The sequence below is a fragment of the Lagopus leucura genome, unplaced genomic scaffold (genome assembly GCF_019238085.1).
Source record: "Lagopus leucura isolate 7727_CA_CO unplaced genomic scaffold, USGS_WTPT01 Super-Scaffold_100159, whole genome shotgun sequence".
Taxonomy (NCBI): domain Eukaryota; kingdom Metazoa; phylum Chordata; class Aves; order Galliformes; family Phasianidae; genus Lagopus; species Lagopus leucura.
In genome coordinates this window covers 21,510,065-21,571,012 of record NW_024962335.1, presented here as the reverse complement: position 1 = coordinate 21,571,012, position 60,948 = coordinate 21,510,065, and the positions used below count along the sequence as shown (strand labels likewise).

The 60,948-nt window shown below is 41.7% G+C and overlaps 2 protein-coding genes across 5 annotated transcripts in view; both read right to left on the bottom strand.

Annotated features, from left to right (window-relative positions):
* Nucleotides 1-408: 408 nt before the first annotated feature.
* On the bottom strand, nucleotides 409-31,984 carry CAPRIN2 (caprin family member 2). Of its 3 annotated transcripts, XM_042890250.1 has the most exons (21): nucleotides 31,945-31,984; nucleotides 30,791-31,053; nucleotides 28,958-29,020; nucleotides 25,931-26,017; nucleotides 23,426-23,664; nucleotides 22,083-22,165; nucleotides 20,885-21,046; nucleotides 20,381-20,424; nucleotides 18,177-19,019; nucleotides 17,257-17,298; nucleotides 14,103-14,234; nucleotides 13,822-13,909; nucleotides 13,108-13,163; nucleotides 12,417-12,527; nucleotides 10,787-10,897; nucleotides 9,999-10,151; nucleotides 7,583-7,766; nucleotides 6,023-6,208; nucleotides 4,906-5,006; nucleotides 2,761-2,827; nucleotides 409-1,333 (listed from the first exon to the last, which is right to left on the bottom strand). In XM_042890250.1, exons 2-21 carry the CDS (start codon nucleotides 31,037-31,039, stop codon nucleotides 765-767), a joined length of 3,570 nt encoding a protein of 1,189 aa, XP_042746184.1. In that variant the 5' UTR covers nucleotides 31,040-31,053; nucleotides 31,945-31,984; the 3' UTR covers nucleotides 409-764. The 3 variants fall into 3 exon arrangements, with proteins under 3 accessions (XP_042746184.1, XP_042746185.1, XP_042746186.1); XM_042890251.1 differs by lacking the exon at nucleotides 17,257-17,298; XM_042890252.1 differs by lacking the exons at nucleotides 17,257-17,298; nucleotides 18,177-19,019.
* An 18,828-nt stretch (nucleotides 31,985-50,812) lies between these two features.
* Nucleotides 50,813-60,948, bottom strand: part of SINHCAF (SIN3-HDAC complex associated factor) — a 15,131-nt gene continuing 4,995 nt past the window's right edge. Inside the window, exons 2-6 of one of the 2 annotated variants that reach the window (XM_042890484.1) lie at nucleotides 58,936-59,083; nucleotides 56,942-57,041; nucleotides 55,579-55,705; nucleotides 53,997-54,147; nucleotides 50,813-53,121 (exon numbers count right to left, since the gene is read on the bottom strand). In XM_042890484.1, coding sequence (XP_042746418.1) covers nucleotides 52,959-53,121; nucleotides 53,997-54,147; nucleotides 55,579-55,705; nucleotides 56,942-57,041; nucleotides 58,936-59,063 — 669 coding nt within the window. In that variant the 5' untranslated portion in view covers nucleotides 59,064-59,083 and the 3' untranslated portion in view covers nucleotides 50,813-52,958. Of the gene's footprint in view, nucleotides 53,122-53,996; nucleotides 54,148-55,578; nucleotides 55,706-56,941; nucleotides 57,042-58,935; nucleotides 59,087-60,948 lie in introns of both variants that reach the window. The other variant, XM_042890485.1, reaches the window with a different exon arrangement.

The following is a 60,948-nucleotide window of genomic DNA, read 5'->3' as shown; positions in this document are numbered from 1 at the left end:
AATGAACATAGCATAAGTGTGAGCAAGTCCTTCAGCAACTGTTTTGAGGTTTAAGAATTTCAGCTAGCTGCTACTTTAGCAGCAAAGCAGTTGTGTAACAAAACTGCATGCTGACAGAACATGCATTTTAAGTAGTCCAAGTAAACCATGTAGAGTTTCATTTCAATTTTAACAGAAAGGTCAAGAAATCAGAAGTAGCTATGCAACTAAACCTTGAATTCACATCAATCGAGGAAGCAACGAAGAACCAAATAACCAAGTAATCCCATTTAAACTAATTTACCCCCTGAATTACTGAAACCCAAAGACAAGTTCTATATGGAGTATGAACATGTATGTACAACTCACAAGGAATAACTATCCTGATAAAGGATAAAGACTTTTTAAAGATAAAGACCACTAGCAAGATTAATACTAAAATGCATATTAACTTGTTTTATTGAGGCACAACAAGGCATTGTGAATAGCCCATACTTGAGGCAATCAATAGTGTAGTAAGCTGGACATTAATACAGTTTAGGGTAAGTGCAAACAATATACATTCACAGCTTTACTAGCAAGGCTACATCACAACTGATAAAGTGCCAAATTAGTGCTGATTCAGTACCCCAACTCCATGATTTCACCTTGCACAACAGGACCATCATTTCCCCCAGTAATGGAACCACATCTTCTATAAAGTCAGTAGTAAGTGCAAAGCTAGTCCCATCCCCCCCTCCACCAAGGTGTTTGGAGCAGCTTTTTTGTAAACATTGCACTGTATTTTAGTCCTGATAAAGGAGGTATCCCGAAAAAGTAGAGTATTTCCAGCTACTTCCATAAATGGCTCCCCGATGCAGACGCAACCAGATCTGATCTCCCTGGAACAGCTGCAGGACTGCATGGTTACTGGCTGTTTCATGATCAGGAGCCCCATCATTTGCATATGCTGACACTAGGACCTCTTCATTCTTCATGAGGTTCACATACAGGGGAACATTTACAGCCAGCTTCAGCATGTGGAAGATAAAGACATAAGTACCATTCACTGGGCAATTGAATCTACCAAGCTGGATGTCAAATGTTTCTCCAAGGTTGTTCAGCAATAGATCAAACACAATTGGCTGGTCTAGAGTTCCAGGGGCCAGGTTTGATGTTCTAGCTGCAGAGAAGGCAACTCTCATCTGCTGTGGGAGGGGGTAGACGTGCACTGGTAGTATAGTGGCAGCTTGGCTTGTCACTGGCATATCAACAGGTGTGATGCTGCGAGAGTCTCCCTGCCCAGAGTCTCCACTGTTAAAGGTTTCATTGTCTCGTTCTGGACTGCTCACCTGAGAAGAATCACTCCACCCTGCTGTTAAAGATCATTAGCAATGATAAATAAGTATTATAACAGAAGGGTACCTTAAACCTGCAAGCATGTTCTTAAGCAGAAAATCTGTTTTGTAACACATTTGCCTCAGCTATGAGAATTTGTCGAAGGGCCCCAGTGAGAACAGAACTTTGAAGTTGTTTCACATTCCTCACACTTGCATTCAGCAAGAAGGACCATAATTCAGCTATGAACAATGACTTCTCACACTTTTAAGTAGGAGAGGCAGTGGCTTGCAGTAACTTTTTAGCTGTAGCTCATCATAAAACAGTATGTGCTGACTGAGTGGAAATACAAAGCAAGTTCTGGAAGAACTCTGCAGAATCACTAAAAGACATGTAATTATTCAGACACCTTGAAGGCCTGAAGCTGCACGTAATGTTACCTCAGTACTGTTATTCTGGAGAGGTATTCTTGACATGTCAAGCCATATCTACTTGTCATGTTAATATATTACAAGTCTGAAAAACTAGGATTGCTTTTCAGCTTTCTGCATCCTACTGCCCAAAATAATGCTTATCTGTTCAAACATCTGAGTTAACAGTACCTAGTTTCAGTCTGGAAAGAAAGAATTGATAGAACAAATTTAGAACAGCTGCTATCAAGTTAAGCCATTGTTGCTTCTGGAGGAAATGACTACCTTCACATATCTGGTAACAGTAAGGTAAGCAACTTCACTTAATACTAACAGGTAAATCTGTCAACTTCACTCATCACCATCACATTTTGATTTTTTCCCTGAATCAGAATTTTGAGTCCCCCCTCAGGCTGAGACACAATACTTTATCCTGAAACAGTTGCTACTGTATGAAAGATTTCCCCTTTTTCTTCTAAGCAGTAATTTACAGTGAAGATTCTACTCACTTTTTACCTATAACAATAAATCCAGAAGGAAAGTTCTATATACGAGATTAAATCATCTCACAGCTCTTCAAAATGCGTTCTATACAACACAAGCTTTGTATATCCAAGCATGAATTTCTTCACCAGTTCCATGCTGGAGTACGAAGTCGAAATCTGCACTTACAAAACAACTCTTCTCTGTAGAAAAGCACTCTTACAAAGTTTCTGGGATCTGACAGCTCAAAGAAGAGAGACCACACAACTAAGTGAAGATGCCAGATGTAATAGCGGTACCATTCTGCATGTATTTTAGTCAATTTTATGAATGAAGTTCAAAAAGGTATCACTATATCAGAACTCTGACATAGGAAAATTGAGAATGGTAGAACTAAGCCTGTTGCTATGCAATGTCGACTGCTTAGGAGTAGCACTTACACTTGCACTTAACTTGGCTAATTTATACCAAGCTGTATCTGTCTGCTAGCAGTGACAGTACACTCACTGTTTACACTAACATTCCACTTCAGCAAGCAGATACATCCCTGGGAATCTGATATTGGCCTTACCTCTTGAATTTGCTCGTGGACCACTAGTTATCCCACCTCGTTTATAGCACTGCTGGTAATTAACATCCTAAAGAAAACAGAAGATAATGATGACCAAATCTGAAAACAAATGGAGCTATGAAATAACTGCACAACATACAAGTAATTCAGGCTCTGAACTGTACATTTTGATTCTGAACTCCATCACTGTCAATTAACAACCTTATTTATGGAAAATTTACTTACGTATTTACTTAAGTTAAAAAGCTTTGTTGTACTTCACCTTAAATCTCAAGCCTATTCTAGGTCAGTATAGAAGAAATTTCATTCCAAAGCTGAATACACAACGTTCCCCACCTCTAAACAGGATTTTTTTTTTTTTTTTTAAAGAAAAAACACTGCAGACACAACCTGTAAGTTCACAGCTTAACCTGAAGTGTTTAATTCAGTTGCCTTCATCATAATTTGAACCACCAAGGATTAAGCTTACTTTAACACTCCACAGGAAACTGGCTCAGTAAGAGCACACATTTGCATAGACTTGGACATGTTTATTAGAGAAGTGAGTTTCATGCAGACAGTGAATGTCGTATATGATGTAAAGCTCCTCCTAAGATTATCTTCAGACTTCACTTTAAGCCCCCTCCCAACAGGCAACAATTAATTTCCACCTAGGGATCAGCACAATCTGGTCAGATACGTTTCACATTTTACTGAGATAGTATATATAACAAAAGATGTCTCTCCAAGTTCAAGTACTTCTGAAGAAAGATAAGAGCACTCAAAGGCTGATAGAAACAGGCATGGCAAAACTTGTTTAAATGAGACACCTGAGACATAAAGACCTTATGCAGAGATGCATTCATTCAATGAACTTCCCCTTCAAAACTAATCAGGTGTCTTCAAAAGACAGCCTACTGACTTCTAGAAGGCAGTTGTTCCTTTAGCCACCCCTACAGTAGTAACCTAGATGTCTTATAACACCAAGAAAAGACTTCTGCTGTATGATGCTGAGTGTCAAATTAAGACCTTAAGCACCTCTTCCCACTTCTGAAAGTCAGTAGTACAACAAACCAATAGTTTAGATATTAATAGATTTGCATCCTTCTACTTCTCCCCCCTTATTTTTACAGTTCGGCAGCTTCAGTTCCAAAGTAATGAACAGGAAGCATGGCACAGCAGGAAACTGAGAACTGCAGAACTCTCTACAAAACACTCACAGCAGTGACAACATACCACACCTCCTCAAATCAGGGCATTTTCCTCCTTGCCTCCCACCCTTAGAGAAAGCTTAAGGATCACTTGTCTCTAAAGCATGCTAGCATACCTGAAACATGCTTCATTGGAAACATGTTTCAAGAGCAGAAATTTACCCCTTAAGACCATCTACTCACCTTGAACAAGTCAAAAACTACTGATAAAGAAATACTTAAACCTACTGGAGATACTTGACGAGTTTCATCCTTTACACTTTTCTGAATAGTGAAGCTTCCTTTTTTTCCTGCATCACCTGGAGTTTAACAACAGAATATCCTCAAACTAACCGATCTCCCCTAATCTACCTGTGTTCTACCACCACTACAGAACATGAAGTCGGTCATGCTTGGTTATGATTTACTGCATGCCTTCAAGTGCATCAACCCTTGAGATACCTGCCCTCACTCAAAAATCAAAGTATCCAAGTGTCAAGATCACAATGGCTGGTTCCTACCAGGATTTCCTGCTACCCCACAAATATATTCAAGAACAAGGACATCTAGTCCCCAGTCACAATCCAAATGTGTTTTTAATGAATTGCTCTAGCCACGAGCAAATGTGAAGTTTGCTTAGCCTCACTTTATGTCAAGCTATTCAAGAAATCATACACATTACAGAGGTACTGAGTACTAATTTGAAAATCATAGCAAGATGGGCTTTCTGACATTTCTTACTCACCATCTGATTGCATTTCAGAGACCCAATTCTGACTACAATCCACCAGCCCCAAATATGAGCTTTCTTCCTATTTCAACTGCTTTCTATTGTCCCAAAAGAGCTTGTCTAGAAAACAAAACTGACCTCTACCTTGTAAGGAATTGTTTACCTATTAGGACACTTTCAGTTACAATATTAGAAGACTGCTTTGTAGTTCTCCAGAATGCTAATGAAAACAAACTCAATACTTACTCTCTGAGAATACGGCATTCCAGCATAATCTCTAGCAGGGAACTGCAGCTGGCCATAGGTGCCATTAGTTATTGAAGGTGACCCTCTGTAAGCATCAAAACCTGCTCAAAGAGTGATTACTCATTATTAGCCATTTAGTTTTCTGGACTTGCATTGTAAACAACTAGAACTCCCTTTAAGCAATTAGCACATGTATCAAATCATGCAGTTACACCTCCATTCCTCGTTTCAGAAATCAGAGCATCACAACTCTAAACATGAGCACACTCATTTTGCTGTTAGAAATGCATAGCTACGACATTTTACTACAATTATATTTAGCCTCTTTAGCTATCAGACTAAACAACAAAGAGGACCTTAAACAATAAAGGGGACCTGCAAGCAACTTAGCACTACGCACTTCCAAATAAACCTTCACTGCTGGCAAGTTCAGACTACTATTTTTACTTTTTTTTTAAACAAGCTCCTACAAGTTGGGAAGAAGTCTAAGTCCATTAACTGAAACAACCTGTATTTCAGACTAAGCATGCTTCCACTTCAAAGTTAAGAGGCTGCTGCTACCAGAAACTTTGATAAGTAAGCAGAAACTAATCATGACACTCCAGCTAGCAGCAGCGCTGTATAGACCAAACAATCCTTCTCCTAAAATCCTTTGTTTTTTTATTAATCCAGAGGCGTTCTCCATTACTGGAACCGCTTCCCTTATCCCAGTTTCTGCTTGAAAGATAAAAAGCCAGCAGTGTTGAACAAGTAGTACCAGTATCATCTGAAAAGAAAATACCCGCCCAAGATGTTAGCAAGTGACAGAGGCCAGGAGAAAAAAAAGCAAGGGAGGGAAGAAGTTTAGAAGAGTAGATGATAATTTACTAATTGTTGAACACTTTCATAATTCAACTATAATACTGCTCTCTACCAGTTCACATGACAGCCAAAGTACAGGGACTACAAAAAGCCCCAGAATTTAAGCAAATTCATTCTACAGAAAGACCTTACTTTCTGCGTGTGATTCTTAAAATACTGCAATGTTTCACATAGAACCTAATTAAATACTATGCATTAAAACAACGTTCTAGTATGTAACAGAAGATCTTTAAGGAAGTAGTAAACAAAGACATACCTTTGTATCCACCAGGGGAACGATATGAATTGGTCAGAGACCTTCCACCTCTAGCAGATCCTCTGACAGACCCACGACTGTTAAGGTAAGGCTGAGGGGGTCTGGGAATAACATTTGTCTGTGCTGGATAAAAGGCAAGGCTACCATTGCTAACAGAAACAGCTCCATCAGGTTGATAATTCACTCCTTAAAACAAAAGACATGGGTGGAAAAACTTAGCTGCAATAGCTTAACACATGTAGAAGCAAATGCAGCATTAGGAAGTTCACCAGATTAAGCTGCTCAGTGTATCCTGCTCTTGTCCTTTCCTTACTCTAAATAAGGAAGTTCCTTCCATTTGTTGTGTAGAGTATAATCCCTGTTATGAAGTGTGTTGTAGACATGGCCCAGGCAGTCAGTGTAAGCCTCAAGTATTCAAGAACATCAGTTCTGCCCTGTTGAAGTTTGCTAGCAGCATCAGGAAAATAACCACATTAGAATAAAAACTACACTCAACTGCAAATTTTCCACTTAGAGCCAACACTGCTCTACTGGCAGAAAGTCCTCAGTGTTCTATGATTAACCAGATCACACCGCAGTGTTGACATCCTTTAGTATGATGAAACAAATTCATCTCATCTAGATAGCAATAAGTCAACTGTAGAGAGCTGCAACTGCAGCTGGGTTCTGTCTCTTGAGACACTCTTACACGTGGTATTAAGCAGTTTCATCTCAAGCAACAGGTATTGTATTGAAGAATACTCTTCACTCACAAGATGGTTAAGCGGTTAGCCTTAAATACAGATCATGCAACCATGAATGGGTTCCATAAGTCTACGCTCTAAATCAATCCAAAAACAGATTAAAATGGGTCCAAGTAGAGGATGTCTAATCTTTCTGAGGCTCCTGCAGAGCCATTGCACATAATAATCAAATATGGTGTTTCACCAGAAAGCTGTGCAGACAGCAACAGATCACCACCTGTAGTCTGTGATGACAAGGAGCATTCAAGCTAAATAATGTTTTTCCTAGCTGCTGTACTTACTGTTCTTCGGAGTTCTTAACCTTAGAATGTCTCACTGACTTCACACACTATCAGCCTCAAACAATTCCTACAACAGTCCTCTGGCAGACAATACTCAGTGACCTTGAGTCACTGATTAAATAACTTTAAATTCAGATTCCTACTTGTCATCTCTCACCCTGGAAACTGATCCAGGCAAATTTAGTGCCTCAATTCATTGCAAATCCTTAGCATCAGCTCCATATATTCACCTGGTATCAGCATCTGAATGTCAAGCAAATCAGTTTTGTTTAATAAAGACAGCTCAGGACTCTACTTACCAGAAGTACTATCAACTGAATTACTGCTCATATAACCCTGATGTTAACAGTTGCTACATTAGAACTTCAGTGGTTAAGAATTCCACTGACTTAAACTGAATATACTCGCATTAGTAGTATTTTATAGAAAAAATTAGTATTTTATTAAAAAAAAACTGAAGTAGTTTTACCCAAGGAGCTTTTATAACCTGAGGAATTTTAACGACTACTTGAAACACAGACAAGTACAGTTCTCACCTGAAGAAAGAGATTCCTGTGAAAGAGAGGTTTGTTCTGCAACATGAGAAGATTGCAACTGGCTCTGAGGAGGAGTCTGTGTACTTGCTGTAGAGAAACTCTGGTTATATCCCGTTGAATATGAAGAATCCTCTTTAACTTCCTGGTCTTTACGTGGAGGCAGAGGAGCATTCACTTTAAATACCTGTAACAGTTCAAGTGCACGCTTAACACCACCAGCTGAAGTGCCTGCCTAATGCCACCATCCTGCTATGCTAGCTGTAGCTTAAATCACAGTGCCTTAATCAGTTCCTAGAACGCCAATCATTTCATAGAAAGAACTGAGATCACGGTGTTGCTGATCATCCTTTGAATTCACAGTAAGCTTGCTGAATGCAGTCTTGCATGCTTGGCAATTAGCCAAAAGTAGCAGCTTGACTGAACTCAACTACCTTATTTCAACAGCAGCTACCATAGAATAAGCTAGTTTGCTTCCAGTTGAAATGTTACAATAATGGAATCTTCAGATGCGGCGTGGAACTCTGGCAGCACAAAGACAAAAGCAGCATAGACCATTTCAGTGATTTGTTTTCCTTTCCAGTTGAACTCCAAGTTATTTTCCAGCCATGCTAAAAGGCTAAACAACAAACTATCAAATCCAGTCAAGAATTCCAGTTGCCCTAAACATATCCACTAGAGTGGTTCTGCTACTGCTGTAGTAATTTTCTTTCTAAAAGAAAACTGAGGATGTCATACAGCCAAGCTGTCAACACTCACATCCTAGACCACTTGTAGCAAGCAGCCTCTTATCAGTGAGGGTCTCAAGTGGAATTCTAATGGAGTTGCACCACAGCATATGCCTTTAAGCCCCCATGAGCCCAATGGCAGCAACACGGTGTTCAGATGTTTAAGGGTATGTAATCAACTGAGTCTTTTTCACTGTCTCATTACTGCATCACTTTGCTAAGGAAGTATCTGAATCCTGGCTATCTACTGAAATCCAATAGGTATTTCCTTGTTAATGACAGTGGAAGCAACGATAGGAAGAATGCACTGTCAAGTTCAAGAGTACCACCACTGCAAGAGGCATTGAGGTCCCAGCAATGTTGTGAACCAAAAGCGCTAAGAAGTCTTCCATACTTAATATCTCAAAACACCACAGCATTAATTTAAGTGAACATGCAATGGTAACATTTTGCACTAAAAAGCATTCTGAACACAGATCTTAGGCTCAGATATAATTAGAACAGCAAAGACCAAGACTCCATATTTGTTTTGTAACAGACACTTATCTTACAGGACCAGTCCCCCAAGACTTTGGTTCTCCAATCATAGCATGCCATTGGTTTGGTTTGGTTTTTTTAAACTGCCATGAATAATATAATTACATAGTAGCTCATTGTTAATAGATTGAGTTTAGAACAACCTTCCCACCACTACTTCTGGTATAATTACATTAACATTCTGTACATCTAGGCAAGGTTCTACTGGAATCATTTCTACTAATACAGCAAGCCAAGAAAGAAACATCATGGTAGTGATTTACTAAAGAACAAGCCACGATGTAAGGTGTTTTAGCTGCACCTAAAGTTCTTGTGTTTTGAAATGCTATTAGCTACTTCTATCCCCCCCCCACCATAACTGTCCAACAAGTTATAGAACTGCATGGGTGCACAGCTACATTTGTGGAAATGGAAAATGCCTTTGGAAAGTCTCAGGTAATCGCTTCCTAAACTTGCTTTTGAGCAAGAATGTTAACAAAGTTTTTACCATCTTCTGAAAAAGGGATCAGAGGAATAGACAAGTCTAAGTACAGAGAAGGAAGCATTAATTCCTAAGTAGAGACCCTTCCTCTGTGTCCCTCAAAGGACTTACATCCCAAATTGCTGGACAGTAGCAGTATTAGCACTGTTTGTGATATCAGTAATGAGGGATGCTGTTTTTATACATTTGCAACAAGCACTGCTCAATCTGTAGACTACTCCAGGTATCTCATTAGGGATGGATAGGGGGGGACAGTTTGATCTTTATGAAGGACATGTTCTCCATGATTCCAGTGGACTGAGTTCTATCCTGCTAATGCAAACAGCTTAAAAAGCAGCATGGCAGACTTAAGCTTCAGAAAGCTTCATGGTACCAATAAGGATTCCATCTCTCTCCTCCACAGTCATTGACATCCACACATAAGAACAGTGCAAATACAATCAACTCTACCTCAGCAAGTAGGTAGAAATTGGTCAATTTAATATCTGACCTCTTAGTTCCTTAAGGATACTAAGATACTCCAGCCATTCAGGAAAGAGTTCTCATCTAGATTTTTAACATGAAAGCATCAAAATAATCTATCAAGTTCCTTATTATATCAAGGAGAAGCCAGCTTCCCCTGTGTTAGGATTAAGATAGAGCATGCTTCTCAATCATGAGTACGCATACTTACAGTCTGCATAGCTTGAAAGGGAGCTGCTGTTATTGTGACAGAACTGCTACTTGCTGGAGGAGACTGAAAGCTTTGCCCTTGTGGTACTGGTGTTATGGAGGTGCTTGAAGTTGGCAATGGTGACTGAGGCTCACTTGGGAGAGGAACAGTTGCCTGAGGGAAAGAATATAAATGTAACGAGAGGTCACTTGATAGTTATCAGGCAGTAACAGAAGCAGTTAAATTGTTCTAAAGCCTAGACTGACAGAAGTCAGCAGTTTCTACAGGATGACATTTGGACATAGTAAAGCTACAAAATAGCTTTTGCTTACAATTTCAAATCTTGCTGTGCATCCTCAGCAATCAGTATTTCTATTGCACTCTCTGCTGATGAAGTGAAATGTGCCCATGAGCTACTATACATACCACTCATTGTATGAATTTCACAATAAAGAGGCTTAGGTACTTTTATCCACCACTAAGGAAACATGGGATGCTATCCATTCAGTTTGCTGGAAGATATTTTCTGGTTGGAATTAAAAATAACTTATCCTTTCCAAAGGAACTCAGGTTTGTGTCTCTCTCCCTCCAACTTAATTATAGTTCAGGTTAGAAACAGTGCTGAGTTTTCTAAAGTACTAATCAATACTAAAACTCATCTGTGCAGAGTGGCAAAATGAAACATTAATTTATTAGAATACTGATGTACTCCACAAATCAGAAATCAAAAGAAATAAATCATAATCTATACATATTTGACTCATACTACCCTTTTCAATAACATTTCTCAACTGCCTGCAATAGCTCACCTGGGCTATTTCAATCTTCTTAGGTATCAGTGGCTCAGAAATATGAGGACTTGTCTGATACAGTGGCTGGGAAGCATACTTCTCAGTCTCTTGAGACAGCGATGCTGATGCCTGGAAGAAGCCATACATTGACATGCCATTACAAGTACTACAGAAAGCAAAAAGTTCTGCTAGAGCCGTGCAATACCAGTGCATAAGTTGAAACAGGTGGATTTCGAAAGACAAGAACAAACAGCAAGTCTGAAGTGCACTGAATAGTTACCTTAATCAAAAGTTGTCAGTAATTAGCTTCAAGGACTCAGACAACTAGCCCTGCAAAGTCAGGTAATTCCAAAAACTTTGCTTTGAGCAACTGAAGTGACATCAGTGTCAAACAGAGAAGTGTCTGCTATTAAGCACCCAATAGATTTTTGTCTAACAAGGCTTCAGAGAAACAAACAAGGCTGGCAGGTAGCCTTAACTAGACAATGCACAGATTGTAAACTCACACCTGCAATACTAAGTTTAAGAATTGCTTATACTTAGATTCACAGCCTAAGGATGAAGACTACCAACTCTCATTCTTACCACATCACAGATGCAAACAGAACTGTATTTCCTAACTGAAGAGCATACTCCTACTATGGAGTATATTCCCAGTCATGCTGAGACCAAATGAATCTTACTACTGCTTTATAGTCCTCTTGCTTCTCACGGACCATCTTGTGGATGAAGCAAGCCGTAACACTTCAAAGTTAAGTGATTAGGGATGGGCTAAGCACAAGAACCCCTAATCATAAACACTACATTGGCAAAAACAGAACATTCTCCTAAAAATCAGATGTCTGCCATAGTACAAGCTTCTTTGATTCACATTAAACAAAGATACTCAAATATAGGAAATGTTATTGCATTGTAAAAAGATAGTGTCAAGAACCAGGCTAAAGCCACTGATCCAAGAGGTAGAAGACAAAGAATAAGTCTTGATGGGGATATTATAGTTATACAGTATATTGAAGAACACAGTAAATGCTACATACATTGTACACTGATAGCATGTACATTAGCAGAAAAACATTGGAACTGCATTTCCAGTCACAGAAATACAGATCTAAGACAATCATCAGCATAAACTGAAGCTATTTCTTCAGCTTTTAATATTTAAGGAATGCTAGCTTAAGATTTAATTGCATATAAATACAGATAAGACAGCAAATTTTGAAGTCTTAACTTGAAACCAGACAGATGCCAAGGATTTCTTCCATTGCTGCACAAGAGAACACCTGCTTTCAGCTTACAGCCTGCTATTGCATGACAACATCCACCCTAATTTATGGATATTCCACAGTCAGAGAAGGTTCTGCATTGAACAAAGCAGAACTCTACAAGAAAATGCACTACACTTCCTAGCCAGCAATTTTCCTTTACACCCTTCCCATTTCAAGGGGCAGACTGTTCACTTTGCAATTGTGTGGTATTAGGAAGACTTTTCCAATGACCTTTACATTATCCATGATACATTACTTGTGTCACCTGCACTCTCACACTGTACTGTTAAATATAGTTTATCGAGGAGAGGTCCCACCACAGCTTTCTGCTAAGGCTGGCTATCACAGATCCTCAAATGTCAGCGAACACCAGAAAACATTACCTGTGCTGTCTGTGATGTTACCAGTTCCTCAGTTTCAGAGCCAGAAAGTGTCGGATCAGCAGATGCTAGGGAAGTATTAGAACCGTGCAGTGTCATGGATGATTCAGTAGCCTTGCAAGAACAAAAAACACAGGATTTTGAATTACCTTGAATTCTTGACTGCCCCTGAAATTCACTCTAAGCATTTACAAGCAAATCTCAGAATGATGCAGTACTGTGAAGTACTCTGACCAGTAAGTCAAAGCTTTTTTTTTTTTTAAATTAAGAGTGCTTATTAGTGATAAGTAAGCCTATTTAAAAGCCAAAATAGTTAAGATACGCAAGCACATTAAGTGAACTTAAGGTTCACCTAACAATGGCAGAAATTGCATCTTTGGCATAAGTAAGAATCTCAAAGATGAAGACATTCATGATCTAGAAATGCAGTATTTTCTCCTGCACACCACTAGCTATGACTTGAAACTAGGAGTTAAACATTGAACTATTTGAGCATGCCTTCAACATATTTCAATAAAATTAACATTTGTTTCTCATTTCCTTTATGATAAGCACAAGAACAGCCAGCAATTCTTTGACTTTTTTTCTTTCAAGCTACTGAAGTGAATTTATACTATACTGGTTACAAAGCCAGTGTTCTATCATTCCTTGGTTACTGCTTTGCCTCCTCAAGATAGCCCTATCATCAACTTACTCGCAGAGGTTGTTGAAGAAAATCACTTTGACTTGGCAGTTTCTGTTCTTTTGAAGCTGTAAAAGAACATGAGTTAAGCAACAGTTTTTAAATTCAGAACATTCAGTATACAAAGATGCACTATTTTTGGAGTACGTTAGACTTGCATCACTAAATTACACCTATTGGAAAGCCTCAGTTGTTTCTTTTTTTTTATAAAAGGAAGCAGGTGTCCAGTGATCAAAATATCTCTACCAAGGTAGAGATGATCACTTTCCAAATAAAAACCAAGACCAATTAAGTATTTTACAAACTGGGTAATTAATGTTTTACAGCCTACAAACCACCTAAATGATTTCTTATCATGGCCAATTATATAAAGCTTGTTTTGTACATACAACTAGTTAACTGCTCTTGACCCGAGCTCATTCATGGTCTGTATCTATATGCCACATCTAGTAGCTACATACCACATCTAGACAAAAATCTGGTATGTTGACAACATGCCCACTCTGCAGCTGGATTTAGATGAACATGCAAGTTAGTGATTATAGAAGCATTCCATTACTAGGCAAATAGGAGTTTAAGCCACATCCAGCAATGGTTTAAAAAGTTAAATGGTTTGAGCTGCTCTGACAAACATTGGTATTCTTCATTATTAAGGAGGCTGTCTTCCCAACTAGGTGTTTTGACAGCCAAGCAAACCCTGCTGGTTATGCTTACAACATTACCTACCTACAGGGCTACTTGCTGGAGTAACTGAAGGTGGTTGAGATGAACCAATGGCACTTGGTGAAGCTTTATCAAAATCCAGAATGGATTCCTTTTGAGAAAAAGATTATTAGTTGGTAGGAAACTAGATTCCACATACAAATGAAACATTCATTTGACAAGTTGCTGTTAACTAAGTAGAGCTAGATCCATTCATTCAATGCAAACATGCATAGTCAGCACTGCGTTTTTCCTAACCTAGTATGCATTGGATCTGCTACAGCAACAGAGCAAAAAAAACATACTTGCATGAAGTTGTAAGTCCCTTGTATCTGAGTCATCAAATCCTGAAGCTTTTCCCTTCTCAGTACTGGATCTTTTGGAAGAGTTGAAGTAGAGCAAAATTCTGCAGCTGGCTGATGTACAGGTTTAGGCACCTACAAAGGAAAAAAAGACACATTTAACACTGAGAACAAGGCAAGCTGCTTTCATCCAATATACTTCCAGCGTAAGCTATAAATACTGGGTACCACAGGCCAAGAAATTCTGTTTTTGATGTTTTTCTGGTTCAAGTTCCCACTTCAGAAAAAAGAAAGAATCAGCTTACTGTTGTCATAACTAGTTAAGTCATAGGATTCACTTGATTTGGTTTCTTACAATCACATATGTTCAAGTTGAGGCCAGAATAATCTTAATACCAGAACTGCATCACTCAAGATTTAACATACTTCCTTCCAGCAGAACACATGCCAGTAAGTACAGACCTTTTACTGGGATGGCATTTTCAGACATGCTGAAGAAAGTAAGATGTACTGCAGCAAGCAGGTTATTTGCAATCAGACTTCTTTGCTTTCAGAGCCACATGTTCTCAATGTAACAGCTCCAGCAGAAAGCATTTTATTACACTCTGAAGATCAGCATGAAATATTGGCGTGCATATACCTGCACACCCCACCTCACTTTCTGTACCTCAACGACTTCTACAGAGCCTTATTACTCCTTGTTTCAGATGGTCTCCTAGTTGTTCTTCCGTACTGGTTTTCACTTTGCTTTGAGAAATAGAAATGTTTTATCAAAACACAGAACACTTTCATACAGTGCCAACAATTGTGTTTCCAGCAGATTACTATTTCAGTACTCTGTACAAGGGCATAATTGAGTATTTACATTAATTCATTAGAAAAATACATGGCAGAAGAGTACATGTGACATTTTTAATTGTCACACCAGATTCAAAAGAAATTAAAGTGCCATCAACTAATTTTAGGGTAAGTCCAGATACATCTCTTCAACTACTTGAAACTAATCAGTGCATTTGCAGAAGTTTCAGTAACATGCACAAAGAAGCCTACAGGGTCCAGCCAGCTTCACAAAGCACAATCCATGTACATGCAGCACTGCATTAACATTGCATGAGTCCATTTTAGTACATGGCCCACATGATAGCTACTTCTTGAGCTGTGAAAAGTTCATTTTTTGTACTCTAGAGCTAGAGTGGTACCTCTGTACTATCCATCCTAATTAGAAACTCAGATGCACAGGCAATAGCTTTTTCTACTAACTATATGCAAGTTCTTACTGTTCTTGCTTCCAGTAACAAAAACCTATTAAGGATCTAATACAAAAGTTACAAATTAATAAAATTAAATCTGGGCAATTTATCAGTTAAGTAGGAGTCAAAACCTCCTTCTCCATCCCTGTTACCCATCCCTTACACACACTTCATCTTGAAACACTTGCTGTCATGTGCTCTTTTTCTTCACTAAGACAAGTACACTACTTTACATTGCTATATATTTGCAAACAGGTAACAGGTTTTTTTGCCTTTAAGTCACCTAAGCAAGTAAACCTGGCAGTGTCTGAAGCTCTGTAGGTAATCATCAGTTTTAAGTTCAACTTACATATTAAACAAGTGAAGACTGCCTCAAAACATGGAAGCCAAAAAGACTGCATTGTTTCACTTGTGGTTGTTAAAGACCATAAACTCCTGCATGCTTCTGCAGTTTGTTAGTCTTCTACTTTGCCTCATCCTTTGAGGTCATGCTTGATCCTCGTGGGTCCCTTCCAACTACAAATACACTATGGCACTACATTTCTCAACAGTATACTGGCTGCATTGTTTCTTTTGACTAGGAGAGCATCCACTCAGGGGTTGTTATCTGATAGAGCTTTAAACTAGAAGTGAAGCAGAGGCTCTCTATTCTGTAGAATTTATCTTCAAGTGCCTAAAAATAATGAAATCCACTAAGAAGTAGACATGGAACCTTCCCAATATAGATTTGTTTTTTAACATTAGTGTTTCAACTTATATGTTCAAAACTAGAATTATTTAAAAGGTAAGTGCCACACAGAGCACGTATGAAAAAGCAACAGTTTACCAGGCTTTGCATCTGAGATGTTTTGAAAAGGAAGTACTCTACTTAAAACAATGTTTTAAGCTGAGAGGGTTTTCTAGTGAACAGTTAGATCCTGTTCTAAGTTACACATTTATGTAGAATAATGGCTTAAAAGACCTACACATCAGCTCACTGAGCCTTCCTTAAGTATCACCCCTTAGGGTATGAACAGTAAGTTAATAAGCATACATCCAAGTCTCAAAATCTAGCAGCTTATGAGAAAATTTGAGAGCTCTAACATGCATTTCATGGAATAAGAAAAGGTTAGATGTCAGCATCAGAAGTTACACAAACCATTTATCTATCATGCACAAGGTCATTTCATAGGCTCTCCCAGGAAAATAAGTGGATTTCACATGGCATTGCCTCCCCTTGCTTTTCTTAAAAGTTCCACTAACCAAAAAGTTTAAAATACTTCAATTATGCTCTTTATATGCAGCTTAAGCAAAGCTAAACATTCATTTTGATAAAGCGAGTTATAAAACGCTAGCTAGGATGACAGCACACTTTTTAATCATTTAGTGCTCTTTTGATACAACAATTTGCCAACAGCAACTATGCAAAAAGCCAGCTGATGTTTCTTCATGGCCTGCTACATAAAGCAAAGTTCAGGAGCAAACAGGCTTCATTTACTAATTCAGCAAGCCAACATAAGCAGCACCTCATTGAATTTGGTGGACCTGCACATTACTAAAGAACGCTCCTCGGCAGCTGGAGTTTCCCCAGCTGACCAGAATCCCTCCTTTTCCTCAGCAAAAAGTTTTGCCTAGTACTTAAGCCACCTATCTCACACAAAATAAGGTACCCATCCTATTAGAAACAATCTTGCTTTTTGCTGACACCAGAAATTCCAAAATATCTTAAAATGCTTGAGACTGCACCATAGTTCAAATAAACTCCACTACATTAATTCTGTGCAACACCTGTTTGTGCTCAGTTATGAGTGAAAGAACAGTTCCATACCTACACCACCACCACCAGATGTGATTCCACTCAGCTTAAGAGTAAAGACAAAGCTGAAACACCTCACCCATTTGGTTACCCAGTGCTGCATGTTACCTACTCTTTTAATCTCATGTTCAACCTTCTGTTTGCGCTCCCGCCTCTAGAAGCAAGAATAACCATCTTTCAGTTTTGCCAGGTTTACTGATGAGACTAAATTTAAATTTAACCATTTGCTGTGAACAATATAAAGTAAATTGATTTCTGCTTTCTTGCAGAAAGAAGGTAAGTGCTGACAACAGCAACTTGTAGGAGAGAATTGAGCAATTCCTCATTTTCTTCCTCAAGTCTTACTTAATGGTGTAACTGAACTCTGCTTTGCCTACAACCTTGTCCATCCCTAGAGTAAGAACTGTTGCTACCTGAGCACAGGTAAGAAAAGCTAACTTAACATAAGTCTGTCAGTCTGCTCAGCCATCAACCCTACAGTGGGTTTCATTTTACATTTCTAAAACAATTCTGTTGCTAGAATCTCCAGGGCAGCAGTATAGCTTTGCATTCATCTGGAAATACATATTTAAGCCTCTGTACAGTTGGTATTGCTTGAACTAGATGTTAGTTCCCTTGAATCAGCTATTTTAATCAAAAGCCTAAAAAATTACTGAAGTGCTATTTGTATGCAGTCACAGAAAGTATTTGATCCCCAGATGAGTCATACCTGCTTTGCACTGATAACAGTGGACAGAGCCAATAGCTGGGGATGAGCTAAGTTAATTCTTCTGTCTTACACATAAAGCAGTTAATCAAGGTTCAAACACAGCAATGCTGTGCTGACATAAAAAGCCAAGCAGCACACCATCTTGCTATTCAAACACAAAGCTTAACTAACAGAATTGAATTACTTCACCTAAGGAAGAATGAAATGGGAATCTACACAGGTCTACAAGCTACACCTTGTAAAGCCTCTGCTAATGAAGAAGCTTTAGTCCAATACACTAATGTCAAATTTCATGACAGGTAATACTACATATGCCAACTCACTTCTTTGGGTTCCATATCAAACTTCTTTGGCCCCATCTGCTCCTTTGGCCCAACACTTGCAGCTCCCCAGGACTTCGGAGGATTCTGTAACTGCTGTGATGACACTTGCTGTTGCCTCTCAGCTGTTTCCCAAGCCTCTCGAGTTTCCTGCTTCTTTTGCTCTGGCTCCTCCCTAACATGTGCAGCCCAAGCCTTCACAGGCTTCTGCTTCTTCTGCTCTGGCTCTTCCCTAACATGCACTTCCCATGATTTCACAGGCTCTTGCTTCTTTTGTTCTGGTTCCTCCCTAGTTTGGGTTACCCAAGGTTTTGGAGATTCCTGCTTTTGCTCTGGTTCTTCCTTAGCTTTTGTTACCCAAGGTTTTGGGGACTCTTGTTTTCTCTGTTCCTGATCTTCCCTAATTTTTGCTACCCATGGCTTAGGAGATTCCTGTTTCTTCTGATCCTGCTCTTCCCTAACCTTTGCTATCCAAGGTTTGGAGGACTCCTGCTCCTCTCGAACACGTGCTACCCAGGCCTTCGGAGCCTCTTGCTTCTTCTGTTCTTCTTCAACACGGGTCTCCCAAGACTTTGTAGGCTCACGCTTCTGCTCCTCTTCTTTAACATGAGCTTCCCAATGCTTTGGTGAATCTGGCCGTTTTGTTTCCTGCTGCCTAACACGAGATTCCCAGGGCTTTAAGGTCTCTTTTTTCTGCTTCTGCTCCTGCTCTTCAATATCAACAAGCATTTCCCAGGATTTTGGAGGTTCTTGTTTTCTAGCACATTCAGCTTCCCAAGACTTGGGCTCTTCTGGCTTCTTCTTGACAGAGTATTCTGCTTCAGGCAAATAACGCCTGTTGAGAAACTATATAGACCAAAGAAACTTAATGGCTCCAAGAAAACATTTTGCTACTACAGTTCAGGTCAGTTAAGTTAGGTCATCCAGCTACTCAAAGCTCAGCTAAATGTAGAATATAAGCAGTTTAAGTTCTAGCCATAGAAACCATGTAGGCAGTTATGGCTTTATTCTACAACACTGCAGATCAGTGCGGTATTTTTTTCCTGGTGTGCCACAGAAGTATGAAAACAATCCCAAACAGCACAAATGAAACATACTTAAGCTGAGTGAATCTATGATCCTTATCCTCAAGGCTAACTGAAGTTCTCAGGCAGTAACAATATCCAGTTCAGTTGTGCCTTTTGTAAAAGGTAGCCCTCCTAAACATCCAGAAGTCTGTACTATCTACTATTAGCCATTTTAATAAGCGTAGCACCACCACCTTCTCCCAGAATGTTTGACCTAGGTAATATGCAGTAATCAATTATAACTGATTCTTAGACAGAGTTTAAATACTCAGTTTCTAATTTAATACAGTTGGACTTCAACTCCATTCTGTGAATATTACCAATATTCTGTCAGTTTTCAACTAAGATATCCTATAGATATCCTGAGTTACTACTTTGTCATAAACAGGAAGTCAGTATCTGAAGTGAAGACATCCTGGCTATGATTTTTTCTGACATGATATCAGAAAAAGTTTAGAATCTGAATGTTACCAGACATTACAAAGCCTTGTTCTGGACTATTTCTCTAGTGAGCTATCCTAGAAGAGGGATTCAGCATTAAGAACCACTATCTGCACTTCCAAAAAACCAAACCTCCTTCCCTTCATTTTGAACCAAATCTAATAGCTTTCATGCTATTGCCAGTTAAAGTTTGAGTACTTAAACTCAAGTTAGGAGGACTACTGAAGTACATTTTTACACCTTTATGCACACATGGCTGCCTCAGGATCATCACTCTTCTGAGAAAGAGTAAGATTTGCATCATTCTCAATGCTATCAATACCAAGTCCTCTGCTTGGCTTTTAGGGAAAGCTTTAGTACCTGCTATTTTTTCTCTATACTGTAGCACACAAAAATTTTTTGTGTGCTACATCTGTGTTTTCATTCCAAAAACTGATGTTTTAGTTTATTCAGAAAAGAAAGAGCATTGAAGTATTGTATTGCTTTATGTAATTCTTCCCCATTTACCCTCAAATACCTTACAGGAGCCACAAATGTGGAGAAATAGAAAGGCAACTAAGTCTTCTGTAACAGTTCCTACATAAGGAAGCAGCTTAGCTGTTACTCAGGCTTTTTGAAATTTAAAGGGCTGAGAAATGCAGTAATATTTCTGATAAATCACAATACTAAAGAAAGGCAATTAACAGTGGAGCATCTTACCTCCTGTGGCTGTATTTCAGACTTCATAAGCTCCACAAGGGATTCTAGAGAAAGGATGTTAATTTGTTTCAACTGATCAAATGCAGAGAGCAAGCTAAACAACAGCAAGTCTCTAATTCTATTTGAATAGTAACACCAAAGGCTAAACTTGATGCAGTGAAACCTCATCTCAGTCTAAATATCTCATGTTGAATGCTATTTTCCATTTCCTGATCACATTCTAACACTTGAAGAAATTACCAGAAGCCATTAAGTTTTTTGTAAAAGGAGTATTATGTTTCTCACAGAGAGGTATGCTCAAGAGGTAAAAAGAACCATTACTATTAATTAGGTTCCCCCTCCCCCCCCAACAGGGCAAGCCCTTCAGGTTTAGTTTTAATTACTGAATTGAAAGCAAGCTATAGGTTTAGATTTAGCATCAAGCTATGCAAAAAAAAAAATCAATGCTTAGTTCAAGCTTATCCCAATATTTTAATACAGAAATTGTACCCTGAAATATTCTACCTGATTCTTTGATAGGTTCTCCTTTTGACATCTGTCTTGTCCTCTCAGATTTTCTATGTACTTCCTCCAATTCTTTCACTGGCACAGTGGTGCGAGGAGTTGGAATACTTTCAAAGTAACCAGAGTCTAGAAGTTTGGATAACAAGTCCTTCATGTGTTTATCTGAAAAGGTAAAAAAAATTTTATGAAGTTAAAATACGCAAATTCAAAAATCAAGGAATATTTAGATTACAGACCAAGACTCTTCCCATGCATAAATTGCAACTTCTCCAGCTACTTACGCCTCTTGCCAAATTACATAAATATTTTTAAAGGAAATATCTGCCAGACCACTTAATTTAGCAGAAAATATCTTGACAATCTAGAGTAAAGGCTGTAGTTTGTGTTTAGATATATATAAGGTGATTATTAGCAACATTAGATCACACAAACCTAAAAAGGATTTGTTTCAGATTTGTGAACTAAACAGTGTTGATACAACACAGCAGACTGCGCTGGTTGTAGCAGAGGTAAAGCTGTAATGTGGTCACCATATAACTGCCCTACAGACCCTCCTCCCAACAGTAAGATCCTGCAAGAGGAAAAAAAAAAAAAACCACAAAAAGAAAAAAGAGAAAAGCCCTTGTTCAAGATTGTCCAAGGGCTTTTGAAATTAAAAGAACAAAAGAATATGCAGAGTCCCATAGATTCTGGTGCATGATAAAGTGAGTATATTTTCAGTAGGTGAAACTGCACTGTAGATGATCAGAGCTCCCACCCAATTTCATTAACAACTGTTGTTCTTCAATGTCATATCTTGACTAGCATTCAGCCAAGACATCAGTATATTCAACTAAGCATTATGGTCAGTAACAGAGTTCCACACTTAATCCATTTGCACAGCTATCCAACAAGACACCCCCACTACCATTCAGTAAATTCATGTAGTTACTATTGATCTGCTACCACCAATATTCCCCAGAACAATCTAGGCTCACACAGAAGATACAGGACATCAGTGTAAGACAATGGTTTCTTTATCTAGGGAAAGATTACCACATTGTTACTAATCTGTACTTATTAACTAAATAGCTCTTCCTTGGAGAACAGAGTTGCATACAGCACTTGAATATACATGGCGACATGTAAATCAAGCATTTCTGTTTGTTTTAGATATTAAAAATAGCACACATTTATTTCCTCCAGATGAAGCACTTACATGTTGTTCCCACCACGGGTTTCTCGCTGCCTTCTAGAAGGTCCCAAAAGTAAAGAGATGATTGTTCCATCTGATCTTCAACACTAGAAAAGAAAAGACCATTTTACCAGGTAGAAATGTACCCAAAAAAATCAAGTCTTGCACTGCCCCCAAAATCCTTCATTGGGAAATACTGACATTTAGCCTTCTGGAGTAAGACCGGAAACAGTAAATCCTCAACACTACTATGCACTAGAAAAGATAGATCTTAATAATTTGTACAAGATTCAGTCTAGCAAATTAACTTGCTTGTAAATTATACAAATTGGAAAGCCTAGTATTATCCCACAAGGCAACATGGCAGGACTTCATTCTGAGCCAGGAATCCCAGCTGGGGAACCCATTCTCTCTTAATCAGCCTACTGCCTCATTTATTGGACACATGCACAAAAGGTAGCCATCACCAGTTCTAGTCATTCTGCTAGGTGAAGCATTTGGTCATAGGCCCATAGTTCTCCTCTCCCCAGCCCCCACATGATGTTAAAAAGGGCATCAATGTGAAACTTACTGTCAAAGGAAGGAGTAATGATTTTGTGGAATAAACAACGAGATAGAACTTTTCTCCCACCAAGATGAAACACTACTGTATTTTTAGTAAGTAACTTTAGAAGATAACTTTTAAGAGCAAAGATTAACCTAGCTTAGCATATGTGTGATAAATGATTAAGAATTTCAGGAAGTCGCTTTTCACAATGAAAATAATTACTTTTCCACAAAGTGTTTCCAATTACCATCTAACAGGTTTTCCATGTTTATGCACAGTCTACTGCAGTCTTAAGGCAGAGTGAATCTAAGCATTCCTAGCAGTCATAATACAACCACAACAGGTACTACCATACACCACAACCTTACAGTGAGTGACAGAGCTAAAGTTTGTCATATCTTAAAGGACTACGTTACATTCCTTTACCCCAAAGCAGCTCATCTTGATTATCACATGAATGGAACACATCTCATCTTCACTGCATTTTTATTAGATGTACAACAAGACCTCAATGAAGCAGCATGCCACTAATTCCTACTTATGGTGATATTGCAGTGCCTCCCCAGGGAAGTACAAAAAGATTTAACAGAGGAGGGTTTGTATGTAGTCTGAACAACTGGAAAAGTGGGTAAAGTAACTTTCCTTTAAGGCTCAGAGTGAAGTAGTTCTGCCATATTCCAAGATCTAGACTAGAGAAAGTGTACTGTATGGAGTTTTAATTTGTGCCCCAAACCATAACATTTCAAGACATGGCAGTGTCAAACAGGACACTTACTGTAGCAAACCAAGTATATTCATTACACAAAAGCACTGAACTTACCTCAAGCTCTCATTTCTTTCTGGACACGTCAGTTTTGCAAATCTTATGAGGTAGTCTAGTTCTTTAGAAGGCAAGTATATTGCACCATTCACACCACCTTTGAAATCTTTCTGAACATGCTCTTGAGTAAAGTTCTGCAGCACATACTGGACTTGAAGAATTGTACGCAGTTTTTTCTTCTCTGCTTCAAGCTTCAATAGACTCTCTCTTCGCTGGGCCTTCTTCTGTGCTTTCAGCAACTATTTCAATATATTAAATCAACAGTTAAACAGCCAAACAACAAGATTCTAGAACAGAACAGTTCTAGTATTGATCACCCTACGCTAAAAAACTATAACCTTGGTTAAATAAACACCTAGTTCTTTTTTCAGATACAAGACCTTGCAAGTTCTTCCTCTGGCAGATTTCCCCACTTCACTATTCGATCTCTACACCTATAGCTTTAAATGAAACTGGATATTGGCAGATTCACTCTTAATTTTCCTCTGCTATATTTGCATAGTATATCACTGCTAATTACTTTAATTGCTTTCCAGAGTGAATAAAGGAAACTGAAAGAATTAATACTGATGCACAAACTCAAGCCCATCTGACATTTATCATGTGAAGTTAAAGATGCAGAAGCTGTCTCAAACTCTTCCTAGGGAGAAAACTGCCCACTACTTTGAACATTCCAGTTCAAATAACATAGTAGAGTCCCACAGTTATTCTGTTAGCAGAAGGCTGAGGCACTCAAATAAGAAACAGCAGTCACAGAATATATACAACCTCCATGCTCCCAGCATTCCAATATCTATTAGAAGTAGAGTCGAGAAAAAAAATATTAGCTTGTATTTTAAATATAGCATAAGCTCAAGAATAAACCTGAACTAGCAGAAGCTAGTGATAAGATTTTGATTACTAGAAATACCTAGAAGCAAGGCACATTGGCTCAAAAACCTTTATTTCTGCTGTTTTACAGGAAGCTATGTAGAGGAAAGCTACGAGATAAGCTATGTTTTGATACTCAGCATAGTGGTTTGTGTTCAACACGATAATCAAGTGAACCCAAAAGCAGCAATACCACTGGAAAGGCTTAAACCACACAATGCAGTAAGCCTCTCAAAGCCTTACCTGCAGTTACTACACATACAAGAAAAGAAGTCTAAGCAAAATTGCTTGGGTCTCAGTCACAAAACAGACTGTTTTACTAGTCTAGCTTGTCAGTATTATACAAGAGGCAAAGAAATTCTGCCAGAGGAGTGACTAATCATGTTTTGCCTCCCCAGCACTACATCAGATCAGATCTTTTCACAAGAACTGCATTTTCCTGAGAGCCAAGAAACTAATTTCTCCAGCAGTCAAAGAAAGCACTTGCTTACATGAAAATATGCCACATCAAATCCTGAAGTCCTAAATAAAACACTGGAACTGTAAGTTGCCATAATTAGAGAAAACTACAGCAGAATAAGTAGCAAAGTCCTTCATCTTCAGCAGAATCTCACCAAGAGCTGTACTAACTGAAGCCAAAGTTACTTAATACCAGTGCTTTCCATACTGGAAATAAACTGGAAAAAAGCATTTCATTTAGAAGGAACCTTAAGAGGTCACCTAGCCCAGCCCCCAGAACAATGAAGAACGATGCTGAAACAAGAATCAACCACTTAGTTTTCACTGTAGTCAGGCCTCAAATACCTGGGGAGAGATTCAATGGCTTCTCTAGGCAGTTTCTTCTAGTGCTCAGTTGTCGGTGACAGCTTCCCTCCTATCTAGTTGGAATCTGCTATCTCAATTTCTTATTCATTCTTCTACATACCTCACAACAAAGACTAGCTCTATCTTTTATGGTATCCGAGGACTAATACTACATAACTCCTGCCAATTCTTCACTTCTTGGGGTTCAGTAAGCCCAGTTCTTCCAGGCTTTCACTGATCTGCTCTAGCACCTGGCCTTACAGGGGCCCACCAGTGGACTCAAATCATCTATAACATCTGTGTACCGAGTAGCCAGGGATAGACACAGCTGGTTTAATGAACACTAAGTGAAAATAATCAGTTCCCTTTAAATACTGGCTAGGAGTCTGGTCTTCACTGCTACAGGATATGCAGTTTACTTTGGCTGCTGCCCACAAGGAGGACCTCCATGGACTCTTCAGTGGAGCTGATCATCCACCAGTCCACACCTACACAGGGAATGAGTCTACCCTAGGCACATGGCATAGGCAAGATGGTTCCATTTTAAACCTAGAGTCATCTCAAAAACAGACAAGTTCAAATTATTCAGTTTGCTTAAGCACAAGTTCTTAAAACAGTACAGAGAACACCACATTGAAAACAGCATCATACAGTTGTCAGTATTTACTCTGATCTAGTCTGTGTTTCAGATAGTATAAACAGATTGTTCACCTGAGTTCCAAGACAAACTGCTTAGCAATCTGCATAGTGGCATGTAAATATAGCAATTGGAGGAACAGTGCAAAGATCAGTCAACTCCTGACAATGTCATGAGCAACATATTATACTTACATCTTGGCTAAGACCTGAAAATGTCTTCTGAAGCTCCTTGGCAAATTCTAGATTGTGTACTACTTCATCATATTTCTCTACTGCCTCCTATAAAGAAATAGATAAAAATACATTTAATACTTAAGACTACTGATTGCATCTCAAACCTATTTTACTTAACCTCACTGCAGAGCTAGTGATCTAGTAGGTTCTTCTTTGACACTAACTTGTAACAACTTACACTGTCATCACTATCAATAACCATCTGAGATGCATTTTCCATGCAATACCTTATGCAATGCTTGGTATGCTAATGCTGAAGCAGGAAAGCTTAAATATCTCTTATTTTCCATTTTTCTTTTTGTTTCTGCAAGTCTCAACAATCAGATAAAAACAGCTGTTTATCATCAGATACTAACTTGTCTTCTGTAGTTCTTTCAAGTTTCAAGTTTAGTACTGAGGCTTTAGCCCGATGCTTAGTTGAAATACCTTGACAGGTAATTCATAAAAGCTTTCAGAAGTTAATGGTATGGAGGGCAAGTCATACTCTCCTGAAGCCTTGCAAATTTTATTTCTACAAGTAAAGCAGTGTTCCTGACTTCATTAATGGCTTTAACACACCTTACTCCATCAACTTCAAAAAGAACGTAGATTCTTAATTACATTTTTATACACCCTATGAATTCCTTCCCTTATCCACTGAGAAGTAAACTCATTTGTAAGTCTCCTTGAAGTCTGAAGATAGCAAAATGCTGTAGTTCAGATACGCTGCACATACCCACTTAACATAAGGAAAACTTGGGAAGTAAGAAGTTAAATTTAACTACAGCACATATGTGCTTTACTATGAATATAAACCAAACTGAATGTGAGATATCAAAGTTAGACTGACAGGCCATTTCTAACACAACATAAAGCTCTTTCAGTGTAGTAATGTTGACACGTGCTTTATCCCTGCAGTGGTAAAGCTTCACCTACTGTCAGAATAAATATTTAGGATTTGCAAATTAACTGTGCTCTTAAACTGAGAAGCAAGTTTCAGGTTATGTTATTCCATTTGTCTGATTGACAACCTGGGGAAAAGCAATAGCTTCCTTTGGTCACACAGCTGTTATCAACATCCATTAACAGAAACACTAATGTTTGAGTGAGAGTTAGCTCCTGGTCTGACAGTAAGGAATAATCAGCTGAGCCACAGCAGGCCAGAACAGTATTGCCAAAGGAGACAGTAAACTTGCTGGGAGCTCCTTATTTTTGAAACTTTTTTTTTCCTAGAGTAAGGCAAGCACACTAATTGCTCATACCACTGCTCACACACCACGAGCAATTAGTTTCATTCAGACTGCTTGCAGAACAAGCTTATCACTACATGTGTACTTGTGTGAAAAACAATGAAAAATACAGAGATGGCAAGTTGCTTTAGAGCTCTTCTATATTATGTGCAGTTAAGCTTTATTTCAGAAACTCAATTAACCTCTGTTTTAGCTTCAAGCACCAGATCCTGGTAGTTGTATATACATTAGTAATTCACGTCTGAAGTGTAAAAATGCAGTATTTCTGTACCTTAATGGAGCACCTGAAATAAGGACTTGATCAGAGCAGTTACATATTGAGCACTCCTAGAGCAGCCATCTCAAGTTTAATTACCAAGTCAGTTCACTAGCAAAACAGAATCTTATTCTGTTTTAAAAGCCTGAGACACTCCAAAAATTGAACTCTGATAAGTATACTAACTACAGTGAACACCTAACAGTTGCTAAATACTTAAGCTCAGCTGGAATAGTGAAAGCCAGTGCAGCTGGGTGCATTCTGCAAACAAAACATCTACAGAATCCTCTTTTTAGACCACACTTTGTAATTTCCACTTTCTCCTGATGTTCTGTTGTTTTTTCATATTCAAAGCACAGACCAAGCAAAAAACAACAGTCACATTAAGGAGTAACTCTGCAGCATGTTCCAGATTAACAGCTTAAAGGAAAATACTGCTCAATAATCTATTAGCAACAGAAGACAACTGATAGTTTAACACCTGGGATCTTAACAAAGTGGGGCACTTTCCCCATCCATTTCCAAGTGGAGTGTAGAACTAAAAGGTCATCTCACTTCACATGAGATTTAATTAATTTGCTCCAGTGCTTAAGGGGGCAAAAGACATCAGATTCCATAGGAAAGTATTAAATGATCATTCGCTCCAACAGGTCTTGTCTACTTTTAAGCAGACAGTTTTTCCCCTCTTGTCTCCTTCATCATTAGTCATCCTTTACAAAGGATTACAAGTACAGATACATTTGTGTTCCCATATTGCTGCATTGTGATGAAGCTAATAGCCAATGGATTTTTTCTCCAGCTGGTCCATTATGAGAGTCAGCACAAACACTGAACAGCCAGTGCCCTTTGTTACAGGAATGCTCTTAACACATCCCTGAAGCACACTTTAAAACATGCTCAGTAATCAGAGCAATAAACCCTTTGAATTGTGTGGCACCTCACCACCCAGCAACAGCTTTCATATTATAGATAACTACATACATACATATATGTATATACACACACAGTTTCCCATTCCAGAAAACATGAAGTCCAAGACAAAAAAAAAGCCAGAACCAGTTTAACACCAAGAGAGTTGAAGCTAACTTCAGGGAGCACAGCACACTTGCTGATTAGCAGTCTTGCATCCTGGCATTCAAAACTCTAGTAGTCTTGGAGCTAACATGCAATTCCAGCTAACATCTATTAATGAAGTACTGAGGATTAGCTAGCCTAGAAGAGTTGGTCTGTGTTCTAACATGGCAACACCAAAAAAACAAACATGTTAGACGTGGATACCTCACCATGAGATATGGAGGAACACTGAAGTTGAAAGACTACAGAGCAATCGTCAGACCTTCTGTACACATGAAGGCTAAAGCTTACCCATTCAGCTTAATTATCAGCTTGCCCATTTTGCTTGGCAAAAAAAAAAAAAAAAAAAAACAAAAAACCAGCAACCCAAAAGTCCACAAGCATTTCTTCATCAAATCCATCCACTCCCCCACAATGCAAGCTTACCAACTGGTCTTGATTGAGGGCCTCTCCCTTCTTCAGTCGATCTTTGTAGTCTTCTAGTTTGAGCTACAGGAAAATTTAAAGTCAGTTTTATACTTATTTCTAATGTTAAGAATGAGTGAAGTATTCTCTTTAAATCTGCATACTGCAGCAAAAACAGTAACTTTACTTCCTCCTTTAACTTTCAGGAGAACACAGACTTAGCTGTTCCTTTGATTTTGCAAACATTCTCCAGGGCTTCCTCATTCCCTTTTATCCCCATTCATACCTTTTATCTTTTTTCCTTACTGCCTTTGTTTCATTTAAGAAATAATACATTGACCTTAAACCTTTAAGAGGCTCCAAACACATTCACCATCTTCATTTCAAAGTATTGTGCCTTTTCATTTTTCCAAGCCAATGTCACATTTAGTTATTCTATCCTGGAATAGTCCTACTTAATTTTTCTACTGTATGTGTATCTGAATCTAAGGTAATCAGGATTTTATTGCAGTAGTCCATTTTTTTTCTAATGCACTTAATAGTCTCTAACAGCTGAAAAGAACTATGCAAAAATAAGCTACTAGGTATTGCCCTTTATCACAGGAAAAATGAAGCACACACTGCCATGAAGTTGAACATTATTTCATTTATCTGCCCAAACAGATTTTATTAACACAGTATCTAGGATCAGGAATACTTTCTATTCATTCTAGCAAGTCACTTTCATTTGCTAGTGAGGCCATATTGTAATGTGCTAACCTGAAACAAACAAAAATACTGGTAGGCTTCCTTGGCCAAGTTAGAATAAATGCACTTGCTTAATCACAAAGACAACATGCTTATCTGAGATTATTCAGAAATGCAGCATAATGCATGATATAAGAGACAGCAGTAATTCCTGAACACCTGCAGGAAAATCAATTTCCATAGCCATATAGCCTTAAGTCTTATCTAAACACCTCTTCTCACCCTAAAATGTGATGCATCAGTTTTTTGTTTCTTTTTTTTTTTTTAAACACATTTATAGAGTCTCAGAATTCACACAATTGCTTTGTTTTTAATTCTGACCCAGTATCAAAAGCAACAGCAGCAGCTTCTTTAGTTCTGCAGAAGACATTCTCTTGATTTATAATCACACATCGATATAACTTTCAGTTACCAAGCAATCAGCAGGGAAGTCCTAGAACACAAAAGCTTGAGTGGCTACAGCTGCAATGTTTAAAAGTATAGCATCAATACTTATTAACTGTATTCCCTGGAAAAAAGGCACAGCTCCAACTCAAAAAAAAAAAAAGCAAGCTTTGGCATCTTTGTGTAGGAGCCTCCTGCTGAACATTTGTCTATATATAAAATATAGCAGTCGATCCATGTATATAGCAGTACATAGTTAATAACATTTGACATTGCTTTAGCCACAGCAAAGACTGCTCATGTTCTTACTTATATCCCTACATCCCAATATGAGATGCATATAATCAATAGAAATACAAAGACTTTTTTTTTTTAAGGCATTCAACTACAACAGAACAGCTCAAAGTCTGTTCTGAACTCAGCCTGGCAGAGAAGCACCCCAATGCTGACCAGCAGTCACTGAACTCTGAATTAATTACCACAGAGCAGGTTCTGAGTTACTACATCCCTGCTTCTACAAAACAGCTCTCGCATCACATCAAATGCAAGCAGCCCATTACAATGAGAATAAAGAACACTATGCAGTAGCGAAACAAAACTCATGAAAGGTGCAGAACAGTGATATTTTAAGAAGCCCTGTATTATTACACACACGCCCTTATACTGATGAGTCCTTCCATCAGCCATTTAGCAGAGTGCCACCCCAGCAGGAAGACACGTTACCTTCTTCTTCTCGATATTCCTGATCTTGTGTTTGAGGCAGATGAGCCCATTGTCGATGTAGGTCTCGTACGCCTGGGAAGGAGAGGCTGCCGAGTTCAGTGCGGCCTGCAGCGGGCTGGCGGAGGGCTGGCTGTCCCCAGCCGGGGTCACCTGCTGCTTGGCTGCCTTCATACTCTTCTCCTCCCCCTCCTCCGACCGGCCTGAAGGTGACGATGGGCAACGGAAAGGGGCTTGGGAAAGCTGCACCATTGAAAAGGATGGAGCTGCAAGGGAACTGCGCTTGTTTAGCTGTCTTTTCTCAAGTTACACCTTATCACGCTTTGACAGAGAAATACGGAGCCACAGCACAGAGCCCCGGTAAGGACGCGTTCCCTGCCTTGCCCTCTCCTCCCTCCCTTCCTCCCCGAGTATCTGCATCAGAGATTTCAAAGCGAAGGCAAACTTCGCGTGGCCGCCCAGCCAGCAGAAACGCTTCACACACGCACACAGACACACAGATCCGGCAGCGGAAGGCTGCTTCCAGAAGCCCGAACGCCCGATGAAGCGGGCTGCCTTGCCGCACGCAGTGCCCGCAGGGAATAGCCGCAAGCGCGCACCTGCGTGCCGTGCCCGGCTCTCCCATCCCATTAAAACGGTTTTACCCCTCCCTGACCTTCGCCGCAATCCGAGCGGCGCCGCAGCCTTAAAAGCTCCCCACAGAAAAGAGTGAAAAGGCAAAAAGCTGCGTAACACGGCGGTGCAGCCGCACGCCCGCCTACACCAGCGCTGCCCCTCGCGGAGAAGCGGCCCCGCCCGCAGCCCGCAGCCACCCGCGTGGCGGCAGCGGTCCGAGGCGAGGCGGGGAGGGAGGGGCCGGCTTTCACCTTGAGCGCGGCCGCTTTGCGGGGGATGCTCCACGCTCTGCACCCCGGCCGTGACGCCGCACCGCCGCCGCCCTGCGGCGTCCGCCCCGCAGACCGGCAGTAGAACGAGGAGCTCCGGCCCCTGAGGGCGAGCAGCACCCCCTCGCCCCTACCCGGGTATCAGGGACAAGGATGAGGAGGGTACCGGCGGCGGGTTCCTTCCCGTCCGAGCACCGCAAGTTCACGACGACCGCCACCGCCCGCACCCGGTGCCGCGGCGCGGCCGGCCCCTTGCTCCCACCCCCCGCTCACCTCGGTGCCCGCACACGCTCAGGCCCGCCCTGCCGCCCGCCCCCCGCCTTATATAGCGCCGCGAGCCGCCGGGCACGGAGGTGGGCGAGGCCGCGCTGCGGGACGTGTCTCGTCACTGAGGTCACCGCCCGCTGCCAATGGGAGGCGGCGCCTCACCGCCCAGCGTCACGTGATGCCGGGAGAGGGGCCACCGTTAGTCGGGGCGGGGCGGGCCGGTCGCCCGGCTGGGTGTGCGAGGGGCGGGGCGGGCGCGGCATCCCCGCGTCAAGGTCAGGGTGCGGGGTGCGGGCCGAGCCCGGAGCCCCTGTGTCCGGTCACACATTTGACCGGTGCGTTCTGGTGGCCGTGGGAAGCAACAAAGTGTTGGCCCACGCCTAGTGAAAGCAAAAGGGGTCTCCCGGGCCGGTAAAAAGCCGTTTACAAGCTTGATTTCACGTAACAAAACGTGGTTGTGGCATCAGGCTTGGTAGAGTTCAGGTTTTGTCATTGTCATAGGGTTTGGATTTTGGGTGGTGCTGTATGGAGCCGGGAGTTAGACTCGATGGTCCTTATGGGTCTCTTCCAACCCTTCCAGTTTATGATGGTTCTATGAAAAGATGTGCATGTCCTCTACAAATGCAAACTAAAACACTTAATAGCCAGCAATGCATGTAAGTCCCATGAATACAGATAATGAAGTCATCCCAGGCAAACTTCTGATAACCTCTAGCAATGTCATCTATGCTGCACAAGGCATCAAAGGAGAAAACACACCTTCCAAAGACCAGAGGATTAAGCTGGAATTGCGTTTCCTGTTTTTGTGGCCATTACCACAAGAACAGTAACAGAACTCACAGGAAAAGGTACGACAACAGAATCACAAAACTGCAGAATCATGGAATGGTTCACGTTGGAGGAGACCTCAAAGCCCACCCAGCCCCAAACCCCTGCCATGGGCAGGGCTGCCACCCAGCAGCTCAGCTGCCCAGGGCCCCATCCAGCCTGGCCCTGAGCGCCTCCAGCAATGGGGCACCACAGCTTCTATGGGCAGCTGTGCCACCACCTCACTGCCCTCTGAGTAAAGAATTTCTGACTAACATCTAATCTAAATTCCCCTTCTTTTAGTTCAGAGCCATCCCTCTCATTGTCCTATCACTATCAGCCCATGTAAAAAGTCAATCCCCTTCCTGCTTATAAGCTCCTTTCAAGTACTCAAAGGCCACAGTGAGGTTTCCCTGGAGCCTTCTCCAGGCTGAACACACGCAGCTCTCTCAGCATTTCTTCATGGTAAAGGTGCTCCAGACTCTGAGCATCTTCATGGCCCTCCTCTGGACTTACTGCAACAGCTCCACAACTTTCTTGTGCTGGGGTCCCTGGCCTGGATGCAGTACTGCAGGTGGGGCCTCATGAGGACAGAGCAGAGGGGGGCAGTCCCCTCCCTCATCCTGCTGGCCACTCCTCTTTTGCAACAGCCTGGGAAAACAAAGACATTTTGAAAGAGAAAAATGCATCAGTAAGGAAGGGTTGCAAAGAGAGGTTTTACAGGACACAAAAAGTGCTCGCATGGTACACAGAATAGATGAGAGAACCACAGGAGAAGGATCATAGCAAGACTATGTTTCAAAGAAGAAAAAAAACTCCATCAGGTGATGGAGCTCATGGAAGAACACAGAATTGTATTTGGCAGCCCAAGACAAGCTGTAGCATCCACCATGTTGTCACTTCTGCTTTAATCACAAGTCTGAAAAACCATTTTTCTTAGAGTCTTCACTCACAGAGTGATGTCAGCTATGGTAGCAGACCAGTTTGCATGAAGACTATGAAGAAATGTCAGTGAATAAAGCACAGGTTGCAAAAAGATCTCAAATTATCCATAAGTTCACTATTCAGATCACTGAAACGTTTTGAAATTCAGCCTTTTTCTGGTGCAATGCCAGCAGCAGATGATACAGAATATTCTTCTTACAGAAATTTGCACCCCTGCTTGACTGCTTGCCATTGACTTGAGTGGGACCCATGGCAATATCTAACAAAGTAAGGCTCATATGTCCTTCTAGGAGCAGCGACATGCACTGAAAGATAGATTTCTGTTCTTTGTGTGGGTTTGTTCAGAGCTAGCACCAATGGGCTGCATCCGTTCAAAGTAATTATAAAATGACCGACCAATTAACACATATATTAACAGTAAGTTATAATTAATGTGAAGAAACCTGGGAATATTCTATACATCCTAATTACAGCTGGCAAACTGCTGTATAGTGCAATTTTAAGGAATTCTATAAAAGAGGAAAAAATGAAAGGAGGACTTACAGAAGCCAAATCAGTATTTAAAATCAAATGAACTACATTTTGAAACAAATGCAGAACAAGTACTTCAGACTGATGCTATTTGTACATGTATAGTATATGTGTGTAGTCTCCAGAGTACTTTAAAGAATGTTATTAATGTTCGAAGGTCAAGCACATCAAAGTTAGGAAACGCTGGGATTAAGAGCAGCTTACATTAATTAGTATAACTGCATTTTGCAGATCCATCATGAGACCATATTTAAGTAGATGATCACAGAATATCACAGTCTGGCCACACATAGATCATAGCTGCACAGTCCTGGGCTCTCAGCACTCCCATATTTCTTGCCTTCCAATTCCCACTCCTGTACCCTGGACTCAGGCTTCTGCCCAGCTTTGCATGTTACCTTGAGTAACCAAGTAACCTCAGGGCCAATACTTGTGACCTGTAAACTTTATAAGGCAACCTTTGCTAGCACTGCATCAGCTGCAGGTGGGGCATCCTGGATGTAAATACAGACCTATCATTAAGATACAGGAACTATGTGGTCAAGAGCTGTGAGACAGAAGTAAGAAAAAAACAAGTCACCCCTGCCAACTTGGCCATGCACATACTTGAAGGAACAGGTAACCAAAGGACAACTGAGGAGAAATATGGAAAGAGGTCCTTAGGACCACCAGGAGAGACTCATGACACCAGCAATCCAGCACAAAGGGGCGGAGAAATATGCAAAGAACTTCTTGGAAACAATACAGTTATGTCTGATTGTTCTCAGAAATCTAATGCATATGCATAGCTTAATTGTATTTGTATAGCTACCATCTGAAAGCAAGGTGTGCATATTATGTGGAGTGATCCCTGTGTATCCAGTACTGCAATAAAGAATGTCTGCCTCTTTATGTTACATTGGTGTAGAGGAGGTTTCTCTTCCTCACAGTCTTCGGTGAAGGCAGGATCTACTTCTCTGATTCTAAGTTGTTTGCCCAACTTCTGCTAGTTTTCCACACCTGACTCTTCACCCAGCATCCATAGCATCCAGCACTGTCTGCTTCCCTTGCAGGGAGTCAACACCATCAGTTTGCAGTGGAAACAGGAGACCAGCTTCCTACTTCCATCCCCTGCCATCCCTGTTATTAGTGTATTATGAAGCCCCCAAAAGTAAGTGGATGTGTAGAATGAGATCGGGTGCATGCTAACTTTAGGAAAGACAAACAGTATGTATGGTGTATGCATAGATTGTTAATGTGATGACTAGAGAAGCCAGTTTCAGTGATAGGATATTTGTGAAAAAAGCAGACTGAAGAACTTTGGAACCAAGAAGGGATAAACAAGACCTCAGAAGGATGAGTATTAGATTGACACTCAAGTTATTGGAAGGACCTGGAGGATATTATGAAATATGTTGCTGCAAGTCAGTGCTGTGCTGCAACAAGTTTTTCATGTACACTTTGTGGCTGGCTGTCTGCTGTTCAGAAGCCAGCCAGAAAGGATACTTCACTTGGTGTCCAGCATTGCATTACATGAGCTGCTGCACATGATAACTTTTGCCTATGCTTGCTAAAGGTATTGTTCTCAGTCTTTTCTCAGCTTGTTCCAATTTACCCTTTGCACTCCAGCTCATCTTCTGCGTTAGCCTCACAGAATCCCAGCTCCAGTTCACTCATACAAAACCTTTTTCTCATTCCTCTTTACCCCTGTGTTCAATTCCACCTAGCAAACTGGTTCACAGTCCTGCTCTTCTTGTGCAGCCAGTGCCGGGGCACCTTTTCCAACTCCCAGCCCATTTTAATTTCCTCACTTAGTCTTAACCTTGCCAGAACTCTTGATTTTATTGACTCCTTTGCATTCCCCTCATTTTTTTCTTCCACTTCCTGCATTTTCATCAGAGATTTTATTCCTCCATGATGCCCAGGGGAAAGTGGAAAAGGAGCCCTGAAATTACGCTGAAATAGTTCCACTGTCTGGGAGCAGCAGTTACAAGCTTAGTCAAATTCCCCTTCTGTTGCTCCAGGCCAAACATGGTGTGTTTAATTAAAGCGCATGTTAACACGTAGAAGATCTGTAAGGGAATGGAAGCACGCTCACTGGCAGAAGCATCTTTGGAGAATTTACAAGCTCTGCTGAATAAACTTGCTGGGGAATACGTGCCTGCATATAAGCATACTGCACAAAAGCCAATCTTTGAAAACAGAGTGGAAATTTCCTTTCCCGGGTTGTAGGATTCTGCAGTTTCAGTGATAGTGCAAACCTCTTTTTTTTTTCAGTCACATTCCCAAGAATGGCAAACACCACAGGTCTCACTCAAAACTCATTTTGAGGCAAACTCCTAGAATCATAGAGTCATGAAGGTTGGAAAAGAACACTAAGATCATTCAGTCTATCCACTAAGCCACCCCACCATGCCCACTAACCATGTCTCTCAGTGCCACACGTGTGCTTCTCAAACAAGTCCATGGACAGCGTGACTCCACAGCCCCTGAGCAGCCTGTTCCATGGAATAGAACATTTCATCTTGAACTGAAAAAGCAGCTGAAGTAAATACTAATTTTAAAAAACACATTGGGAAGTTCTGGGCAACCTTAGTAATTAGAGGGGCAGTTGAAGAGGAGGTTGTGGTCCAAGTGGTATAACCAGCAACACATGTCACTGTTAGTCTCTCTGTCCCTACTCATCATTTTATCAAACATCGGCTGCAAAAGAGGAAACACTGTAGAGCAAGCATTCATACTACATTTCTTCATGTGTGTGTGTGTTTGTGAACATTTCAAAGAAAATTCATGATTTCCAAGGGAGAGATTAAAGGGAAAATTTACCCTTAAATGCTTTGTAATAGAGACTGCTAAATGGAAGTGAACTTGCTCCTTGTGTCAGAAGCATTGCTTTCATTGATCTTATGAAAAAAAGTCTACCTACTCACAAAGCCTTGCAAGGTGCAGCTCACAATGGTGTGTGTCAGTTTTTCAGCAGCTAAACTCCCCACAGAGGTTGTATGAAGAAAACAGGCAGACCGTGGAGCCAAGAGCTGGACTCTATCCTTACGGGTCCCTCCCAGCTTGGGATATTCTATGACTCCATGATTCTAAATAGCACGTGGAAGGAATGATGATGTTTTGGATTCAGAGCAGGGATGGAACTGTATGCACTAAATAAGGAAGAAAGTCTTATGGCATGCAGTTAATATTAACATAATGAATAGCCCCTCAGTGAGATCTGTCCAGCCTATGTATTGTACAAGTCCTACATAAATGCAGCACGTTGTTAACATCAGCACTGGACTTACCATTTCTACATATGACACATTTAGGAGCCACATTTAAAGATCAGCCTTATTCTGGCACTGCCCAATTGTTGAATGCATCTTTTAATAGTCACAGTCCATAAAACAGAGACTGCATGTGGGGGTAGGTTGCCCTACATATTTCCCCGTGAAAAAGAAAATCCAAGTCAATTTGTTTCCAAAGCAGACTCCTGTTATTTAGCGTCAGTATGAAAAGCATTTTCCACTAACTAATATAGGAGAGTTCTGTGATTGGAAGATTTTCTTATGAACTGGAACTTTCAAACTGTGCATGCTCACCATCCCATATAGAGGTTAACTTCACCATAATGTACCAGCTGTACTTTGTATGGGAACTGCTGAGTCACGGCCTGAACCTCTGATTGATCACCTGAGGTGAGCCATGAGTCAGCCAGAGGAGCACAGGTGAAGGCAATTCACCTGTGCTACCGGAAGGGGTGGAGCCAGGCTTCACCCCTCCTGGACCTATTTAAGAGCTGGCTACCAGAGGGGAAGGATCTCTTCTGGAGATCCTCCTCTTTGATATCTTCTAGTGAGCTCAACCCAAGGGTAAGCTCTTCTACTTATTCTCTTTTGTGATCCCTGTTTGCTTTGCCTTACTCTTTTGATTATATTGCAATTATAACATCTTGGTTATACAACTTTCTCACCAGTTCCTCTATGGAGGAGGCAGAGCATGGATAGCTGCCTGTGCCAGAGCCCTTTTCCTCTTGAATCCTCCTCCTTGATGAAAAGGCAGCACAATCTTTTTTACACTTCTGAATTTTCCCTATGCTTCTCTGTTCTTAACTGTGTCATACTGAAGTTATTGTTTCCTTAATTTCCCATTGATTTACTTGATTTTGTTAACCTCCATAGTCTCCTTTCTCCTCCAACTTCCTTGCACAGGTTTCTCTCTGATGTTGTTTTCCTACCATTACTTCTCACTTCTTGAGCTCTGCAGCACAGCTCCCCTGTAAGCTCATTCCTTATCTTAGTGTAACTTTCTCCTTTTTGATTCCACAGAGTTTGTCTTTCATGAAAACACCTATCCTTCCATCACAAATATGAAGAGCTCTTCTTTGCTCTTCTTCTTGTCTGCGAATTGAAATATTAGTCTTCTGTGTTGTAATTACCTGTAGGAGAATTTGTTTGCTATGGTCTTCCCCTCTATTATTGCATCTTCCCAATTGCTTTTTTAAACATTTTTCAAACATCTGGAGTCCTTCTTCAGGTGTCTGAGTTCTCATTCAAGCATATTTTCTTCTTACAGAATTTGGTTTTCTTGTTTGTTCGCCAGTTGAGCTTCTGGACTCTGACCTACTAATGGCTCCAGTCTCTGCCTCGTAGAGGAACTCATCTCACAAGCATAAATCTTTGGCTGTCTGTACCCAAGGGACCGTACATGAGTGGCTCAAAAATGTTCCAAGCCAATACGTCCTAAAACATAACAGCCTGACATGGTGGGTTTCTTTTTCCTAGCAGTCATCTCAGGTATGAATCAGACTGCAATGATTTGGACGGCTTAGCAGCTTTTGTGCCACAAGCATCCCACAAGCAGTAACTGTAACTCTTTGAGAAAAGCTAATTGATTTAATTATTTCTAGGGAAATGTTAATGACACGTTTCTTTCTTTCACTACCTAAACATCTTGGATATCAGACCCTACAGGTGGACCTGAAGAGAATATCTTCAAAGGGAGACACAAGTGAATCTAACTGATGTCACATCTGCATTCAGAGACTCGGATTTCATTTCAAAGTCTGATTTCAGACCACTGTGGACAATCTCTACCATACAGCGTATTTCCCTGTATCATTACCCCATATATTGTGAGGAAAGAAAAAATTGGTTCTTCTCACTGACCTTACCTCATCAGAAAGAAAGGAGGAGTGGTAGACAACTAGACAGCCCTGGCATCTGTGACCTGAACTCTGGGCTCCATTCCTATAGCACTGTTTTTAAATCTGCAAGTTCTGAGTCATTTTATAAGCAAAATGTTACGTGGATAAGTATAAAACGATAGGGGAAAAGCCCCGGCACCAAAGACCCAAAGCAGTCCTCTGATAGCTCCAATGAAGCAGAGAAGTTATTTCTTAAAATGTACACATATGTGCTTAATTTTATGCTGCTTATTTTTCCCAGAAAATGAAACAATACAGATCACATGAATGTGAATAAAGACAAGCATAAATATTTATTGGATGTCTGTTTCTTGACTTGCAATGACTTCTTGCAGAATTAGAAGTATGAAAAACAATTTGGATCCGAATACTTAATTTTCCCATCTTATAATAAAATTCAGGGCAATTATTAATTTGTATTCAACAATCTTACATTTCTATTGCAATCATGACTTTTTTAAGCTAGTAAATAAGTTACTCACAAATCTATCAGTATCCATACAGATATAGAAATTGGTGCTATCAGAAATGGGAGTTCTTTTGTCAGTTTATAACAGGGCTGAAAACAACCCAACCATTTCAGGAGACGTTTAGCAGGAAATAGTTACCTGCAGGTCCTGAGAACTTGTGTCTCAATATTATTACGTGATCAAAATCAGTATTGGACATTGTTTTATTCACCCATCTCACCTTACTCCCATTTTCATCTACTCAGTATTTGTTACAAACAGAAATTCAAACACTCCCTCCTAAAATTCCTGTGTAGAAACCAATCAGCTTCCCTTATCTCATTAAGTTTTGCCTCAAAAAGCATGCTGTCACTTGGAAGAATTTGATGAAGTGCTTTGCATTTTCAGCTTGACTGCGTTCACCTGAGTGCAGCCACTCACACAAGTGCTGGGACATGGCAGTCTGGAGCTCCAGCGAGCATCAGCTGCAATTGACTCTGCAGATTATTTTTCATTCAGGATGCAAATGAAACACGCACATAAGAATAAGCTTAACTTTAACCATTTGAGTAATACCACTGACTTTGCTAAGACAACGTACTCTGCATTTTTCATTTTTATTACAAATTCATATTGAAAAGCATGTTTGGTTGTTTGTTTGTTTGTTTGTTTGTTTTTGTATTTGTTGCTTTTCCTGCTCACAAGAATTGTGACACTAAGGGGGCTGTTCTCCTTAAAAAGGTGCAGCGAGTACTTCATTGAGATAAAAATCTTCACAGCATAGTATTTGTGTGCTGATGGCACAGTAGCATAAAGAACTTTACTTAAAGTGGTTATGCATAATTGTTTACTCTCTGAATTATTCATATAATTCAGATACATGTGTATTATTATGTTTGAAAATGTAACAAGTACTGCTCCAGAGAACCTGATAATTAAAAGAAAGCAAACAAAAGAATGAGTGTTCCTGCAGCACTTTGAACATGCAGAAATGTACAGCTACCAAAAAAGCAATGAATAATCTTGTCAAAAGCTTATACTGCTATACCTCCTAGAGCCAATGGCATACGAGGAACAGTTCATAGATTTAAAAACAGTATCAACAGCAAACCACCTCAGAAACTTACTACAACATAGGAGAACAGTTTCTCTAAATTGTTTGCAGTTTTCCTAGCTTTCAACCAGCTGTACATTAGCACAATCAAAAGCAAACACCTGTGGAACATGAGAATCACCACTCCCGTTAAGTGAAGGCAGCAGTGTTTAATCACTCGGGGCTGGAGCACCTCTCCTGTGAGGAAAGCTTGAGAGAACTGGGCTTGTTTAGCTTGGAAAAGAGAAAGCTCTGGGGAGACCTCATAGCAGCCTTCCAGTATTTGAAGGGAGTGTATAAACAGGAGGGGGAATGGCTGTTTATGAGGGTGGATAGTGATAGGACGGGGAGTGGTTTTAAACTGACACAGGGGAGGTTTAGGTTAGATATTAGGAGGCAGTTTTTCACTCAGAGGGTGGTGACACACTGGAACAGGTTGCCCAAGGAGGTTGTGGATGCCCCATCCCTGGAGGCATTCAAGGCCAGGCTGGATGTGGCTCTGGGCAGCCTGGTCTGCTGGTTGGTGACCCTGCACATAGCAGGGGGTTTGAAACTGGATGATCGTTGTGGTCCTTTTCAACCCAGGCCATTCGATGATTACCTTCCACATCCATGGGGCAGCCAGGTCTACTCAGCCCTGAGCTGACAAGGGAATTCAGCAGTGAAAAGCCTCAATTTTCAGCAGCAGAGCCCCACGCAGGTGCTTCTGATGTCAGTGGCAACCAGAAACACTCAGCTGCATGGAAAACACAGCCACAAGCCTTGAATCTGCAAGTATTGGTGTGCAGATTTATCTCTAAGCACATGAACAATCCTGCAAGGCAGAATCCTGACTTCACTGAAATCATTGTACATATTGCCATGGGCTTCTCAGGGATCTGTATTTTGTCCTTTACTCCCACATGAATATTTAGACATATTTTATGGGAAAGCTGTTAGATGGAAAACATCTGCATTCCCTGTTATGTTGCTGTAATGCCCACCCATGGCACTGCTGTGAATTTCACACCACCCAAGATTTCCAATGTTCCAGCTGTACACCTTCATTTGTTCATGTCAAAAGACTTACCTGCATAGTTCAAATGCACTCCCATTGCAGAACATTCCCTAAAGCTGTGGCCAGTTGAAGTTAAGTATCTCTGCTGTCTACAGAGAAACAGGATAGGAAAACGTACAGTAAAATCAGGGGACCTTGAAAAAAACGATTACAAACTACATCACTTTGATTTCATAAAGAAGATACTTGGCTATGATGGCTACATGAAATGCCAATATGATTTATAACTCACTTCTTTGCCTTACTTCAGTAGCTCACAGGCTTTCAATCTCCCTTACCTGATAACTGTGGGTTTTTTTCAGTGTCACAGAGGAGCCCCACAGCTGGCTCATCCCCAAGCATGAAAGGGATCCACGCAGCACAGTGTGATGCTGCTCAGCTCCTCTTCTGCTCTTTGCTTCACGCGGTGGGATCTAGCAGAGCAAACACAACATGCCGAACCCAACAATTACAAGAGGCCCTCACAAATAACATAAAGAAAACATTATGAAATTTCCCCTCACCAGCAAATGACTTTTATCACAGCTAATCACAATACAGTTATTTCCTCTGAACTTCTATTTATCTTCGCTTAGAAAAATTACAGCAGTTTATTGGGCTACAAAATGTTTCTAACTTTCTTTCATATGTAGCTGATGTTACTGCTGCATTTAGGAACACTATCCAAGCCTACGGGCAGTTGAACAGAACTTCACATGGGAATTTCCCTTGAAAACTGGTATCATGTTTGGTTAGTTGAGAAGATGATCTGCAGAGGGAGATGATTGATAGATGAAGGAGAAATGAGGGTGCTCCTGAGTAGGCATGTTTTATGTGATCACTGTGCTGTCAGCCCAGCTAAACACATGCTGAAGTGCAGAAGACATCAAATTGACTCCAATTTTAAAGACATGCTTAGTACTTTTCCAGTTAATCTTCAGATTTCTTTAGACTTTTAAAAAGTATATTGGTTAGCTAACAAGTGGTTTGTTAAACCCCTGCTAACGTTCTTCTCCAGCAAATCCGTGAGGCAGAATTGCACATAGCTTCACAAATTGCATCCATCACTTCTGTGGGAATCTCACGGCTCTCAGGAAGTTTCCCACACCAGGACAGAACGCTTGTGGTCATGTGCAGCACTCTGACGAGGAAGGGAAGTTAAATGAGTTTTTCCTTTAATCATCAACTGATTAGATTCATCTCGCTTCCTCTTCTATTTGTTCTCCAAATATCCCGTTGTCCTGTAACACCTGTGTCAGGCATTTTTTCATTGACGCTTTTTCTCTGGGCTCCCTGCTTCCCTTCTTCATCAGACAATTACACAAGATGAAGTGTGCAGCATGCAGATGAAGTGCTGCAAAAGAAAAGATGCCCTGAACTCATTATTTGGAGAGAGATGTAGCAATGAACTATTTGCTATGCTGATGGAATAACATATGAAATAAATTAAGTGGAACTGACTTTGCCGTTTTGCATATGGTAATAGAAAGTATAAAAGCAATGCCTTAAAAATGATTAAGCTGATTGAAATTATTATACTTTTATTTTCTACCACGTACGTTAATAAGAGCTGTGACAGTGATTTCTAAGTAGATCACAGAGAATGGTGAGCCAACACGCGTGCTTTAAAACTGCAGTGTGAAAATTTCAGACTGTGTTGCACAGTCATGAGGCCTGTTACTTGCACATTTAATTTCCTTTAAACACTTCCAGCCCAGTGAGTGACTATAATTATGAGATGAATGTACTGAAGCCTGAGTCATTTTTTTTTTTACCTCTATCTGGATTCTAAGGTAGAAGAGATGATAAGTGTGTTTTTTAAAGAGTCAAACATCTTATTTATTCTGTTGGGCATGAGCTCTCAATTAATTTGAAAGTGTCAATGAATTTACAGCTCGTAATAGATGACAGAAAAACAGTCTTGAAAAACAGATCCAATTTTTCACTGTGGTGTGCTGCTCCAAACAAACAATGCATTTAATTAGGGCTATGGTGGAAAGCATGTGGTAATGGTCAGCTAACACCCTCACTTCATTTACATGCATTTTAACTAAAAAGAAAACAAACTTTTAGAAAAACTGAAACAATACTTCATTTCAAAATGTCTTTTTCGTTGCAGGGATTCCAGAAGATTTCCCAATCCTTTCTTATTAAATCTCACAGTACTGCCAATAGCCCTTAGCAAATGTGACATTTACAGCCACTTTAAAGCCCATTTGTACCATTAATACAGGGTGCTGAATGTAAACGGAAATCAGATTCGTGTCCCTCCTTTTCTAATAACTACTCATCCTCAAAGGCTACAACACGAGGAGAAAATTTGAAACAGGAAGAAGCAATTTGCACTTTGTTCCAGTTTGACAAAAGCAGCGCAGACAGCATCAGTTTTGAGCTCTCTTCTCGTTAATGTGGGTGGTAATGTGGCAGCAGTTTGCCAAACAGGGAGGCAGGCAGCAGTGTGTACAGCCTGGACCCACATGCGTTCCCACCACAGAGCACAGAGCAGGGAGGGGACATATGGGTCACGCGTAGCCACAGGCAACCAGAAAGGATAATCCCTCACATAAACACTGCCCTTTTATTTCAGTCAGTTCAAAAGTATGTAATCCCCAAGATGTAACATTAAGAGAAATCTGCCTCGTGGCTTGAAGCTTGCAGACATTGCTGCTTTTAGCTCAATTCAGGAAGCCATGAAGAGCTGAGGTGGACAGGACAGAGCTGACTGCCCTGTCTGTGCCACCCGTTCACACAGCATAGACAATAGCTGCAGGTTTGCCTGCATAAACCAACAGAGGCCATGCAGAGCTGCCTTCCAAAGGGGCGAAAGTGCCTGCACAGCAAACATGTCTTGCGTGGAGAGCTCAGCACACAGACAGAGCAGAACTGCCTCCCATCTGCTGACGAAGAAGCAAAAGTGATAACTGATGGTTACCGCATGCTAACACCACTGCAAATCTGTTGAAGTCCGTTATTTCCCAGCTCTCTAGTTAGTGCTCCCTCCCACATACATCCATATTCTGTCAGACCTTTCCTAAAAGGAGCATTTTTCCTCTGTGATGGGAAATTCATTATACCAATGTTATAGCTTACATTTAGAAAACTCATTGCCGTCACATCAAGAAAACTTACTCTTTTCCATTTCTTCCTTAAAGGTCACGTACACTTAGTCTTCATGTACTGAAATCCATTTGGGTTCTGTCCCCATTTGCTCCTAAGATTTGAAAAGACAAGAGAGAAAGAGAGGGAGAGCTAGGGTACAGCATAACCATTTACAGCATAACTTTCTAGGGTGACTTGACAAAGCCATCTGAGTTGTATCTGCTCCCAGTGGAAAGAACAGACTCTTCTGATCCTGCGTCTAAATCCTGCATCTAAAGCAGAATTTTGTCCTTGATACTTAGTGGGCTCCACAAGCAATAGATGCTGTGCATGCCTCCTGCATGCCCTACACTTTCACTCCTGGAAGATATAAATCACAGAAAGAGTATTGGCAGTTTACAGGAAATGAAGGATGCCAGAGCCCCTTGGTGCAGCAGCAAAGCCTAACTCCTGATTTACGGCCCAACGTGCACTCTCACTAAAGCAAGCTTGACAAAAGGCTGTAGGTGGGTGTAAGACCAATTTCTCTCATGGCTTAAGGTGGGGAAGAAGTCATGGTCCCTCGCCAGCAACCTTTGAAGCAGAAGGGGAGCCCAGAAATCATCTCTTCGGGGCACATGAATGTAGAGAGTCAAACCAAGTCAGACCTGCAGAGTCATCAGAAAGCAATTACAGCCTAGGTGTCAGGTGAAATACTCAGGAGTTGCAGCACTGCTGACTGCTGCAGTACTGTGCTGATCCACATTCCAAATGTTTGGGAGCAGACCTGGCAGAAGGGCAGCAAATCCTCTACAGCTGCCTCCTTCAGATAATGATAACCAATGTAAGATGGACGTAAATGAAGCATTACAAGGAAATACAAACACTGTGGAGCTCTGCCTTTAGATAAACCAATTTTACTCTTAGTTCCTTAGCAAGACAACCAAACTTCTTGAACATGATTCTGTTCTTTTGGGACACTGCAGACACCTCCCTAGGAGCTTCTGAAGGAGGCAAATAGAAGAATTTGCTGCCAGTAAAGGTTAATCTCTAGCTGTGAACACGTGTGAGCCCTGGCTTGGGATGGATTTTCTCCTGGCTGCAAACATTATCCTTTTCTTCCTGCTCATGACATTTTTGTTTTGTGGCTGCTCAATGGCTTTCTGGTGCTAGCCCTGTACTGACAATGTCCACCTCATATATACCCTCTTCCCCTACTACAGAAGCTTCCCTACCATCTTCAAAGCAAGAAGCTGAATGTCGTCAGCACCCATCAAGATCAGTTCTGCTTTAAGGCAAAAAGAACCAAATCAAATGCACTGTTCATTTGCATTTTATTTGCAAACCTGCAGAGCATGCACATCACAAATAATTTCATCCAACCACTCACTCCATGTATTTGAAAGCACAAGGACTTAAAGGGAAAACAAAAAACAAAAAACAAAAAACAAATTCAAATTAGAACATGTGGGAGGATCTTAGGACTCTGCTTTAACCAAAGAGCTGATTGACTGGAGTGCTGATGGTCTGAGACCTTATGTGCCCGGCATCAGCACAGAGGGGAATTTATGGCTGAGTTTTGTAATCTGAAAACAAGGGTTTACATGAAAAGATCTGAGAAGTCCTTAATGAAAATATTAGCTTAATGAAAGCTAATGCTGTGTTCTTACATTTTACTTCCCTTCCAGTTATGTGTGAAGGCACCAAGGAAGAAGCTTTACTACAATTCAGGCATTTTAGATGATAACTCTCAAATATGAGTTTCGTTATTATTTTAAAAGTACCTCTGGTCCCTCAAATTTCAGAAAAAATAAAAATCTCGGTATTTCTGCCTTTTTGTCTATCATCTCATGCACATTAAAAACTAGATGGTAGCCAAAGGACAAAAGGTGCTGTAGTGGCACCAGCCTCTTGGACAGCTTACCTACGGGTAAGTGAGAGGGAATTCTACTCTTTGCAGTCAAGGAACAACTCATCACTGAACAAGCCTCCCTTCAGTAGGCACCTTAATTTCTATACAAAATGGTTCCTCCCTCACCTTCAAATGTTTTCAAGCCAGTCTCCTTCTGCCTCAAGCTGCCCTCCAGAAGTTGAAGGTAGCTCTGGGAAGGTGACAGGGAGAGATGGAGAGGTGGTGAGCGGAGCTTGCTCCACATCCACCACACAGGCCAGCAGGGCCAGCTGAACTTATCCAAAAGAAACATTCTCCATCCAGCCACATAGGCTTTACACATCTGCTCAGCAGGCTGGGAGAACTGCTCCTTTTCTTCTTCCCTTATTACTTTTCAGCTTTTATTACGTGTGAGAGGGCTGAAGGATATGCACAACACCGGGCCAGCAGGAGCATGCTCAAGGAGGCACAGCATCTGGCTCACTTGCTACTCCACATCTCTGTACAAAGAGTAGTCAGAGAATACGATGCTGAGCCTAGCTGAACAGCCAGCACTTTAGGGTCCTGCAATTCACACTGCCCAACTGGAATCAGTCCTTCAACGGTGCTGAATGCTAACAAAACTCAGAGAGACAGAATATCCTGAGCTGGAAGGGATCCACAAGGATCACTGAATCATAGAATCCATAGAGTTACAAAGACCTTTAAAGGTCATCTAGTCCAGCTCCTCTAAAATTAACAGGGACATCCACAGCTAGATCAGGTCGCACAGGGCCTGATCCAGCCTCACCTTGAAAGTCTTCAGGGATGGGTCATCAACCACTTCTCTGGGCAACCTGTTCATCACCACTGTCACTGTAAAGTACTTTTTTCTTATATCTAACCTAAATCTCCCCTCTTTAAGCTTGAAGCCATTTCCCCTTATTCTATCACAACAGATCCTGCTAAAGAGTATGTCACCTTCTTTCCAGTAGCTTCTCTTCAGACACTGAAGGGCTGCTATCAGGTCACCTCTCAGCCTTCTCCAGGTTGAACAGCTCCAGCTCTCTCTGTCTGTCCTCGTAGGAGAGGTTTTCCATCCTTTTGATCATTTTTGAGGCTCTGGATGCACAGGTCCACATCTCTCCTATACTGAGGGCTCCACCTGGATGCAGCACTCCAGGTGAGGTCTCACCACTGCAGAATAGAGGGGCAGGATCACCTCCCTCACCTGCTGGCCACACTTCTTTTGACGCAGCCCAGAATACAGTTGGCTTTCTGGGCTTTGAGGGCACATTGGTGGCTCACACCCAGCTTGCCATGCACCAGTACCGCCAGGTTCTTTTCAGCAGGGCTGTGCTCCATCCTTACACCCCCCAGCTTCTATTGATAGCGGATGTTGACTTGACCCAGGTGCATTTGAATTCGTCGAACCTCATAAGGTTCACTTGAGCCCACTGCTCAAGCCTGGCCAGGTCCCTCTGGATAGCATCTTATCCCCCTTGTGTGCCCAGCACTTGTCTCCAAACAGCACCACCCAAAATCCAAATCCTATGCCTGCAAGCAGCATCCAAATGCACCTTGAACTCCATCAGCTCAGGGCCATGTGCTGCAGACCCTGTCCCTGACCCCTAGCTGCCCTCCCCTGACACAGCTCCATGCCGTTCCCTCAGGCCCTGTCACTGTCACACAGAGCAGAGCTCAGCGCTGCCCCTCCGCCAGCAGGCCTCCCCTCAGCTCCTCTACTCTGCACTGAGCAAACCCAGGGCCCTCAGCCACTCATCCCATGTCGAGGTGAGGCTGCACAGCACACGGCAGCACAGCCCCTTCCTTTGGCCAGTGTCCGTGCTAGGCCTGGTGCACCCTAGAGCGCAGTTGGCCCTTTGGGCAGCCAGGGCATGCTGCCAGCTCACATTCAACTTGCAAGCCAGAGCCCAACTCATAAACAGCCTCACATTCCATGGGCCTTTAGTCTAGTGCTGCCATGGGTTCAAGCACACCAAGTGCCTGTTCCTTACAAGATTACTGAAACAGATGAAGCACCCCGGTGGGGCATAGTAACCTGGGCAAAACAGGAGCTGCTTGTCCCTACCGCATGTCCCGCCTGAACCTGTGTCCCAAACACAACTCACAGAGGCCAAAGGTGACCAGCACAGCACGCTAGCCCCTAGACCCACGTGGCGGCTGGACGAGCACCAACCCCACAACCGGGAGGGCGAGGGTGGCGCCATTTCGCGTCCCGCGGCACCTGCGGGCGGTAAGGGCACCCCCTGGTGGCGGGAGGCTCCATCTGCGCGCCGCCTTCGCCCGGCCGCGAGAGGCCGCGAGAGTGCGCTCACGTAGTCAGCTCCTCATTGCCTTCACCTGCGCAGCTCGGGTGTTGGGTGCTGGGAGTGACGTTTAGAGCGAAGTTCCCTTTTTCTTTCTTTCATATCAAAACTGAACTTTTGTACAACGCTAGACCGTCATCTACTCAGAAAGCGGGTTACAGACTCAGCGGCACAAAGAAACTTGCACGTGGTACAGATTAGAATGACATTTGTCCCCACGCAGTGCCATGCAAAACCTGCACGCAGCAGCACACAGCACTGAACTCGGGCTTTGAAAGTCTGGGGTCCGCTCCAAGTCCGTGGGCGACCTCCAGCAAAATGCTTCCAGGTCACATGCCTTGCTTTCCTCACCTTTCAGGCAGGCATAACACAACCCTTCGCGAAGCACCTAAGTGCTTGCAGTGGCAGGTGGTTGTTTTAGCAGATGCCACGCTCCCTATTGTGACTGGTGCAGGCAAAGCACGGAAGGGCTTGAGCCAAAACTCTGCCTCCTGCTGTCGCTGCCCTGCCAGAGTCCCGTCTTCCCATTGTTCCAATAGCGGCAACGCTCCTCCGCAGCTGCAGTCCTCCATCAGGTTATCTGCTCCACAGGAGAACACTACATTGGAACTGCTACTGAACACCCTGTTTACCCCCAACGCATCAGCAGGCACAGGAGTGCAGCAGCAGGGGAACAAAGTCATTATTTGGAAAAAGGTGGGCATGGCAAGGAGTAGGACATACACTGATTTTTACATGCACCCATAGCAGATCATGTACGTCCAAAACAGTTGGTGTTGCACTAAAATCAGATGCACGTGCAGTCTGTGCAGTGCTTCCACTGGAACAATTTGTTTCTATGCAAACTCCTGGATATCTTTCTGCTTAATTTATAGGAAAAAGCCAGCATGTCATCAGCAATAAATCAAGAGTTTCTCCACTTAAGTCCAGAATCATCTCTTGCAGTACACCATTAAGCTTAAGGCTTTCTCCATTGTCAGGCAATAGACTCATCTTCTAAGCACCGTTACTCATTGCCAGCTCCTGCCTTAGACCACGCTCCCTCCAGGCTGCTGGAGCTCATCCAGCTGACTCCGCCTGTCGTGGGAAAAAAAAACACCACAGGCTCCAGCTTCAGCACAGGAGCGCTGGTTTCTTCCAGTGCCTCAGCTGGATCTGGAGAGGGACGTTCCCACATGCTGTCAGCACTTTACTCTGAATGCCATTGCTTCCCACTAGTTTTGCTAGATGCCTGTGAACGGTCAGCAACCCTCTGGAGAACCAGCCAGCACCACCCATTTCCAGAAAAGGAATTGGCTGTTACACAGCACAGTGCCCGGGAACAGCTGGAGAATTCTGTAGAGGCAGCTACCCACCACAATAAGCACTGTATCCTTCCTCTGCTCTGCTCGTCTTCCTAAATTAAATAGAAAATGACTTGTTGCAAAGAGAGTTGTCTGCCTTCCCTCCTCCAAAAAAGGAAGCTTTGAAATCTTGTTCAAATAGACAAATGAATGCATAGGCTGGTTCAAACACTGAGCTTAATTAAGCGGACGGTTAAATAAACAGGAATTCATTTTCTAAATAAGTCTAAATTTATTCATTGCCCTAGTAAAAAAAGTTTGGATTACAAGTGTCTGAACAGTATAAAAGTACAAAACAGGTTCCATAGATTTCTAATACATTAATACAAAGTGCATGACTACATACAGTTCATTCTGCATTACTACCAGGAATGGAACACGTGGGAGGGAGTGGGGAAGCAGTTGGCAGTTGAAATCTAGCAATAAATAAATAAATACAGAAGAAGAGATGATCCGTATCAGAGCACAACCTGCCATCAGTACTGCAGCCTCAGGTGTACAGAATTACTGATGCTGAAAACACAAACTCCAATAAAGGCAGGTGTCTGCAAAAAATAGCCAGTACTCTTGCTCAAGTCCTTATCAGACATGACCGACCTAGTTAGGCAGTTATACAAGTATCCACTCATTTGGTTGCAGATGAAAAGCAAGGCATGTAGCTTTGTCTTCCCTTCAGAATCTCAGGGAGCTTAGGAAAAAAAAAAAACAAAAAACAAAAACAACAACAACACAATAAAAGAGCAATGAAAGCTGTAAGATGTAAGGCTGTGATAAGTCAAAGCCTTCTTCTGATATCCTCTCCTCAGAGGCTGGACTACTCAACAGAAGGGAGAAAGGAAAAAACAGCTTTGAGGATGGAGGCTCCTCTTAAATCCTGCATATCCTTTCCTACCTATATTTTAATTTGCTAACTATTCCCATTTCAGGAAGTGAGATTACACAGAAATCCAGTCCTAAGCCCTACCCACCAAAGTTTTACACGGATGACTCACACAAGGAAAGCTTGTAGCATCCATTGCAGAACATCCCAAAAAGAGTAAAAAGAAAAATCCCTTCCCTCCCCCCAAAGCAAACAAACAAAAGCATAATTCTCAAGTTACACAAATTAAACCTTCATAAAGGAACATGAATCAATAGGGAACTAAAACTGCAGCACACTCCTCCAGGAAGCTGCTATCACCCTAAAGGCAAAGTGGAGTTTGAAGGAACATCGCACTGGTTTGCACACAAGTTCAGCTGGGAATCTTTTGATCATGTATGCAAACAGAGCTGCCTCTATTCAGCACAGCACCAATCCTAATAAAAGCCCAGTATTTACAAAAGCCTTGATCTGCTGGTGAGAAGCTATGTGGCTCTAAAACAAGCACTGTGAATCCAAACCACAGGTTGGAATCAGCTTGCGTCCCCAGACCTGAATCTTACTTGCTTAGCAAGTGGCTTGGTCTTATGTCAAGCCTGAAACCAGCAAGTAGTCTTTTTTGTGGTCACATTGGAGCTGCACTAGGCCAAGAGATATAGCCGTTATCTGGTTACGGCCATTGTCTACACCTAACTTGGGCATTGGGTTGTTTTCTTGGTCCTCCTCTAATCATCAGTCAGTTACTACACAAAGCCCAGAGGGTCTGCTGCTAGGTTAAAAACAAACAAACAAGTCTCCCATCCATTTCACTGTGTTCAATTCTCAGGCAACTCCTTCTCCTCCCTTCCTAGCTAAGAAGGGAAGTGCTCCTACCCCTTCCCTAAGAGCATCTGTTGTTGGGAGGCTTTTTCAGATAACTATCACTTACAGTAGAGATGTCTGCAGTTAACAGTCTGTCACATATCTGTCTTTCTTACAACGTCAGTAGTATAGGGTGAGATCTCCACACCTTCAAAATATATATATTTATACAACTAGAGAGGTGACAACATTTATATGTATTAGTTCATCTCATACATGTCTAAGAATGAAATATTTTCTTGGGGATTTAAGGGAGGTTACCAACCAACTTAAAAAAAATAAAAACCCTTACAACCACCGTTTCTTTCAATACAGAAAGATGAACTACATACACTTTAATATACAAAACCCCGTCCTCAAGTTCACTTGTGAAGGGAGTGGGAGGGAAAGATAAGAGGGACAACCTTGCAGCAGCATTCAGCTTCACTAAGTGTTCCATAGCATCTTAAATATTATGTACAGTCTTTCTGAAAGGATACAAACTAGTTTCAGAGTTTGTGGAATTGTAGCAGTAAAACCCAAAACAATTCTAGGGAATAGTCTTTTGGCAGCATAGCAGGTGTCCGATGTGAACAGAGTCACTTTTCTAGTATTTTTCCAGAGAATAAGAGGATCTGTATAACTGTCTGCAGCTCTCCAAGGAAGTCACCACTCCTCTTGGGTAGAGATTGCTGGGGATTGTGGTCCATCTTGTTCTGGCTTCTCAGTGGCAGACTTTTTATTGCTACAGCAGGGTTTGAAGAGATGAGTGTCTATGAGGACTTCCCCAAAACGCCCTTTGTAAATAATTCCACAGCAGACCTTTTGCCTGAAAGAAAAAGCAAGCAGAGATGCAGACAGCTTGTGACACTGATTCCTTGAGCCTCAGCATTGTTTGGCTATGACAGGAGGGGCTGTCCAAAGAGAGAGAGCAAATCAATGTCTAAATCCACATCATAATTTAGGGAAGGAAAACTAAAACAAAACACAAGACGACGACCACTAACAACAAAAACCAATCAAACAAACAAAACCATGCACATAAAAAAGCCATGCCTACATAAAACTAAGTCTCCCATTTTACTTCGCAGAGAAATTTCAGCTACGCAGCTATCTAGGTTAAGCTAACCTTGACAACTAGGCATTCAAAAACACTATTTGAGCAGCAAAGTCACAACAATCCCAGTATAGCAATTAGCTAAACAAGGGATTAGTGTGTCACAACACCTAATAAAACAAACCCGTCAGCTCCAAGAAAATCTTGTGCTTTTCCTCTCTCTCTCTTTTTTTTTTTTTTTTAATGACCACCATCACAGGTCAATCAAATTTAATGCTAGGTTACTCAGCTTGGCAGCAAAACATACATACATGGTAACATGGTAACTTGTTGCATCTACAGAGCATAGTTTTAAGACAAGACAGTGACATTCAGAATATTGTTCGTTACTCCCAAAAATGTAAGAACATCTCTCCAGATAGCATGTTTTTGTTTAAGAACTGGAGGGAGATAGGGGAAAAAGTCTTGAATACATAGTGTTCCTTTCCAGTAAGATAGGCATTGTAGGATACTTAGTGACTTAAATGATATCTCTAACACAAGTTCAGCAGCAGCAGCACCCTGCAAGCTCCTGAGGAAGCAGCCTTGATCACTGAATATGAAACAAACTGCTGTCTGTACAGAGCACACCTTCTGTTTCATTTTACCTCTTCCAATACGTGAGATCTAGAAAGGAAAAAACCGGTGTTCTGCTGGACCCAGCACTCATCTCTGTGTCAGAGCCCTCATCAGACTGGTTGCTGTAGCAGGGGGATTGAGCTGGGGAGGCACTTGAAGTGGTGCTGTGGGCATCAGAGTCTGCAGGGTGGGGGGGGAAGAATAAATGCAAGAATTAAGACATGCAGCAACTCATCCTTTTCCTTACTTCAAAAGGTCACATGCAGGCGGGAACCTAAGAGAAAGACTTTCCTAATTAACAACAAAAGCCTAATAGTAACCCATTTTTCTTGCCCCTGCCTACTTCAAAAATCCTTGAAAGAACATCTGTCATCACGTGGGAGACTGAAGCAGGTCCCTGTGTGTGAAGGACTGCAAAGAGGTTCAGGGTCAGAGTCTCAAATGCAGCCTGAGCAGCACGCCACACTTCAGACACGATCCTGGTTCTTCTCTGTAATCATTGAAACACTGTTGAAGCTGGTCAGGACCTTTGCTTCAGATGCAGCCCTTCAGTGCAAATCTCCTTTCTTACTCATTAAATTAAAATCCTGCAAAGCTCTTCTGATTAGAGCAATGGATTAGGTAGTTTAAAGCTCCAGCTGGAACAAAACTGTAATCTATCAACTTCAGGTATGCAGATGCATATCTGAATAGAGATACTGCTAGCTTCCTTTTTAATTGCCTCTACCACCCACAGTAACACAGTAAGAATTGACTATTGCACATTGGATGAGTAGATAAAAGCTCCTTAGGTCAAGGCCTTCACTGGTTCTTCTGAGAGCACTTCCTTCAGGTCAGGCAGAATGATAGAAAACAGAGAAGATCAAGACAGCAACAGTTAAGAAGCTACAAGGTTTGCTTTAGAGGAAAAAGAAACTAGATTGCTGACATATATTTAGAGTGTTACTGACAGATGGATGTGTGGGAAAGATATGAATCCATATCTATTTGAGAGTCTAAGTGCTAGTGGAAAGAAATCACTGAGACTAGCAGAAGGTTTAAGGAAACTGTACAGAGGAACATGGCAGGTGCTTACAGAGTACATGTGTATGTTGGGGGGGGGGGGGGAAGAGGGGCAGAAACAGGCTAAATAGAAAGCCTAGGCTGGAAACATACATGGAAGAAAAAGACTGATAGTGGTATCAGCAGAGCAAGCAGCCTTTCTTGAGAGGAGAGAGCTTAAAACTATCATAGCAAGTTAATGAGAACAGGGGGAAATCTCTTCCAACTTCAATGAGGGCTTTGCCCAAGAAGTTCTTCCAAGAGATGTGTCATTTCAGCATGAGATATAAGCTGCAATTGCCTACTCCTTCCAGCCCTGCTTCTAACCCTCTCCTTGTCACTTCTCCACCTGACACAACCAGCCCCCTTCAGATACTCATCCTGCACACGGTCTCCCCTTTCATTCCACCCCCTCCCCAAACACACTGAGAACAAGAGCTTACAGGAACAGAGAAAGCCTGAATGCGTGAGAGCACAACTGAATCCAGGAGGCCACTCAACATGGTCACTTAGCAGTAAGTTTTAGGAGAAGCCAAAGTTTATAATCAAAGTCTGTTTGGATCTACTTACTATGCCGCTTGAATTCTTTTTGCAGCTTGCTGATTTGATTGCTCTTTATTCTGCTTCCAGAGAGAGTTTTCATTTTCTTTGGTTTCAGTGTTGTTTTCAGACTGGGTCCAGCCCTGGCATCTACCACCTACAACACAGAAAATGCACACAGTGATCCTGAATTATGCCCAGATACTGCCTTTGTCAAGATGTCTGCACTGATCTAGCTGAAGGAGCTCACAGAATCATTAAAGTTGGACTGGATGATCTTACAGGTCTTTTCCAACACCAGTCCATCCCCACCATGCCCACATCCACACAGTTGCTGAACACCTCCAAGAATGGCGATTCCACCACCTCTCTGGGCAGTTACACTCTTTCTGAGAAATGTTTCCTAATATCCAACCTGAACCTGTCCTGTTGCAACTTAAAGCCATTTCCTCTTGTCCCAGGCCTGTTACCTGGGAAAAGAGACCAACCCCACCTCACTCCAACCTCCTTCCAGGGTGTTGCAGAAACGCTCAAAAGCAGTCTAGTTAAACCAAAGCAGTTCTGCGTACTCACACTTACATTTCTCTTAAATCTGGTTTACAAGAGGCTGAGTTTGTAGGAAAAGAAGGCAAACCAGTTTCAAAAGTACATCCAACTAAACTTACATCTTCTTCCTATTTTGACAGATTCAGTTGAATAGGCAATGGTTGTTTACATCTATAGAGGCTCAATCAAAAGAATGACAACTAAGCATTTACCCTAGAGATTGGTTTTGTTGTTTTAAATCAGTAGTTTAACTTCTTAATAAAGCTAGAGCTAGTAACAATCATAGTTCTGGATCCTGTTCTCACCAAGGCTTCCTTTATAAATATTATTTCATACACAAGGAATCCTGATCATCTTACCAGCCTTAGGCCCAAACTGAATTAGATAGATCAAAACAGAACATATGAGCAGGAATAGCTGCAAGATATTAGTCTTTAATTACCTGATTAAGCCACATTGATTTGTGTGCTACTTGGAATAAGTCACCTTGCTTGTTCAAGCTATTAAAAAAAAGTGACCAGTTTTGGACAGAGACCAAATTCTATAATGTTTTGAGTGTCATAAGAGACTTCTGGACAAAGTTATGAGATTGTGAAAACAAGGAATTACAAGGTAGGTTAGTGTGCAACTCCATCCATGGCTTGCACCATCACAATTTGCACGTAAGTCTAACAAAGACAAGAAATATTCCAGGCAAAGTTTTAGAAATGTTGGGATTAGGGAGTGAAGGCAGTTGGGAAATAGCAACCCCTAAACTCTTTCTAGTGCCTCCCTCTCTGATGTAGAACGGACTGAAGTAGAAGGCAAGTTAATTAAGGGCAAGGAAGAAATAGATAAATTAACTAACGTGATTCCAGTTTTTTTTGGATCCTGCTGGCAACTTTTTCCATCTTTTCACCAAAAGGACACAGGCGTTGCAAATGTCTCCTGAGCGGGCCTCGTGGAGCCTGGTAAAAATGAAAAGCAAAAATCACTTTATAACAATTAATAAAAACAATCATGCAATAACAGTGTCAGAAGCACAAGGAAACGGGTTCATTCTCAAGATCTGATTTTCAGGCATGACAATTAATCTGAGGTGCTTCATCAGTGCCATCTGAAGACCAGGTCTGACTTTCAGAAAAACATTATTCCATGTAGAAATAAAAGGCACTGTAATTCGCCACCAGAAGGAGGCTAAGAAAACCCAGCCCCATTACCTTCTGTTGTTTATGTGTTGTTTGCCTTGTTTTGCCTTGTTTTCTTTTAAACCACAGCCTCAGTGATTGGATTGATTTGATTGGAGAGAGAATAATCCTATTCCTTGAGCGTAAGCAGGGAACAAAACTCTGAGATCTGACAAAAGCTTATTCAGCTCTTAGCTTTCTCACAGAGTTTCAAGGATGAGTAACAAATACCATCCAACACACTGCTGCATACATGCAGGATAGGGTTTCAGAAACAGCGGTCACTGGAACAACAGCAATACTTGCTTCCTTCTAACAATCTTGCTTCAGAAACCATTTCTACAGCTAATCACACTAGAGGAATCCACACTAAAGGGAACACAGAGTTGGGTTTTCCAGCTGTTCAAATGAGAGGACTTTGAAGCATGTATAGATGAATGGGTAGGCAGGCTCAGATAAACCCTTATTTGTTCAGAGTTAAGACTGCATTTTTCACCTTGGCAAACATATTTCAGATAGCGCAAGACCAAAAGCTCCAGTATTCTGCAAGCTTCTTTACTGCTGTTTATATATATATATATATATATATATATATAAAAAGCAATGGGCCTTCAGTCTTTCCACTGCCAAGGACAGCAGCCAAGAATTACGACAGCAAAAACTGTCAGCATCAGATTTATGAACAAAAATCCACGGTCAATACAAAGCGCTATAAAACCATACATGAAAGGGGTGTTTCTAGAAAGGGGGGTGAGGGAGAAGAAGGAAAGAGACAAGGTAAAGACTCACAAAGCCTGCAAAGATTTGCACACGTGAAGTTAAAAGCTTGAGACAAGAGAAGCAATACTGATAAAACACATACAGTTTTTAAACAGCAGATGTAAGTTAAACTTTGGCCTAAGATTTTGATGAGAGTCAGTCCAGTGAGACTGGAAAGAAAAAAGCTGAATATAACAATGTATTTTTCCTAGGAAAAAAAAAATTGAGGAAAACTACAGCAGCAGAAGCTGTTTATTTTGAAATTTTAGTGAGGTAATCAGAAGAGTTTGCCTCGTTAACAATTCAATGACAAAATTGCAAAGTTTCAAGAAGTTAAAAGGCCACAGCAGCTGGTACAAGAAATCACTGCTATTTAGTTGTTTGGAAGCATCAGTAACAAAAGCATTAGGCACAGCTTTGATTAACTGGAAAGTTGATGAATTAATTCTCATTCTTCGCCAGAATGGTCTCCAATGAGAAGTTTTACTAACATATCAATAAGCCTTATCAGAACAATAGCACCAATAGCCAAAATAAGGTACAAGCTTTATCTCATGTCCTTGAATCTCCAGAATAACCAAAAGCCTCCACAGATCCATGCTGCCTTCCACCTCGCGCAGAGATTTATACCTCTAAGGATCACAACTAAGTCACCACATGCTGTGAGGGTGAAGAGGAATTGGCCAGAGCCTTCAATGCTATCATCTGCTTCAGCTTGCATGAGCAGCCACACTGGGCTAATAACCCAGCAATGCCACACACAGCAGAGGAACCAGTCCTACAGTGGGACAGTCACAAGGAGGCTGGGGCTTTCCCCCACCACCTACCCAAGCCAACCACATCTGACAGCGCATCAGGTGTGCAGCTCGGAGATCAAAACCCTGAGAGATGCAGAGTTGACTGAAGGAAGTCTTACCCAAAACAGTTCTGGAAATCCTTTTCGTAGCGTTTACTGTCAGTGAAACGAGAGCTGGAAGACTTAGCTCTGCAAATACAGCAGCCCTCTATACTCCGGTACATCTTCGGTTTGTGAAAGCCAAACATTTTTTCCTCCCAGCTGTAGCCTGCTGAAACAAACAGGAACTGGTGTTACTTATCACTTTTTAGATACTGAAAGCAAAACCTGTGTGATTCACTGGGTAAACCAACACTGGGCTGTAACTCAGGACAGGTAAGAGCACTGGCCTGATCTATCTCGTATTGCTTCCAAAGAGCAGATGCACCTAATCCACACCTTATTATCTTACAGAAGAGTGAACAACAGCTGGGATATCAAGCAATATCCATTGTGACTGCACTGTTCTCCAAGTCCATGCCCACAGCAGCAGCATAACCCAGAGGTGCAGATGCAGTGCAGGAAAGCCATACTCATTCCAGCAGCCAAGCGGGCTGCAGGAAGACCGTGCCAACCCGCCCCAGCCCCAGGTCACAGCAACCAGGCTGTCATCATCAGCTACCCTCACTGCAAACCGGCCACCGTGCTGAAAGCAGCAGGAAAGCGAGTAGGAGTCACTTCAAAGGAGCTGCAGCCATGCCTCCAGGCTGTGGGGCAGACATACCTGAAAAGCCGCTCTAAGAGCAGCAGGGTGGAGCCCTCCAGCCCTCAACGGAGCACAGCACTGGGGAGCTCTTCCTGACAGCCAGGCCCAGACGAGCAGCCTCTATGGCAGCAAAAGCTCTTACCTACACATACTTCCATGAAGGGCACCCCACTGCCCTTTAGAAAGGTCTCCCCACCTCCAGCCTATGGCACTCCCCAGTGCATCATGCCTTCAGGCCCAGCCTGAAAGGCTGCCAGAGGGCACACAGGTCCCACAGAGCACCAAGTGAAACAGATGCTTTCCTGGTGTGGGGCCAGGATGTGCACAAAGGCTCTGCTAGCCACGTGGGCTGCACAGAGCCCATGTTATGGCCACACAGGGACTGCTCCAAGAAGGGCTCTGTTTGAACAGACTGTGGTTTGCCCAGCCAACGCCATAGCAAGGCCTCTGACACTTGTCATCCAACACAGGCAAACTGCTCAGAGGGGACAGCCCACTGGTGACAGGAAGCTCCCCGAGAACAGGCTTCCACTGCTGAGAACTTCTGCTTTTAAGAACTGAAAGGAGACAGAGCCATGCAAATAGCACAGTTTTCTCCCTTCCTCTGACAAAACCGCCAAGTCTCGTAGAAGCTAACAACGACAAAAAAAAAAAAAATACAACACAACAAAACAAAAGCTTATCTCCAGCACATCTATTGAGAAGTCTGGTGGCTCGAGGAGGGCTTTCTGGAGAGCATCTCCATCACACGTGGGAGAATCTGATCAGTGGGAACTCCCAGCCACCTCACAAGCCCAGGGACTGCCATGCCCCAGTAAACGCAGCTTAGCCACTGGGGAATGCAGGCAGCACATGGTCTGTCTCCAAATCTTCACCCACAGCAGTGCAGGGGGAAGACTTACATGCTTCCATGAAATGACTACACCTAGCATCACACTTACCTTACTGACAGGCACTACACATAGGGATAAATAACCTGCGTGTTTTTGCAGGATCACAGCAAGGATCGCAGTGAATCAACGACCCAGGCTTGAACATGGTCCTCCACATGGACTAATTCCAACAATACCTCCAACCCCACAGGGGAAAATGAGGATATACGGACACTGCAAGACAAATTTCTGCTGTCCCAGGTAGCAAAGGGCAGCAGAGTTTTGAAGAGGAAAAAAAAAACAAACAAACAACACTCTTTGTGTCCAAGTCCCTCACAGAGAAAAGCTAAGGGACATGCACAAACTGAATAATGAGAAAGATGGAGGGGATGCTCTCCCTTTCAACCAAGGTTAACACAGCTGTTTGGCACACATTTGAAGCACTATACTCCTTCGTGCACGTTTGCAGGCTCACCTCCAGCCAGGTTCCCCCAAGGATGACTACTGCGCATAGCC

What these genes read in the sequence shown, in the direction of transcription:
- CAPRIN2 (XM_042890250.1), bottom strand. Translation starts at nt 31,039, where the DNA reads ATGGTGCAGCTTTCCCAAGCCCCTTTCCGTTGCCCATCGTCACCTTCA. An exon ending in GGACTTACAACTTCATGCAA is followed by an intron (nt 13,910 to 14,102) that starts GTATGTTTTTTT and finishes TTTTCTCAAAAG; the next exon opens with GAATCCATTCTGGATTTTGA. An exon ending in ACAGGAATCTCTTTCTTCAG is followed by an intron (nt 6,209 to 7,582) that starts GTGAGAACTGTA and finishes TTTTGTTTTAAG; the next exon opens with GAGTGAATTATCAACCTGAT.